Source organism: Salvelinus namaycush, chromosome 7 (genome assembly GCF_016432855.1).
Source record: "Salvelinus namaycush isolate Seneca chromosome 7, SaNama_1.0, whole genome shotgun sequence".
Taxonomy (NCBI): domain Eukaryota; kingdom Metazoa; phylum Chordata; class Actinopteri; order Salmoniformes; family Salmonidae; genus Salvelinus; species Salvelinus namaycush.
In genome coordinates, this window is record NC_052313.1 from 30,587,485 (window position 1) to 30,659,573 (window position 72,089).

The 72,089-nt window shown below is 44.6% G+C and overlaps 1 protein-coding gene across 1 annotated transcript; it reads right to left on the reverse strand.

The window, feature by feature from the left end:
• Nucleotides 1-7,120: 7,120 nt before the first annotated feature.
• Nucleotides 7,121-37,718, reverse strand: LOC120050697 (cadherin-20-like). The gene is made up of 11 exons (XM_038997270.1): nt 37,482-37,718; nt 33,059-33,353; nt 32,126-32,245; nt 30,011-30,178; nt 25,935-26,122; nt 25,307-25,560; nt 11,208-11,344; nt 10,180-10,301; nt 9,787-9,904; nt 7,919-8,170; nt 7,121-7,650 (listed from the first exon to the last, which is right to left on the reverse strand). Exons 1-11 carry the CDS (start codon nt 37,716-37,718, stop codon nt 7,121-7,123), a joined length of 2,421 nt encoding a protein of 806 aa, XP_038853198.1.
• Nucleotides 37,719-72,089: the final 34,371 nt, after the last annotated feature.

A 72,089-nucleotide genomic window follows, 5' to 3' on the forward strand; every position in this document is an offset into this window, starting at 1 on the left:
CGGAACAGTACAGCTACTAAAGTACTTTGAATAGTATAGAGGAGAAGCGAATGGAGGAGATATTTTTTTCTTCAATGTTGTAATGAGTGTTTGGTTCTGTTCTGTCTGTAGGGGTTTCCTCCAGAGACCAAAAAATATTGATTCTGTAGAATGTCAAACATTGGCAGAGCTAACACAGAAAATACATTGTCATGCAATATTCCTCTTCCTGCGCAATCACAGGCAGACACCTTTACTCCACACACAGAGACATGTACAAAGCTCTCCCTCGCCCACCATTTGGCAAATCTGACCATAATTCTATCCTCCTGATTCCTGCTTACAACCAAAAATGAAAGCAGGAAGCACCAGTGAATCGGTCTATAAAAAAGTGGTCAGATGAAGCAGATGCTAAACTACAGGACTGCTAGCACAGACTGGAATATGTTCCGGGATTCTTCCGATGGCATTGAGGAGTAGACCACATCAGATGATGCAATCTCTATTGAACTCCACACTGCCCATTCACACCTGGACACAAGGAACACCTACGTGAGAATGCTATTCATTGACTACAGCTCAGCATTCAACACCATAGTGCCCTCAAAACTCTAAGCTAAGGACCCTGGGACTAAACACCTCTCTCTGCAACTGGATTCTGGACTTCCTGACGGGCCGCCCCCAGGTTGTAAGGTTAGGTAACAACACATCCGGCACACTGATCCTCAACACGGGGGCCCCTCGGGTTGGTGTTCAGTCCCCTCCTGTACTCCCTGTTCACTCATGACTGCACGGCCATGCACGACTCCAACACCATCATTAAGTTTGCCAATGACAAACAAACAACCGTGGTAGGCCTGATCAATGACAACGATGAGACCTGACCATGTGGGGGAGGAGGTCAGAGACCTGACCGTGTGGTGCAAGTTCAACAACCTCTCCCTCAACGTGATCAAGACAAAGGAGATGATTGTGGTCTACACAAAAGGAGGACTGAGCACTCCCCCATTCTCATCGACAGCGTTGTAGTCGAGCATGTTGAGGGCTTCAAGTTCCTTGGCGTCCACATCACCAACAAACTAAAATGGTCCATGCATACCAGACAGTCGTGAAGAGGGCACGACAAAACCTATTCCCCCTCAGGAGACTGAAAAGATTTGGCATGTGTCCTCAGATCCTCAAAAGGTTTTACAGCTGCACCATCGAGAGCATCCTGACAGGTTGCATCACTGCCTGGTATGGCAACTGCTCAGCCTCCGACCGTAAAGGCAATACAGAGGGTAGTGCGTACGGCTCAGTACATCACTGGGTTAAGCTTCCTGTCATCCAGGACCTCTATACCAGGCGGTGTCAGAGGAAGACCAAATATTGTCAAAGTCTCCAGCCACCCTAGTCATCGACTGTTCTCTTTGCTACCGCACGGCAAGCTGTACCGGAGGGCCAAGTCTAGGTCCAAGAGGTTTCTAAACAGCACCTACCCCCAAGCCATAAGACTCTTGAACATCTAATCAAATGGCTATCCAGACTATTTGCATTGCCCCACCCATCTTCAGCGCTGCTGCTACTCTCTGTTATTATCTATGCATAGTCACTTTAATAACTCTACCTACATGTATATATTACATCAATTACCTTAACACTGGTGCCCCTGCACATTGACTCTGTACCGGTACCCCCTGTATATAGCCTCGCTATTGTTATTTTAGTGCTGCTCTTGAATTTTTTGTTATTTTTTTATCTCTTGCTTTTTTTGGGGGTATTTTCTTAAAACTGCGTTGGCTTGTAAGTAAGCATTTCACTGTAAGGTCTACACACCTGTTGTATTCGGCGCATGTGACAAATTACATTTGATTTGATTTGATTTCTAGCTAAATGACGTGAGGACAGAAGAAACAACATTCACAACAATACATTATTAATTTACCACCTTCCTGGGGCCAGACGTTTACATAACTCCGGCTGTTATTGAATATTGCCTCAGGAAGAAAGGTAGTAATTCAGTTCTCTGGGAAACAGGCAGGCCAGGAAACAGGGGAAAGAGAGGAGAGGGAGCAAGTAGAGGAAAATAGATGAAAGCAGAGGCGAGAATTGGAAGGGAGATGAGTAGAGGAGCCTGTAACAACAACCTCACAGAGACGGACATGTTTATTTCAATCTTCTAGATAATGATCAGACAGGAATACATACAGGCCCACCTGCACAAGCCACTGCCGCTGCCATGATGGACGGACTGGCAAAATCAAGAAGCACCAACCCCAAAAATGCCAGAGGGCTTTGTGAGATTGGCAGCTCAATACAAACGTTATCGGTGTGTGCTGCATACATACCCCAAACTGAACACTGAACCATATCCTAATCTAACACACTGCCGCTGATCAAACTTCATAACAAATGCTCCCAACGCTCCAGATCTCTCTATTATTTGCAGTTTTCCTCCACTCATTTTCTCTTTGCAGGAAAGTAGCATTTAGTCGTTGGGGGGTATTGGGATAGTACACTTCGTGCCAAGTCCAATTTGACAGATCTGGCTTCTGTCAGCTTGGACAGTTTTCTAACAGCACTGAGAGGAACTCTGGGTTCATCTATGGTTTGTTTGAAACCTGCAACAAAAATGTGTCATTTTGGAGAGGTGGTGGGCATGGGGCGAAGAGGAGATGGAGGAATGGAGAGATGGACGGAGCTATAGAGGAGGGTCAGGGGACAGCTAGATATCAGTTTTACTTACCCTTCTCTGACATAACCCATAGCCTCTGATAAATGGAGTTAACCCCCCACATATATTGCTCTTTCTCCCACTCCCTTCCCCTTCTCCATTCCTCTACTCCTTCTTTCCATGCACTTACAGTATGCTGTGGCAAGATAAAGGTGTCTGTCGGCAGCATTAATAATAAAAGTGCAGAACTGGTTGCTATCAGGACTAGGACTGTTTGTTGTGTTTGTTATGCAGTCATTTATCTGAACGCATAGAGGGAAAGGTTCAATTGGACTAATGCCTGATGAAAAGGTGTTCTCCTCTTACACAGCCATTACTACTTATACAGTAAGGCCGCGTCCTAAATGGCACCTGATTCCCTACATAGTATAGGGATTAGGCAGACATTTGGGATGTAGCCTCAGTCCTTTAACCAGCAGCTAGGTACATTATGAGTCCATCCATGACACATCCATCCATCCAGGCCTTTAAAATGTTTGGTGTTATACTGGATACACAGAGAGCACACAACGCAGTTAGACGTGTTGCCCAAACGGCAAAAAAACACAAGCTCCACTGTAACTTGGAAGGATAAAGTGTAAATAACCCACCACGGTGCACAGATCTCTCGCTCCCTGTCTGGTGCAAGTTAGTCTGCCTTGCCTCCAGTTTCAGCTGATCGAGGGAGTGAATCTTTTTTTCTACAGCATGTTATTAGAGGATGATTCAGTGGCTTCTGCTCTGCTGTGAGTTTACCATGGGCAGGATTAGTGAAGGGAGCCAGCCGGAGTCTTATTAACTTGTGCTGCAGTTTGAAACCCTCTTATGGGAGACAGAGCACTGAGGCTTAAGACAAATTACCCCTGACGCCTCTGCATAACACTGGGACAGGAGTGTGCGTGTGCGTGTGTGAGTGAAAGAGAGAGAGAGAGAGAGTGTGCGTGTATGTGTGTGTGTGCACATGTGTGTGCACATGCCTGTGTGCGTGAAAGGTGGTGGCGGTAGTGATGGAGGGGTAGGAAGGAGCAGGGAACTACAGTGAAGGGTATTGGGAGGATGTTAGAGACAGAGATGTTATTTTTTTTTATAATGACACATGCTCTATATGCTCTGTAAAAGGGATTTAGGCCTGTAGCAAGAAGGATTAATAAGGAGGTTAATCACAGCACATCATTAATATTTGTGATTTCGAATAGAGAGGATTCAGGGGAAATGTGAAGTTACAGTTTTAATGTCTGCAAGGTTTTTCTCAGTCATACTAATTAACAACTTCTCGTTTAAACTGGTTGACAATTTGCATAATGCTTACATTACCTGATTAATCATATTGGGTGCACTGTATTTTACTGGTTGGCTACAACTTCCATGTTTTCCTTGTTCTTTCTAGTATACATGTATTAAATACTTCAAGGGATATAGTGGCTGGACGTGTTCTTTGCAAAATGGAAAATGTCATGCACTAAATGACAGGATAAATGACATGCAGGACAATATGATGTGATTATAATACATGCATGTCTACAACAGTTGTCATAGAATAGAGCTGAATGTACAGACAAAACAAAACCGCTGGCTTGTAATTTGAGTGTTCCACTGTGTCGTGTAATAAGCAGTAGAACATGTTGTGAACAATGTTCCATTTCTCCCTCCTATCCTCTCTTCCCTTCCTCTCTGAAAAAAGGTATCATTAATTCATTGAGGACATTTGAGGCTAGATGAGCTAACATTAGCATCACAGAACATAGTAGTGGATCATTGTCTGTTTGTAGGCGAAGTCTGTCTGTTGCAGGGTTGGCTGGTGGGTAGGATGGGCTCATTGTAATGGGTAGAATAAATGGAATGATATCAAACACATGGAAAACAAAAGCCTCCTCTGGTCGGTTGCAATGTTAGAGAGAAACACATAGACACAAACACCATACATCCAAGGTTAACTTTTTGAATTCCAACAGGGACATATTCATGCTTTTAATTGGAATATGGAATTAATAAAAAATAAAAAAGTTTTATCATTACACCATTATGGCTAAAATGGATGTCTTTAGTTAGAGTTTCACCTGGGAAGCTTGTCTGTATAATTGTTGTTGAGAAAATAATGGAATGGAAGCCTCCCTGAGTTGCCTGTTATGCTTTAGGCACAGGTACTGATATAAGGACAACAGGGGGAATGAGATTTTAATCAACGTTTTAAACCCAATTGCCTCCAAACAAAATAAGTCAAGCAAATTAAGTACTTTTAGAGGGAAATGCAATGAAAATGGAGTCATATGCAATAACACTGGAGAACAATTTAGCATATATGATTGCACATTTAAATAGCTGCTTTATCTTTTGAAAGGCTTACACTTCTGTCATGCTTCAGGGAAATGCCGCCTAATGTTCCTTGCAGGGGAGAGAAGTGATTTATTTTTCCGAAGTACGCTCTCTCTCCATAGTTATTGCTAAAATACCTGAAGTACTAAAAGTAACTAAACACCTTTATTTTTTTGCTCTCAAAAGCTGATAATCAAAGCCACGTCGCAGACAAGTACACAGCACTTGACATTTAAAGTAATTTCCCTTTGAGCTAACATCGGCAGCATTTACCATTATTGCGATCCCATTATTGCGAATGTCTGAAAAAAGGTGCGTTGTGTGCTGTGCTTGAAAACAGCACGCATATCATTGAATCCCAGCCAACTTGGCAACTTGACTTGATGACAGCAAAATGTTTCATTTTCTTATTTTATTACCAAGTATACAACAAATATCTACATTCAAATACCACATACTGTAGCATAACTGACACCACACATATTTCAAGTAGAGTCCACCCAATCAAAAATGATCCAAATTTCCTCCTATTGTTTCACATCATCTTTGATAAAGAAGTCCCTTTGTTTATTTGGCGTCGTTTTGCTGAAATACATTTTCTTCTTCTTTACATTTGGCACTTGAAGAAGCAGATTATCAAAGTTTTCAAAGTCTATGGGACGGGATGCAAGGGTTGAGATCAAGCAACAATGTATGGCAGAGTTGGACTACACCCCTAATCATGGCTGATACCCTGATGAAATGCTTTTTACCATATCGTACATCCCCTGGTTTTACTCATCCAGCTATGTTTGTAATGATGAGTTAAACATTTACGGTAACTGGCCATCCTTCATTTCAGATACAGATACTGTAACGTCCCTCAGTCCTGCTGCGGTATCATGGACAGTTTATTTCAAAAGAAGAGTATAAAGATTGTGTCTGCATCCCAAGTGGCACCCTATTTCCTATATAGTGCACTACTTTGCATAGGGTGCAATTTGGAGGACACACATTTCCTGATGAATGCATGATCATGCTTTATGCTCCTAACCAGCAGCAAAACAACAAAGGGTTCAAACTAACAAAATATGAATCGATACATTTAACAAATAATCTTAAAATCCAAATAGGATTACAGAGTTTCCATCTCCCTTACTATGTCTGAAACAAGACACTGAGAAATGCCGTGAGAAACATTGTCTTTGAAACACAGAATTGCAATTAGACGCCATTGAAACATTTATGTTACATCATATCTCTTGAACATATTTGAACATATTTTATGCCGATCCCACAACTTTGGGATAACATCAAACACTAGTCCAGTGTTTGTTTGATTCCCAAAAATAAGTTATAAGAAATACAAATACAGCAAATGAAAAAATAAATTAATTAATAAGAGACGGCCACATATTGAAGTTACCCTTAATGGAAAAAAATTCAGTTTTCAAATCAAAATGGTTGCAACAATAATGACAAACAGGTCATCAAAAATGTGTCTTCCGCTTCATTTTTTGTTCATTGTGTCATAGTGGCTTGGAATACAAAAAGCAAAGTCTTAACCAAAATATTGTCAAAACAAACCAACAAAAAAGACGTCAGCATTTCGGAGTTTGTTTGAGTCCTGCGTAAATGTGTGCAGGAAGGTAAGGCTAAGTATGTTGAGTCCCTTGTTTTCCCCTCGTTCCCCTCTCTTGTGTTCATCTGAGGGGAATGGGACCCTTTGGACCAAAGAGCTGCTGGCGCCTGTGGCTAGGGCCTGGGTCGGCCAATAGAGTTAACTAACATGTGCTTTGAAGCCCTTTGCTTTGAGGACCTTGTGACGCTAGCTGTCTGTCAGTCAGTCCAGGTTACTCTCAAGCCTCTCCTGGAGATGGGGAAGGGTGGTGATGGCAGCTACACAGCTAGGAAGCAACCCAGCTCAGGGTTGAGGCAACCCAGCTCTAAGGCTATAGAGAATAGGCGATGCTCAGTGGTGCTATTGCAAATTCTGCAGTTCTATGGGGAGCATACCTTTCAAATGCATTCTCTCTATTTCTCTCTCTCTCTGTTCCTGTTTCTCTACATGTCTCCGTTCCAGTCTCTATGTTTCAGTCTCTTCTTTCCTATAAGATGTGTGTATATAAGGGTGAGTCTTTCGTTCCGTCCGCCCCTCTACCACATGGGAGGGTTGCTTGTCTCCAGAACCCCGTACATCTCTGCCAGTTTCTTAAACCTGGGCCCCCAGTCATTGAGATAATCATACTCGTGATCAGTATTGGAGCACACAGACTGCAGCGAGCTCAGGGACTCAGCCACCGATCCCTCCCCCTCGTAGGCGTAGGTCTGTAGGGAGTCGTAAGGTGGGGCGCAGGTGTCCAAATCCGCCTCCAGGAGCTTGGATAGCACATACCCCTGCACGTTGCTGTCTCCACCAACACAAACACTCCCTGGCCAGCCCACACATGCAAGGGGAACGTAGCGTGAAAGGCTCTCGATTTCGGGCAGCATGTCCTGACGTTGCTTCCCCACTAGGTGGGCCTCGTGGGGGTTCCACATGGCAGCGATGTCGAAGGCCTCGGTGTCCTCCTCTCCGCCCCCCTCGTCATCGTAGCGGACGATGTTCTCGTGGACGTTGTCTTCCTCATCGTGCAGGTAGGGCTTCTTACGGTGGCTCCGGAGGGACAACATGAGCAGGATCATCACTAGTGGAGAAAAAAGAGACATGGTCAGATACAACATGAACCCCAAATATGGAAGATTGTTAATGGTTGCTTCAATGAGTTTGGTGAGTTAGTGTACTATACTAAGACATTCAATATAAGCATAGATTTGGTAAAAGAGGGTTTGTATAGAGTGGAATATGATGTTATCGTATACAAAGACAATACAAATATACAGTAGCTTATTAAGTACGTATAAAGCAGATCAGCAGTGGAGAAAATCACTTCAAAGAACAAGATCATGACCTACCGAGCATCACAAAGATACATGCCAGTATGGCGATGAGTGCCCCTCTGCTCAGACTAGCCGGTAGGTGGTAGGCCTCAGCATTACAGGACATAACGTTGCCCTCCACATCGCAGCTACACACACGGATAGTCAGAGTGCTGGTGCTGGTCTGGACCGGCAGCTCTCTGTCTGAGATAAAGATAGGAAGGTAGTAGACTGACTGGTCCTGCTGAGACCAGCCCCCACGCCGCGTCAGGATCCATGCTGTGTTGTCTACATCGGGGATGAAGAGAGAGAGGAGCCTGGTTATATACAGTATATACACTGAGTGGACAAAACATTAGGAACATGCTCTTTCCATGTCATAGACTGACCAGGTGATTCCAGGTGAAGGCTATGATCCCTTATTGATGTCACCTGTTAAATCCACATCAATCAGTGTAGATGAAGGGGGGAGACAGGTTAAAGAAGGATTATTAAACCTTGAGACAATTGAAACATGGATGCCAGGCACACCGGTTTGAGTGTGTCAAGAACTGCAACGCTGCTGGGTTTTTCATGCTCAACAGTTTCCCGTATGAAGAATGGTCCACCACCCAAAAAGGACATCCAGCCAAATTGACACAATTTGGGAAGCATTGGAGTCAATATGGGCCAGAAACCCCCGTGAAATTCTTTCCACATCTTGTAGAGTCCATGCCCTGATGAATTGAGGCTGTTCTGAGGGAAAAGGTGGGGCGCAGCTTAGTATTAGGAAGGTGTTCCTAATGTATGTACACTCAGTGTATGTTACATCATTACCAAGAGCGGTGTTTGTCAGACCATGAGTCATCCCAAAAATATTTTTTCTCACGTAAACGTCTGTAGCATCCGAAAGGTTTGACCTGCAAACTTTTATGACAACTTAATGGTTTTGCTCCACGACCCTCTACGACCCCCTTCAGACTCGTCTGAAGACGGTACTGTCGATGTGCCAACCTCTGTTTGGTAGCGTCTGAACCATTTGGGCTGCAAACTAATGTGGAAAATGGAGATTCTCACGAACACGCCTCTATGGAAAATGGAGATTCTCACGAACACGATGGTGTTCTCCGTTTTGTTCTATGACCCCACAAGTGTCACATGACTCGTCTGAAGGTAATCAGTACCGGTAAAAAAAACACGTATAGGAATATGAAGTATGTTTTTCACCTTTATATATCTCCTAGATTTAGGACAGGCACTTCTGTTACGGGTCTCGTCGAAAGGAGTGGACCAAAGCGCAGCGTGGAAAGTGTTCATGATTTTATTTTCAAAAAACACTCAAACAAAATAACCAAAGTGAAAACGAAAGAGCACAGTTCTGTCAGGTACAGACACGAAACAGAAAACAAGATCCCACAAAACCCAAAAGGAAAATGACAACTTATGTATGATCCCCAATCAGAGACAACGATAGACAGCTGCCTCTGATTGGGAAACACACACGGCCAAAAACAAAGAAATAGAAAACATAGACTTTCCCACCCGAGTCACACCCTGACCTAACCAAACATAGAAAATAATAAGGAACTCTAAGGTCAGGGCGTGACAACTTCAAAACCTTTTTTCTCATTATACATTTTTTTGACTGTCCCTTTTTGCCATTTATGAATTTGCAATTCATTTCGTTTCCATGGGCTTTAGACGTCTAAATCAATATTTTATCAAATATACCTGCATATATTTTATTTTATTTTTTTTGATACCTAAAGGGGTCCTAAAATTCAAAATCGAACCCACACCTTAGACTCTAAAGAATTAAGCACAAAAGGGAAATGATGTCAACAGAAAATGGTGTAGTGTTACAAAAAATACATGTCCAGGTAGTTAGGGGGGTTTTACTGCTGTATAATAAAGCCTTTATTTACCTTGATTGTCTCTGAGGGTGAAGTTGGGGTTGTTAGCAGCCTCTGGTGCCAGGCTGTAGTAGAAGTGCTGACCTCCCAGAGGATCATCTGGGTCTATTGCCGTCACTGTCTGAATCAGCTTAGGTCACCAGACAACAAGACAACAGCCAGGAGATGGGAGAGAGATACAGTTAGGATCGCTGACCTGAGACAAGTTGTGAGTGAAACTGACAGATATTACATACATTCATATTATGCAGATATTTCTTTACAGTATTCCATCATTTTGAATAATTCTCCATACGATAAAATCACAGGTCTGCAAATACTGGTTATTGGTCTGCCTCTGTTCAGGTCTTGCGTGTGTATCTTCCGTGTGTATGTGTATGTGTGTGTGTGTGTATGCCTCTGTACCTGTCCAGCCTTGGCACTCTCACAGACGAAAGCTTCAAAGTACTGTGTCAGCGATGGAGGGTTATCATTCACGTCCAGAATCTTCACAGCTACAGACACACTCCCGATCATACTGGGATTACCTGGAAGAAAACACACACGCATACGCACACACACACGTTAGTGTATAAGACACACACACACACTAGCCGATGCCGAAAGACAGACTAGGATGAAATACTCAGAATGGTTGCTTAGAATAAGATTACAATTCAGTTATTATCCAAAATGTCCATTTGCATACCTTAATCAGCTGTGTAATTGGCAATGGAAATGCTAGCAGGCAGTAACTACTTTCTCAGCTTTCATCAAACAATTGATCAATCAATAGCTTGACTTTGGCACTCTCCAGTTGAGGGTGAATGGCTCTCTGCGCTGCATGTGTGTGTAGACTCCAAGTAACAACTCTCTCTCTCTCCCCCTCCATCTCTCCCTGGGGCCTACAGTTACAACACAGCCATCCCACCACACTGGATAATCTCTATTCCTCTGCTGTCTTCTTTTGTCCCTGTCCCTCTCCACCCCCCTCTCCTTCTGATAACCAATTGAGTCATATGTGCCAATTTGACCCAATTAAGGTGTGTTCTATTCAATGAAGCCATTAATTAAAACAAAGCTCCCCTCGTTAGTGTGCATTCCAAACAAACAAAAACAAAACAAGGAGACTGAAGGTGACTCTCCTGGGTCCTGAAAACTCCCGCTGTGTACAAGTCTGTTTTATATTATCACACAATACAATATAATATAATAATGTGGCCTCATTCAAAATAAACCAGATATGTGTGTATGTAGCATACTGTATGTGGCGTTGTCCCAAATGGCACCATGTTCCCTATATAGTGCACTTCTTTTGTACTATGTAGACAATAGGGTGTCATTTGTGTGTGTGTGTGTGTGTGTGTGTGTGTGTGTGTGTGTGTGTGTGTGTGTGTGTGTGTGTGTGTGTGTGTGTGTGTGTGTGTGTGTGTGTGTGTGTTTGTGTGACATACTCATCTCCATTGCCAGGACGGTGATGTTATGCCAGGATAACTCTTCTCTGTCCAGCGATAGCACCGTCATCAACGCCCCGGAAGTGATGTCAATGTAGAAATATTTCCCCAGGTCGGTGGTCATCTCTATGGAATACCTGGTGACAGAGGGACACAAGGGTAACCAATGTTGAGTAACACTTATCTGATATTTATATACATTGCCTTCAGAAAGTATTCACACCCCTTGACTTCTTCCACATTTTGTTTTGTTACAGTGTTATTACAATGGATTTAATTGTCTTTTTTCTCTCCAAGATCTACATACTTGGTAATACTTGGTAATGTGAAAGTGGAAGAAAAATTCCAACAATTGTACAAAATCTAGGAAAAATATAACACGACGATATCTTGATTAGATTCAACCCCGAGTCAATACATGTTAGAATCACCTTTGGCAGTGATTATAGCTGCGAGTCTTTCTGGGTAAGTCTCTAACATGCCAACCACACCACTCGTGTCACGTGCGCAAGCATTTCAAAATAAATGTACACATTCAGGTTACTCAATCATTGCACCCACTCTGCTCGCGCGTGTCAAAGAGAGTCTGCGTAGCCAGGCACTGAAATAGATCTTGAATCTATTTGTGACGCTTGACGCGCTGCAAGTTCCGCCTCTCCAAGCTCCTCATTGGTTTTTAGGAGAATATACCCGTGTGCCATCTCCTGAATGTTTTTTAGGAGCATATACAGTGTCTTGCGAAAGGTGCGAAGATGCAAAATATTTTTTTATTGTGAAACAAATAAGAAATAAGACAAAAAAACTGAAAACTTGAGCGTGCATAACTATTCACCCCCCAAAGTAAATACTTTGTAGAGCCACCTTTTGCAGCAATTACAGCTGGAAGTCTCTTGGGGTATGTCTCTATAAGTTTGGCACATGTAGCCACTAGGATTTTTGCCCATTCTTCAAGGCAAAACTGCTCCAGCTCCTTCAAGTTGGATGGGTTCTGCTGGTGTATCACGTTCCTGACCTGTTTTCCTTGTTTTTGTATGTGTTTAGTTGGTCAGGGCGTGAGTTGGGGTGGGCATTCTATGTTATGTGTTTCTATGTTGGGTTTAATGTGTTGCCTGATATGGTTCTCAATTAGAGGCAGGTGTTTGACGTTTCCTCTGATTGAGAACCATATTAAGGTAGGCTGTTCTCACTGTTTGTTTGTGGGTGATTGTCGCTGTGTCTGTGTTAGTTGCACCACACGGTACTGTCTCGTCTCGTCTCGTCTCGTTTCGTTCGTTCTTTACCTGTTCATGCGTTCTTCGTTTTATGTAGTTCTCATGTTCAGGTCTGTTTAACGTCGTTTGTTGTTTTATAGTTTATTCAAGTGTATTTCGTGTCAGTGTTCGTCTTGTCTATTAAATCATGGAAAATTACCACGCTGCACATTGGTCCTCAGATCCTTCTCGCCTCTCCTCGTCTGAGGAGGAGGACGACTTAGACTGTCGTTACATGGTGTACAGCAATATTTGAGTTGTACCACAGATTCTCAATTGGATTGAGGTCTGGGTTTTGACTAGACATTCCAAGACATTTAAATGTTTCCCCTTAAACCACTCGAGTGTTGCTTTAGCAGTATGCTTAGGGCCATTGTCCTGCTGGAAGGTGAACCTCCGTCCCAGTCTCAAATCTCTGGAAGACTGAAATAGGTTTCCCTCAAGAATTTTCCTGTATTTAGCGCCATCCATCATTCCTTCAATTCTGACCAGTTTCCCAGTCCCTGCCGAAAAAATCATCCCCACAGCATGATGCTGCCACCACCATGCTTCACTGGATGGTATTCTCGGGGTGATGAGAGGTGTTGGGTTTGCGCCAGACATAGCGTTTTCCTTGATGGCCAAAAAGATACATTTTAGTCTCATCTGACCAGAGTACCTTCTTCCATATGTTTGGGGAGTCTCCCACATGCCTTTAGGCGAACACCAAATGTGTTTGCTTATTTTTTTCTTTAAGCAATGTTTTTTACTCGCCACTCTTCCGTAAAGCCCAGCTCCGTGGCTTAAAGTGGTCCTTTGTACAGATACTCCAATTTCCTCTGTGGAGCTTTGCAGCTCCTTCAGGGTTATCTTTGGTCTCTTTGTTGCCTCTCTGATTAATGCCCTCCGTGCCTGGTCTGTGAGTTTTGGTGGGCGGCCCTCTGTTGGCAGGCTTGTTGTGGTGGCATATTCTTTATATTTCTTAATAATGGGTTTAATGGTACTCCGTGGGTTTCTGATATTTATTTATAACCCAACCTTGATCTGTACTTCTCCACAACTTTGTCCATGACCTGTTTGGAGAGCTCCTTGGTCTTCATGGTGCCACTTGTGTCACGACTTCAACCGAGGCAGGCTCTCCTTCCCGTTCGGGTGGCGCTCGGCGGTCGTCGTCACCGGCCTACTAGCTGCCACTGACTCTTTTTCCTCCCCCTCCTTATGTGTTTATTTGTATCACCTGGTTTGAGGGAATTGGTAATTAGTGTGGCTTTATTAGTCAGCCAGCCTGTCTGCTTCTTTGTGCGGGATTGTTCGTCTGTTACTTTGGATTTCGGGAGTGGTTCGTGTATTATGTACTGGTGTTGTCTCCGTGTTTGTAGACAGGTGTTTATGACACCCAGTAAGTCCGTGTTGGACATTTTGGTTTGCCGGTTGGGAATTAAAATCACCGTATTGAAGCTCTGCTGTTCCTGCGTCTGATTTCACACCCCCCGACACCTAGAGCGTTACAGAATCCCGCACCTTACAAATGGAGTCAGCAGGAGCAGCAGCTAACCCTCTCCCATCGATGGAGGAACGGGTTCTCCACCACACCACCGTCCTCCATCGGATCGGATCAGCCATGGACCAAATGATGGAGAGAATGGAGCGATGGGAGAGGAGTGGGCTCCTCTCTCCACCTTCGGCTCCCCCCCCCCAGGACTCTCCATCCCCCGGCTCCAGCGCGCTCCGTCTTACGCTCCCGAGGGATTATGATGGAACAGCGGCAGGTTGTCAGGGGTTTTTACTCCAACTGGAGCTATACCTGGCCACTGTTCGCCCCACTCCCTCGGGAGCGGAGAGGGTGAGTGTCCTCGTCTCCTGCCTAACGGGTCGTGCTCTGGAGTGGGCCAACGCAGTCTGGAATGGCCCGGACTCCGCGAAGGAGCACTACCCGGAGTTTACCCGTCGTTTTCGTGCCGTGTTTGACCACCCCACAGATGGCCGAGCGGCGGGTGAGAGACTATTTCATCTCAGGCAGGAGAAGAGGAGCGCACAGGATTTCGCGCTGGAGTTCCGGACCTTGGCCGCGGGATCAGGGTGGAACGACAGGGCCCTTATTGACCACTACCGGTGTAGTCTCCGGGAGGACGTCCGCAGGGAGCTAGCGTGTCGGGACATCGCGCTTTCTCTTGATGAGCTTATTGACATGTCCATCCGACTGGATAATCTGCTGGCTGCCCGCGGGCGTTCGGAGAGGGTCCTGTGCGTTCCACCACCCAGCGTCCCGGCTCCCATCCCGATGGAGTTGGGAGGGGCCGCGCCTAGGGGTACCGGAGGAGGAGGCCCCCCCTGTACCAGCTGTGGTCGGAGAGGACACACGGTCGATCGGTGCTGGGGGGGTCTGTCTGGGAGTCGAGATGTCAGGCGGAACGCTTCTCGATCACCCCAGGTGAGTCAGCACCAAACTCACTCAGAACCCCCTGTTGGTCACATGTTTGTCTCAATTTTTTTCCTTTATTTTTTCCCCTCTTCCCAGCATAGGGCACTAGTCGATTCAGGTGCAGCTGGGAACTTTATGGATCGCGGACTCGCCCTTAAGTTGGGCGTTCCGCTTGTGCCGATAGATTCTCCCTTTCCCGTTCACTCCCTAGATAGCCGGCCATTAGGGTCAGGGGTGGTCAGGGAGGCCACAGTTCCCCTGGACATGGTGACGCAGGGGAATCATAGGGAACGTATCAGTCTATACATTATTGATTCGCCTGCGTTTCTAGTGGTGCTGGGTATTCCCTGGTTGGCCCGGCACAATCCCAATATTTCGTGGAGACAGGGGGTTCTCCAGGGGTGGTCAGAGGAGTGTTCTGGAAGGTGTCTGGGAGTTTCCATTGGTGCCACGTCGGTGGAGAGTCCAGACCAGGGTTCCACGGTGCGCATTCCCCCCGATTATGCCGATTTGGCAATCGCTTTCTGAAAAAAGAAAGCGACGAAATTACCACCACATCGACCGGGTAGGGATTGCGCGATAGATCTCCAGGTTAACGCTGCGCTTCCTAAGAGTCACGTGTACCCTTTGTCCCAAGAGGAGACGTTGGCTATGGAGACATATGTCACGGAATCTCTGGGACAGGGGTACATTCGGCCCTCCATCTCACCCGTCTCCTCGAGTTTCTTTTTTGTGAAGAAAAAGGAGGGAGGTTTGCGTCCGTGTATTGATTATAGAGGTCTAAATGCCATCACGGTGGGGTTTAGTTACCCACTACCTCTCATCGCTTCGGCGGTGGAATCATTTCACGGAGCGCAGTTCTTTACAAAACTGGACCTCAGGAGCGCGTACAGTCTGGTGCGTATTCGGAAAGGAGACGAGTGGAAAACCGCATTTAGTACCACATCGGGCCACTATGAGTACTGCGTCATGCCGTATGGGTTAAAGAATGCTCCAGCCGTGTTCCAATCCTTTGTAGACGACATTCTCAGGGACCTGCACGGGCAGGGGGTAGTTGTGTATATCGATGACATTCTGATCTACTCAACTACTCACGCCGCGCATGTATCTCTGGTACGCAAAGTGCTTGGCAGACTGCTGGAGCATGACTTATACGTCAAGGCTGAGAAGTGTGTGTTTTCCAAACAAGCCGTCTCCTTCCTGGGTTATCGCATTTCCACCTCGGGGGTGGTGGTGGAGATTGACCGCATAAAGGCCGTGCGTAATTGGCCGACTCCGACCACGGTAAAAGAGGTGCAGCGGTTTTTGGGTTTTGCCAACTACTACCGGAGATTTATCCGGGGTTTTGGCCAGGTAGCGGCTCCCATTACCTCACTGCTGAGGGGGGGTCCGGTGAGGTTGCGGTGGTCAGCGCCGGCGGACGGAGCTTTCAACAGGTTGAAGGCTCTGTTCACGGATGCTCCCGTGTTGGCGCATCCGGATCCCTCTTTAGCATTCATAGTGGAGGTGGACGCGTCCGAGGCTGGGGTGGGTGCCGTGCTATCACAGCGCTCGGGTACGCCACCAAAACTCCGCCCCTGTGCTTTCTTCTCTAGTAAGCTCAGTGCAGCGGAGCGTAACTATGATGTGGGGGATCGGGAGTTGTTAGCGGTGGTCAGGGCTCTGAAGGTGTGGAGACACTGGCTTGAGGGGGCTAAGCACCCTTTTCTCATCTGGACCGACCACCAGAATCTGGAGTATATTCGGGCAGCTCGGAGACTGAACCCACGTCAGGCAAGGTGGGCCATGTTTTTTACCCGGTTTCGGTTCACGTTGTCCTATAGACCCGGTTCCAAAAACGTAAAGGCAGACGCACTGTCCCGCCTTTACGACACGGAGGATAGGACCACTGAACCCACTCCCATCATTTTCCGCCTCGAGGCTGATCGCGCCAGTGGTATGGGAGGTGGACTCGGACATCGAGCGGGCGCTACGGACGGAACCCGCGCCTCCTCAGTGTCCGGCGGGCCGTAAGTATGTACCGCTTGGTGTTCGGGACCGACTGATTCGGTGGGCTCATGTGCTACCCTCCTCGGGTCACCCTGGGGTGACGAGGACAGTGGGGAGCCTTCGGGGGAGGTATTGGTGGCCTACCTTAGCTCGAGACGTTAGGGTTTATGTCTCCTCCTGTTCGGTATGCGCTCAGAGTAAGGCTCCTAGGCACCTTCCTCGAGGGAAGTTGCAACCCCTCCCCGTTCCACAACGGCCATGGTCTCATCTGTCTGTAGACTTCCTGACCGATCTTCCCCCCTCTCAGGGAAACACTACGGTTCTGGTAATTGTGGATCGGTTTTCTAAGTCCTGCCGTCTCCTCCCATTGCCCGGTATCCCTACTGCCCTACAGACTGCGGAGGCCTTATTCACTCACGTCTTCCGGCACTACGGGGTGCCGGAGGATATCGTTTCTGATCGGGGCCCCCAGTTCACGTCCCGAGTGTGGAGGGCGTTCAAGCGTCTGGGGGTCACGGTCAGCCTGACTTCCGGGTATCACCCCGAGAGTAATGGGCAGGTGGAGAGAGTGAACCAGGAGGTGGGTAGGTTTCTGCGGTCGTATTGCCAGGACCGGCCAGGGGAGTGGGCGAGATACATTCCCTGGGCTGAGATGGCCCAGAACTCACTACGCCACTCCTCTACTAATGTGTCCCCCTTTCAGTGTGTGTTGGGGTACCAGCCGGTCCTGGCACCATGGCATCCGAGCCAGACCGAGGCTCCTGCGGTGGAGGAGTGGGTACAGCGCTCCAAGGAGACCTGGAGGGCCGTCCGGGAGTCCCTTCAACAAGCTACTGGAAGGCAGAAGAGGAGCGCTGACCGCCACCGCAGTGAGGCCCCCGTGTTTGTACCGGGCGAAAGGGTCTGGCTCTCGACCCGAAACCTACCCCTCCGCTTGCCCTGCCGGAAGCTGAGGCCGCAGTGTGTAGGGCCCTTCAAAGTCCTGAGGAGAATAAACGAGGTGTGTTATCGATTAAAACTCCCTTCCTATTATCGTATTAACCCCTCGTTTCATGTGTCTCTCCTCAGGCCGGTGGTAGCTGGTCCCCTGCAGGACGGTGAGGTACCGGAGGTCCCTCCTCCCCCTCTGGACATCGAGGGGTCCCCGGCGTACACGATACGGGCCATTCTGGACTCGAGACGCCGGGTGAGGGGCCTGCAGTACCTCGTGGACTGGGAGGGGTACGGTCCGGAGGAGAGGTGCTGGGTACCGGTGGAGGACATGTTGGATCCATCTATGGTAAAGGATTTCCATCGCCTCCATCCGGATCGCCCTGCGCCTCGTCCTCCGGGTCGACCTCGAGGCCGGTGTCGGCGCGCTGCGGGAGCCGCGCGTCAGAGGGGGGGTACTGTCACGACTTCAACCGAGGCAGGCTCTCCTTCCCGTTCGGGTGGCGCTCGGCGGTCGTCGTCACCGGCCTACTAGCTGCCACTGACTCTTTTTCCTCCCCCTCCTTATGTGTTTATTTGTATCACCTGGTTTGAGGGAATTGGTAATTAGTGTGGCTTTATTAGTCAGCCAGCCTGTCTGCTTCTTTGTGCGGGATTGTTCGTCTGTTACTTTGGATTTCGGGAGTGGTTCGTGTATTATGTACTGGTGTTGTCTCCGTGTTTGTAGACAGGTGTTTATGACACCCAGTAAGTCCGTGTTGGACATTTTGGTTTGCCGGTTGGGAATTAAAATCACCGTATTGAAGCTCTGCTGTTCCTGCGTCTGATTTCACACCCCCCGACACCTAGAGCGTTACAACTTGCTTGGTGGTACCCCTTGCTTAGTGATGTTGCAGACTCTGGGGCCTTTCAGAACAGGTGTATATATACTGAGATCATGTGACAGATCATGTGACACTTAGATTGCCCACAGGTGGACTTTATTTAACTAATTTTGTGACTTCTGAAGGTAATTGGTTGCACCAGATCTTATTTAGGGGCTTCATAGGAAAGGGGGTGAATACATATGCACGCACCACTTTTCCGTTTAAATTTTTTATAAATTTTTTAAACAAGTTATTTTATTCATTTCACTTCACCATTTTGGAGTATTTTGAATATGTCCATTACATGAAATCCAAATTAAAATTCATTTAAATTACAGGTTGTAATGCAACAAAATATGAAAAATGCGAAGGGAGATGAATACTTTTGCAAGGCACTTACCCACGTAAGTCCAAAGAAGAAGAAGAAGAAGAAGCCTGAAGGAGGAGAGATTACTAGAAACATAAATAAATAAATCAAATCTGTGGATTAATTGTTGAAGTAGAGGACCTTGTGCATTTCAGGTAATATAACAACCCAATGTTTATATCCCAGGACAAACGAGCTAGCAACAGGAAGCTATTCATGTTTAATACTTTTCGACCTTTCCTCAAATTAATGTAGTTAGTTCAGAGTTAGTCTGGTCAGCATGTAGGACAGGGATCATCAACTAGATTCAGCCTTAGGCCGTTTTTTTCTGGAGCGGATGGTTGGGGGGCCGGATCATAATTACAAATATTTTGTGGACTGCAAATTGACTGCAAGACTGCCCAAACAGATATAATGTTTGACTAAAACATAATATATTTTTATTCTATAAAGTCTCCCTTCTTTTCACTCCGTCATTTAGGCTATTATTGTTGAGTAACTACAATGTTGTTGATCCATCGACAGTTTTCTCCTATCACAGCCATTAAACTCTTTAACTGTTTTAAAGTCACCATTGGCCTCATGGTGAAATCCCTGAGTGGTTTCCTTCCTCTCCGGCAACTGAGTTTGGAAGGGCACCTGTATATTTGTAATGACTGGGTGTATTGATACGCCATCCAAAGTGTAATTAATAACTTCACCATGCTCAACGGGATATTCAGTGTCTGCAATCTACCAATAGGTGCCCTTCTTTGCGAGGCATTGGAAATCATCCCTAGTCTTTGTGGTTGTATCTGTGTTTGAAATGTCCATGCAAAAACTGTTTAGGGGTGCCATAACAGGGGTTGAATAATTATTGAATCAAGACATTTCAGCTTTTCATTGTTAATTCATTTGTAAAAAACATTTTCAACATAATTCCACTTTGACATTATGGGGTATTGTGTGTAGGCCAGTGACCAAAAAATATCAAGTAAATACATTTAAATGCAATTTGTTATACAACAAAATGTGGAAAAGGTCAAGGGTGTGAATATAAAGCACGCACATATCTGTATCTATTGCATGAGCTTTTGCATCTTCTTGTTCAAGAAATACTAAAGAAAATTGTTCTTTTTAACATGAGTTCTTCTTTATTCAAGTTAACCGTAGCCGTAAAGTATAGTGAGTGCATTGAACTGGAAGCTCCCGCGCTCCAACTGACATGCGTGGGCTGCAAGTGGTCACGCGGCATCAGATACATTGTGCCACATGAGCTTGGCATTTTAGACGCAGTAATTACAGAATTACTGCAGTTGAACTGCAGTTATACTGCACTCTAACTGGAGTATACCAAAATAACACCGTTTTTACTGCAGTGTAACTGCAGTTAGATTGCAGAATAACTGCAGTTCAACTGCAGTACACTGCAGTTATTCTGTAACTACTGCATCCAAAATACCACAGTCGACCGCAGTTACTACACTTTTACTACAGTTTCAAAACTGAAATATATTTGGGGAAGGGTCGTGTGTGTTCATGCACTTTCATAACATGACAAACTTCATAAATTCTGGGGGCACCCTTATGAAAAAAGTTTGCAGTCAGAGTGCAGTATAACTGCAGTACACTGCAAATACTACGTCCAAAATTACACCGTTTCTTTTACTGCAGTAATTTTTCAGTGTAACTGCAGTCAGAGTGCAGGGTCATAACTCTCCAGTGAAGATCTGAAGGATCAGGTTACGGTGGGTCAGCTCTACAGCGTCCTCTCTCTCCCACGCTGTATTCCAAGAAGTTTTAGTGGTCCGTGGACACTTAAGGAAAAGTCTTGAGTTTGTTTCATTTGGTGACCTCATGAAGGACAGGAGACACACAATACTGTTTCTTTGTTTGTATACACTTCTCAATTATGAGGTTTGCATCTGAATGTTGTATAAAATAAATTATTAATCATAAGAATACTTTTGGAAAGATAACAATGTGATCCAAATGTTAATTGTTTTTCATAGTGACTTATGATCAGTCAGTTGCCACGCCCCCGTGAGCACAGATATTACACGGTGTCATGGAATGCCCCCTTTTATACTAAAAGTATAAAACCCACTTCCGACAAAATTTACATTAGACCAGAAAACATGGAAGCTGTCGCTACATGTTGAAATGGTTGGCAACTCTATCAAAGGACAAGACCAGAGAACGTGGAGATCATTCCCACGTTGAAATGGCTAAGAAATCTACAAACTAAAGAACAATTATTCAGGCTGCAGCTGTTTAAGTACTTTAGTCTGGTAAACGCAACCAGTCGAACGACCGAATGGTACTCTGACATATCCATTATAACAAGCTACAACTACGAAATACTTTGATCTCTGGTGGACAAATCAGAGACTTTCTATCGAATATTTGTTCAGCAGACTGACCGGTGATCGCAGAAAGGGACAACAAAGGCATACACTCGTAAATATGTAAATTGAAATGTATTTTCGAATCAGAGGTTGTTCATGTTCAAAGTATTAGCATTTCCATGAATGTAGTTATCGACTCAGAATTTCCTCCTCCTGAGCTGTCCCCACCCCTTTCCTTTGTCTACCAAGCTATCATATTGGTTTCGTCCACTAGGGACTTTTCTTTGTGTCATGTTAGTAACCAATGTATGACCTACTGTGTGTGTGTTCATGTAATTATGTGATTGATTAGTTAGTTAGTAAATAAATAGTTAAGCCAATTTGTATATCGCTAATTCATGATTAATGTCAGGAATCATGCAGATATCCAAGGGTTTGCAACATTCAGGAATGAGACTGATGAGGTAATAATACATGAATAGAAAACTGTAATCAATAAGGTAATAAAATATCTGAAGAATTATTTTCAGGAAATTGTAACTCTATAAACAACATTTTCCCGTGGTGCCTCGACTTCCTAGTTAATTACTATTCCGTGATTCGTTTAATCATGGAATAATTACTCATAGAGAATTTATTTGATTATATAACAGTCTTCACATTTAATGACAGCAAACGCTACGACAGCTGTATAACTGCAGTACACTGCAGGTATTCTGCAATTACTGCGTCCAAATACCACAGTTGAATGCAGTTACTACACTTTGACTGCAGTTTCAAAACTGAAATCTTCTTTTGTAAGGGAAATGCAATTCGAGCTAGCCCACCAATGCCAGCCCAACCCGGGTTGACTTCAAAGTGCCAATGGAAATTACGCTTTATTTAATAAGGAATTGCGGTAAAGTTTGGAGGTATGACAAACTGCCCCTCAAACCGTCTCAGTTGTGATCGAATCAGCAATATCTCTGCATTCTGCCAAATTGAGCTGCAGCACAGAGCTGGTGTGTGTGTGTATACTTGCGATGGGCTTTACTGTGCTGTGCTGCACAGGCTGGCTCATCTCCTGCCACCACGGGCCACTTTCCAAAGCGCTCCTCAGAGAACATCACGCAACAATGAGTAAACAGACACTCAGAGATGAAGCCAGATTAATAGGGGGTGGGGGGAGCACTACTGCAGGACACAGTTTAATCCCATATTCATAGCGTCTCAAAGAAGGAAATTAAGTCGATTTAGAATCCTACTGGGAAAGACCTGAAAGAACAAACCTATGCTCTGTGTACAGTGATCTCCCTCCCTCCCTCCCTCCCTCCCTCCCTCCCTCCCTCCCTCCCTCGCTCTCCTTTCTGTCTCAGTGTGAACTAAACTCAGTGTGAACTAAACTCCCAAAGGCAGGCTTCCTGACCCATCATTGTGCAGCAGTACACACAGAGAAAATGGAGAGAGTTCTCAGCTATACACAGAGAGAGTCCTTGGCAGAATCGCCTGGTCTGTCAGACTGGTTTAGACCAAACACACACACACACACACACACACACGCAGGGAACATGCCCAGCATAGACGATGGCAGGGGAAGATCCCCCTAAAGGAGCACTATTAATATCACTCTATGGTTTGTGTGTGTGTGTGTTTGCCAGTGACAGTTTGAGACAGCAAGTGTTGAGAGAAAGAGGGAGAGAGAAAGGCCTCCTCTCTCCTGTTGTATTGATTCCCCCATTTAAGGTCAACCTTATTCCCAATGGGTCTTGGTCAAAAGTAATGCGCTACATAGGGGAAAAGGTGCAATTTGGGAAGCATACGTTGTCTGTCATATAGTAATGTTAGCCACACCATTTGGCCCCCGTGAAACAATTGCAGTTCAAGGTTGGTGCTCTTACTGTAGCCATGCTCACAGGGCTGGTTTTATTTGCATCCTCACACACATAATTCCCAGAGCTTTCTCTATCTGCTTCAAGCGTGTCCCCCAAATGGCACCCTATTCCCTATTGCACTAAACAGGGAATAGAGTGCCATTTGGGACACTTGATGAGACTGAGGGGTTGTAATATATTCACTAAAGCCACATTATCTAACAGACACTCCCAACACAGCTTTACAAAGAGGGATAACATTGGAATACCAGCATTCTGAAATAGCAGTTCATTTTAATGGCGAGAAATGTATACACTATATATACAAAAGTATGTAAACACCCCTTCAAATTAGTGGATTCGGCTATTTTCAGCCACACCCGTTGCTGACAGCTGTATAAAATCGAGCACACAACCATGCAATCTCCATAGACAAACATTGGCACTAGAATGTCCTTACTGAAGAGCTCAGTGACTTTCAAAGTGGCACCGTCATAGGATGCCATCTTTCCAACAAGTCAGTTCGTCAAATTTCTACCCTGCTAGAACTGCCCCGGTCAACTGTAAGTGCTGTTATTGTGAATTGGAAACGTCTAGGAGCAACAACGGCTCAGCCATGAAGTGGTAGGCCACACAAGCACACAGAATGGGACCACCGAGTGCTGAAGCGAATACCGTGTAAAAATTGTCTGTCCTCGGTTGCAACCCTCACTACCGAGTTCCAAACTGCCTCTGGAAGCAACATCAGCGCAATAACTTTGTCGGGAGCTTCATGAAATGGGTTTCACTATGAAACAATGCCAAGTGTCGGCTGGAGTGGTGTAAAGCTCGCCGCCATTGGGTTCTGGTGCAGTGGAAACATGTTTTCTGGAGTGATGAATCACGCTTCACAATCTGGCAGTCCGACTGACAAATCTGGGTTTGGCGGAAGCCAGGAGTACGCTACCTCTCGCAATGCATAGTACCAACTGTTAAGTTAGTGGAGGAGGAATAATGGTCTGAGACTAGGCCCGTTAGTTCCAGTGAAATGAAATCTTAACGCTACAGCATACAATGACATTCTAGACGATTCTGCACTTCCAACTTTGTGGCAACTTTCTGGGGAAGGCCCTTTCCTGTTTCAGCATGACAATGACCCCATGCACAAAGCAAGGTCCATACAGAAACTGTTTGTCGAGATCGTTGTGGAAGAACTTGACTGGCCTGCACAGAGCTCTGACCTCAACCCCATCGAACACCTTTGGGATGAATTGGAACACCGACTGCGAGTCAGGCCTAATCTCCCAACATAAGTGCCCGGCCTCACTAACGCTTTTGTAGCAGAATGGAAGCAAGTCCCAGCAGCAATGTTCCAACATAGTGGAAGGCCTTCCCAAAAGAGTGGAGGCTGTTATAGCAGCAAAGGGGGGACCATTCCATGATTTTGGAATGAGCTGTTCGACAAGCAGGTGTCCAGGTCATGTAGTGTATGTGGCTCCAGCTGAAATTAGCACATTGAAAGATTTTCAAATCTGACAATCCAAAAATGTTTAGCTTCAAGTTATCATGTGAATGTTGATAAGTAGCAGTGTCAGATGAGCCCCTGACCCTTAGTGTATTTCCCAGCCCTATATCCTCTAGATAAATATCCCCCTATATCCTCTAGATATAGGGCTGGGATATTGTACATTGCTGCAAATTGACCTCAAGAAGCCCAAACAGATATAACATTGACTGAGTGTAATGCACTATTTAAGGAATTAGGGTGCCATTTGGGATGCGCAGTGACACTACGCTCCACTCTAACCCAACATCTGCTCTGTGAGTGAGGTAAACACACTGCATCATTTAAAACAATGGGAAAGTCTCCTAATACCACACAATCCAGTACGCTTTGACTGACTAGGGTCCTTAAAAATGCCAGATCATTAACATCATCTTCATTTCCAATTAACTAAAATCGCATAGCCCATTGTCGATATCACTCAGAGCTGTCACCGTCACATCAGCTCAATGTTTCTTTTTAAACACAGCCTTGTACACTCCAATACCACACTGACACCATCTGGCCACAAGATGACATTGCATGACATTGGTTAAAACATTTTGGGTGTTATTTTGTTGTCAACCCTGTCCTCACCTGATGGAGTTATTGGAAGCATCAGGGTCTCTGGCAGAGACCGTCTTGAACACTGTGCCGATCTCTGCTTCTTCAGAGACCTCTATGTAGTACGCAGCAGAGCTAAACTCTGGGGGCTCGTCTATATCCTCTACGCTGACGTGAACAATGGTAACATGGCTGAACGGGCCCTTGTCCAGAAAACGGTGGTCCAGGTGTGTGTTGACTCCTTCTATCTTCAGAGTGTAGCTTGCTTTGCTCTCAAAGTTCAGAGGCTAGTGGGGAGAGAGACATGTTTACCGCATTAGTAGGTACATTGTATCCTAGGTATAATTCATATAAATAGTTAAATAAAGAGGTTGCGGAGGTTTCTTTGCACTTAGGCACCTCCACAAAAAAAAGATTTACAGGTGGGTTGAGAAAGGATCCACTAGGAGTGAATCAACTGGTTATCAATCAAATAATGAATCTAAATTAAATTGAATTCAATGTGACTTTTTGCATTTACATTTGAGTCATTTACCGCTGTGTCGTCGACTCTGTCCTCTGTCAGAGGACACTCAAAGCATGTCATTACCTTTCATTGAAGTCTACCCCTGTGTGTGTGTTTTCATTGGTGTAACCTTTCATTGATGTCTACCCTCTGTACCTTTTTGATGGTGATGATGCCAAACAGATTGGTGGGGTCTGTGCTGATGTCGAAGGTGTCCCTCCCGTCTCCGTCAATGATGCTATACCTCATCTCTGCATTGATGCCAATGTCACGATCCTTCGCCCGGATACAACCCACAACAGACCCCACGGGAGCCGACTCCAGAACACTCATCTGATACAGCTCTGAGAAGGGGAAGGAGAGAGGAGAGAGAGAGTTAAATGCATTTCTTTAGTTGATGAGTTATTATGTAATAACATGTGTTAGCTCATTGTTCCTCTAGAGGGTGCCACATTTATGTAATTACACCAGGACATTAGAAGGATAAACCACAGACCGTTGATGTAACGGAACTCTAGTTCTTCCTCCTCCTCGGACGAGGAGAGGAGAGAGGGATCGGAAGACCAATGTGCAGCGAGGTATGATGACATAATGATTTATTAACTGAAGTAAAAGACGAACACGAAAAACACTTGGAAAATTACAAAACAACAAACGAACGTAGACTGACCTAAAACATGTGAACTTACATATAACGAAGAACGCACGAACAGGTACACGACTACAAACAAACGATACAGTCCCGTGTGGTAACATATACGGACACAGGAGACAACCACCCACGACAAACAATGTGAAACAACCTCCCTATGTATGTCTCTCAATCAGAGGAAAACGAAAACACCTGCCTCTGATTGAGAGCCATACAAGGTCAATTAACCCTGACACTTAACAAGGAACAAACACAGAGAATGCCCACCCAGCTCACGTCCTGACCAACAAAACAAAGCTATACAAAAGGAAAACAAGGTCAGGAACGTGACATTACCCCCCCCCCCCAAGATGCGGACTCCGGCCGCAAAACTCAACCTCAAGGGGAGGGTTTGGGTGGGCATCTGTCCACGGTGGCGGCTCCGGCTCTGGACGCTGTCCCCACACCACCATAGTCACTCCCCGCTTCCGTATCCCCCTCCCAATGACCACCCTCCAACTAAACCCACCTAAATGAAGGGGCAGCATCGGGATAAGGGGCAGCACCGGGATAAGGGGCAGCTCCGGGCTGAGGGACGGCAGCTCCGGGCTGAGGGACTCTGGCAGGTCCTGGCTGAGGGACTCTGGCAGGTCCTGGCTGAGGGACTCTGGCAGGTCCTGGCTGAGGGACTCTGGCAGGTCCTGGCTGAGGGACTCTGGCAGGTCCTGGCTGGACGGCTCTGGCAGGTCCTGGCTGGACGGCTCTGGCAGGTCCTGGCTGGACGGCTCTGGCTGGTCCTGGCTGGACGGCTCTGGCTGGTCCTGGCTGGACGGCTCTGGCTGGTCCTGGCTGGACGACGGCTCTGGCTGATCCTGTCTGGACGACGGCTCTGGCTGATCCTGTCTGGCGGAAGGCTCTGGCTGATCCTGTCTGGCGGAAGGCTCTAGCGGCTCCTGTCTGGCGGACGGCTCTGAAGGCTCATGGCAGACGGGCGGCTTTGCAGGCTCAGTCCAGACGGGCAGTTCATGCGGCGTTTGGCAGACGGACAGTTCAGACGGCGTTGGGCAGACGGGCAGTTCAGGCGCCGCTGGGCAGACGGCCAGCTCTGACAGCTTGGGACAGACGGGCAGCTCTGACAGCTCGGGACAGACGGGCAGTTCTGAGCAGACTGGCAGACCTGTAGGGAGGAGACGGAGAGACAGCCTGGTGCGTGGTATAGGCACTGGCTGCGCTGGAGAGGAGGAAAGCTCTGACAGCGCTGGACAGGTGGGAGCAGCTGGAGAGAGAACCCGGAGAGACAGCCTGGTGCGGGGGGCTGCCACCGGTGGACTGGTACTTGGAGGTGGCACCGGGTATACCGGACCGTGAAGGAGGACACGTGCTCTTGAGCACCGAGCCTGCCCAACCCTACCAGGTTGAATGGTGCCCGTAGCCCTGCCAGTGCGGCGAGGTGGAATAGCCCGCACTGGGCTATGCTGGCGAACTGGGGACACCATCTGTAAGGCTGGTGCCATGTATGCCGGCCCGAGGAGACGCACTGGTGGCCAGATGCGTTGGGCCGGCTTCATGACATCCGGCTCGATGCCCAACTTAGCCCTACCAGTGCGGCGAGGTAGAATAGCCCGCACTGGGCTAAGCACGCGTACTGGGGACACCGTGCGCTTTACCGCATAACACGGTGTCTGACCAGTACGACGCCCTCTCACTCCACGGTAAGTACGGGGAGTTGGCTCAGGTATCCTACCCGGCTTTGCCACACTCCTCGTGTGCCCCCCCCCCAATAAATTTTTGGGTCTGACTCTCGGGCTCCCAACCGCGTCGCCGCGCTGCCTCCTCATACCAGCGCCTCTCTGCCTTCGCTGCCTCCAGCTCCGCCTTGGGACGGCGATATTCCCCTGGCTGAGCCCAGGGTCCTTTGCCGTCCAGGATCTCCTCCCATGTCCATGAATCCTGGGATTTCTGCGGTTGCTGTCGCTGCCCTTTTCCCCGCTGCTTGATCCTGGTAATTTGGTGGGTGGTTCTGTAACGGAACTCTAGTTCTTCCTCCTCCTCGGACGAGGAGAGGAGAGAGGGATCGGAAGACCAATGTGCAGCGAGGTATGATGACATAATGATTTATTAACTGAAGTAAAAGACGAACACGAAAAACACTTGGAAAATTACAAAACAACAAACGAACGTAGACTGACCTAAAACATGTGAACTTACATATAACGAAGAACGCACGAACAGGTACACGACTACAAACAAACGATACAGTCCCGTGTGGTAACATATACGGACACAGGAGACAACCACCCACGACAAACAATGTGAAACAACCTCCCTATGTATGTCTCTCAATCAGAGGAAAACGAAAACACCTGCCTCTGATTGAGAGCCATACAAGGTCAATTAACCCTGACACTTAACAAGGAACAAACACAGAGAATGCCCACCCAGCTCACGTCCTGACCAACAAAACAAAGCTATACAAAAGGAAAACAAGGTCAGGAACGTGACAGTTGAGCACAAATTGGTTCAGTCTGAGAGACGGTTCGTAAATTGGGTTGTATTGTCTTATGGGTCAACGAGAATTAATTTCAACAATTTAACCTAATTTCAAAAACAGGGGTGACAGCGGTTCTCAATTTGCCGTGCTCCCTCTGTCTGAACTGAAACGGTCACACATTATGGTTGTCAGACAAGTGCACCCGAAGCTCCTCACAACGTATTAAAGTCTCACTTAAGCGACGTGACTAATTTGAGAGAAGAGAGGGGGACGTGGGGGAAATAAGGGGGGAGAGTGAGGGAAAGACGAGACCACCAGTCAGGCAGAAAGCTAGGGGATGGCTGGGGATAGATAGATGATAGAGAGAGATGAACTGCTGATCTCTCATTGGACGGTAATGTGGAGATCAGGAATGGGGTCAATCAAAGAGACAGCATTGGGGCCGGAATGGGACTGGTGGCCGGGTAAAGAGAAAGAGAGAAAGAGATGGGGCGACTGGTGGCCGAGGAGGGATGGAAAGAGAGAGAGTAGTGAGAGTGTGGGGGAGGGGGGTAGATGGAGGGATGATGAGGATAGAAAGAATAATGTGAGAGTGGGGAGGGTTAATGGGCTGGTGACAGACTGGTGGCCAAAGTAGATGATGAGGAGGAAGGAGAGAGAGAGCATGGTCTGAAGGAGAGGGACAAGCGAAGGGATACACTGTTGATTAAGTGGTGGAGAGGGCTGGAGAGAAAGAGCAAGAGGAGGGGACAGCAGAGACGGAACAGGAAGCGACACATTCCACTCCCATTTTTTCTGACTCATATACAGTCAATGAACTAAGTAGACCAGACCCAGCTGCCGTCACATTGGTGTCTATGGGAGAGCCACCCCTTAAGTAGACCTGAAATGTAAAAAGAAAACGGCCTGAGTGGTAAACGGCCTGAGTGGCACATCTTCATTTATCCACCATCTTTGAAGACAGAAGAGGAAGAACAAAAAGAGTGGAGAGGGATGGAGATAGTTAATGAGAATGATGACAAGGAATTCAACAGTTGTGAAGATAAAATGAAGAATGGAATTCAAATAAACATAAAGGCACAGGAGAGGAGAGGAGGTTCTGCTTCTTACTCTGATCAAACATGGGTGGGTTATCGTTGACGTCGCTGAGGGTGATGTTGACGACAGTGGTTCCAGCCAGACCCCCTAGCTGGCCTCCCATGTCCTTGGCCTGGATGATGATGGAGTAGATCTCTCTGACCTCTCGGTCCATGCCCGCCAGAGACACACGCACCACGCCTGGGGGGACAGGGGGAGAGAGAGAGAGTGGGAGGACAATAAGAGAGAGAGAGAGAGGGACGGGGGGGAGAGGAGAGAGAGGTCACAGTTTGAAATGGTGTGGGAGGGTTAGCAGTGTAGTAGATGACGGGTCGTCAGGCAGATTAGGGACATGTCTTAGACTGGGCACAAAATAACACAGTATTAAAAATGTAGTGCCATTTTTTTTTTGCGGAGCCCTATAGTGCTAAAGGGAATAGGGGAGTGCCATTTCGGTAGCAGCCAGTGTCTTCTTTTAACGAATGAAGTCAGAATGGTATACTGTAGTTTTTGAATTTGAATTTTTTCTTGAGCGGATAGTCAGGAAGCCAGAACATAATTACCAATAATTTGGAGACCGCAAATTTATCGCAAGAAGCCTAAACAAATATAACATTAGACTAAAACATAATTTGAAACCTTGCTTATATTGTATATGATCACATATACAGTGCATTCGGAAAGTATTCAGACCCCTTCACTTTTTCCATATTTTGCTACGTTACAGCCTTATTCTTAAATGAATTAAAATATTTTCCCCCCATCAATCTACACACCTTACCCCATAATTACAAAGCAAAAACAGGTTTTGTGATTTTTTTTGTTGCAAATGTGCCAGTCAAAAGTTTGGACACAGCTACTCATTTACTCATTTACTCTACTTTATTTTTACTATTTTATACATTGTAGAATAATAGTAAGACATCAAAACTATGAAATAACACATATAGAATCATGTGTTAACCAAAAAAGTGTTAAACAAATCTAAATATATTTTATATTGGAGATTCTTCAAAGTAGCAACCCTTTGCCTTGATGACGGCTTTGCACACTCTTGGCATTCTCTCAACCAGCTTCACCTGGAACGCTTTTCCAACAGTCTTGAAGGAGTTCCCACATATGCTTGTTGGCTGCTTTTCCTTCACTCTGCTGTCCAACTCATCCCAAACCATCTCAATTGGGTTGAGTGATTGTGGAAGCCAGGTCATCTGATGCAACAATTCATCACTCTCCTTGGTCAAATATATCCCTTACACAGCCTGAAGGTGTGTTGGGTCATTGTCCTGTTGAAAAACAAATGATAGTCCCACTAAGCGCAAACCAGTAGGGATAGCGTATTGCTGCAGAATGCTGTGGTAGCCATGCTGGTTAAGTGTGCCTTGAATTCTAAATAAATCACAGACAGTGTCACCAGCAAAGCACCCCCACACCATCACACCTCCTCCTCCATGCTTCGCGGTGGGAACCACACATGCGGAGATCATCGGGTTCACCTAAATTGTCTTGTCTGGTTTGCTTAATATAAGACATTTTAAATATATATATTATATATACTTTTACTTTTGAACTTAAGCACATTTAAAACCAAATACTTTTTGACTTTTACTGAAGTAGTATTTTACTGGGTGACTTTCACTTTTACTTTAGTAATCTTATTTAGAATTGAGTACATTTTTCAACACTGGAAATAGTAAAAATAAAGACAAACCCTTGAATGAGTAGGTGTGTCCAAACTTTTGACTGGTACTGTATATATACTTATTTTTTGCTCAGAAATCTTGGGGGACCAAATAAAATCAACTGCGGGCCGAATTCGACTTGCAGGCCACCAGTTGGGGAACTCCGCTGTTGCGACTGTATTTGCTTATTCATTTTGGATTTGCCAGTTGTTACCATTGGCAGCCACAAGAGGGCATTCTTAACCCTGTTGATTTGTGCCATATGTGTTTACGTTCAAACTGTATTACATTCAGCCTGTATGTGTGTGTGTGTTTCCTGGAGTAGCAGATGGGAGTGCCTCAGTTATGTGCCAACACATGGAAGTCTACTAACATAACTAAAGCACATCCAATGTAACTACTATTCTTAATGCAGGTCTGACGATGTTTTGACACTTTTGGTTTTTCGTTTCCCCTGTGCTTTACATACCAGTCTTGGGCTCCACAGAGAAGTATGGCTGTCCTTGCAGAATGCTGTAGACCACTCTGGCACTGTTACCATATGTAGGGTCATCAGCATCTGTAGCGGTCAGCCGAATCACCTCAGTGCCTGGGGAAGGAGGGAGGGAGAGAGGAGTAGAAATAGAGTGACTTGGTGAGCAAAAATATTTCCACACAACTGGAATGACTCATTCTGTTTCTATATGGCTATTTCAACAAGGCCTGTTTACAAAATGGATTGGAACATCTGCATAAAACTGCTTCAATGTTGACAATAGGTGTAGGCTATTAGAGGTGTAGTTATTTTGTGTAGTTATTTTTTAGTTAACTGTGTAGTTATTTTCCGCCTCAAGGTATCTGCACTCACTGGTGGATTTATAGATATTGTATCCCACTGGTGCAGTGTGTAAGCAGAGACATCATTTTGATGGCATTATGACGACACTGCAGAGACAAAATGATTTTGGCTATTGTGTGCACATAACCAAACATCCTCATCTCCTTCCCAGCGTACACTACTCACAGAAACACACTGCTGTGAATAACCAGCACAACAGAGACATACTGTATAATAGAGAAACAGAGTTTGCTAACTGAACGACTAGAATTAAAACTAAGCAGACTGTTCACGAATGGATGAATGGAACGTTTAGAGGCAGCAGCATGGCGTCCAGCTACACTCTCTAGCTGTGTTTCTGAAATGGTCCTGGTCAAAAGTAGTGCACTATATAGAGAATAGGCTGCCATTTTGGATGCACACTGTGGCTTTATATGCCGTTTCTCCACAGTTCTCCCAAAATGTGCATTTACACACTTTCTGTCATGGATTTTAAAACATTGGTGTAACCACTGGCTTGAGGGAGTTTCCACTATTGTAAAATCCATTCAAGGTCTCTGACCACCACAATCTCTACTGACTCACCGATGGTTGACATCTCAGGTATGGTGGCTTGGTAGGGCCCATCCTGGAACTTAGGTTCATTATCATTGATGTCCTGGATCTTAACAATAAACTCAGATTTGGGCTCTAGGGGTCGGTCTGTCTGTCTGTTCCAGGCCTGGGCTTGCAGCTGGTACTGGGCCTTGACCTCGCGGTCCAGCCTCTTGATGGCATGGATGTCTCCTGTACTGTCATCAATGGTGAAGGTGGTGCCAGCACCATCTCCTGATAGTATGTACTTGATTGAGCCATCCCCTAGGTCCATATCTGAGTGGAGCTGTGGGGGTCACAGGTCAGAGGTTAGGGGTCAGAGGTTAGAGGTCAAGAGAGGTTAGAAAGTACACCTTTGTTGTAGGGCCCTGGTCAAAAGTAGTGCACTAGGGTGCCATTTGAGACGCAGCCTGAATATGTGATGCTATTATTTGACTTCACTGAGTCTGTGACATTTCCCTACTTCACTGTTTCACGTCACAAGATGGTGGTTCAGAAGATGTCTGTACAAGAAATGAATAGAACATGGAATACAGTCCTTTTTTGGGACAGTTCCACTATCTACAGATCTAAAGTTTAACTCCTGGCTAGACACCTTTCACACTGAGAGGGTCTCCTCTGCTTTGTTATATAGGCTCAGACAAAAAGGAAAGTGTTAAGTAAATGGAACGAAAGATATTCTAGACACTCATCCACACTAGTGCTCCATATAAATTAGTGTGGAATGTACTGTATATGCAGAGGTGTCACGCCCTGATCTGTTTCACCTGTTCCTGTGATGGTCTCCACCCATTCCAGGTGTCGCTTATTTTCCACAGTGTATTTATCCCTGTGTTTCCTGTCTCTCTATGCCAGTTCGTCTTGTATGTTTAGTCAAGTCAGCCAGCGTGTTTTTCCCCGTACTCCTTTTCTATTCTCTTTTGCTAGTCTCCCTGGTTTTGATCACTGCCTGACTCTGGACTACTTTCCCGCCTGCCTGATCATCCTGCCTGCCCTGACCTTGAATCTGCCTGCCCTTCGGTACCTATTGGACTCTGAACTGGTTTTGACCTTTTGCCTGTACACGACCATTCTCTTGCCTACCCCTTTTTGGATTAATAAACAATGTAAGACTCCAACCATCTGCCTCCTGTGTCTGCATCTGGGTCTCGCCTTGTGCCTTAATAAGAGGTTGTGTCCCAAATGGCACCCTATTCCCTACATAGTGCATTACTCTTGACCATGGCCATATGGGAACCCTATGGGCCCTGGTCAAAAGTAGTGCACTAGGGAATAGGGTAGCATTTGGGAGGCAGACACAGAGATTCATTAGCACAAGGAGATACCTTGATCACTCAAGCGTTGAAGTGGATTGAACATTTGATCAATGATGATAAATCCTGCAGCTATCAGAGACCACATCCAGCCGACCACGGCGACATTGATTGAAAAGTTGAGAACTGTCATCAAACAGTTCAATAGTAATGATGGTGGGCATTTAGCAGATGCTTTTATCCAAAGTGACATGCAGTTAACACATTTATATCATGACACAGGATATGACCCAGATGCAGAGACAGGAGACAGATAGTTCGGTTCTCCGAATATTTATTATAACAAAGGGGCAGAAAAAAGGGCAGGTCGAGGGCAGGCGGAGGTTCGTAATCCAAGGCAGAGTCAGAAACCGGGTCGGAACCAGAAAGACTGGAAAACAAGAACTTGAGAAATGGGAAACACGCTGGTAAGACCAGACAAAACAAGACGAACTGGCAACAGACAAACAGAAAACACAGGTATAAATACACATGGGACAATGGGGAAAAATAGGAGACACTTGGTGGGGGTGGAGACAAGCACAAGACAAACACGAACACTGTTCAACATGTCACGGAGCACGTCGTTGACCTGGGCTTGGAACACTGCGGGAGCGTTGGTCAGTCCAAATGGCATAACCAGGTACGCATAGTGCCCGCTAGCCGTGTTAAAGGCTGTCTTCCACTCGTCTCCGAACCAGATGGTAGGCGTTCCGAAGGTCCAACTTCTAAAAAATATTCGCCCCCTGGAGAGGCTCGAAAGCCGAGGAGAAGAGTGGTAGAGTTTTTTAAAAGATTTTTTTGTACTGTGATGTCATTAAGGTCCCAGTAGTCAATACACGGGCGCAGGGTGGCCGGGGAGGCAGAAGGATGAATTAACCCTGCAGCTAGGAGGATGAATTAAGGATGAATTAACCCTGCAATTAACCCTGCAGCGAGTCCTCAATGTACACTTCCATGGTCTTGGTCTCCAGACCAGACAGGGAAAAATGCCGCCTCCGATGCGGTGTAGTGCCCGGGAGGAGGTCAATTGCTCAGTAGGGTTGATGAAGAGGAAGAGTTGTGGGGCAGGCCTTGTTGAAAATCTCCCGGTCCTGGTACATCAGTGGGAATGGCTGAGAGGTCTGAGGCTTTCCCCAAGCCCGCAGAAGGACGCCCAGGGATGGGCTGTGCCGCCTTGAAGCAATGTGCATGACAGAACGGGCTCCAACCCAAAATAGAATCCGTAGCCCAGTCGATCAAGGGGTTGTGCGTCTGGAGCCATGACAATCCCAAAACATCAGTCACATGAGGAGACTCAATGAGCAGAAACTGCATGGACTCACTGTAGTTACCTGACACTCGCAGGTTGATGGGAACCATACTGTGAGTGACCCTGCCAATACAGCTTTCGTCCAATGCTCTGGCGTCCATGGGAATGGAGAGGGGTTGTGTAGAGATGCCCAGTTCTGACACCAGGGTAGCATCCATAAAGCTCCCGTCGGTTGCAGAGTCCATGAGCACCCGGAGAGATTAAGACCGGTCTCCCCACAGTAGAGAGGAGAGGAGAGGAGTGCGAGTAACGGCAGATGGGAGACTCCCTGTATGGACCACCAGTGTCCTCGTACCTACTGATGAGCCTGGTATTTTACTCGATAGGTGGATATGTAATGTCCTGAAGTACCACAATACAGACATCTTTTGGAGCTCAGTCTGCATAAACGTTCCCCAGGAGACAATCTTGCCCTGCCCAGTTGCATGGGCTCAGGAGGAGGCGACAGTCCTCGATGAATTCCGGGAGAACTCGGGTAACATCGGATTCTCTCGGGAATGCATGCGTCGGGGATTTCCAGGATTCTTTGGAGGCAATGGGGAACCCGTGGATGAGTGTGTGTGGCTGGGAACAGACCTTCTCTCCCTGCTCCGTTCCCGTAACCGCCCATCAACCCTTATTGCCAGGGCTATGAGGGAGTTGAGGTCCATGGGCAGCTCCCGGGCTGCGAGCTCATCTTTAATTCCCTCCAATAATCCTTGAAGGAAGGTGTCGAACAGGAACTCCGGGTTCCAGGCACTTTCGGTGGCCAAAGTGCGAAAATCTACTGCATAGTCTGCCACATTACGGGAGTCTTGACGCAGCGGAAGTAGCTTCCGAGCTACCTTTCTCCCAGACACCGGAGAATCGAACACCATCCTTACCTCCGCCATGAAATCCTCCAGACTAAGGCAAATGCTGGATTGTTGCTCCCACACAGCTGTAACCCAGGCGAGCGCCCTCCCGGACATCAGCGTTATAAGATACTCTATCTTCGAACGATCTGAAAGAAACAAGGAGGGCTGTATCTCGGAGATGAGGGAACACTGGAAGAGAAATGCCCGTCAGGTCCCAGGATCCCCAGCGTAGTGCTCTGGAGGAGGTAAGCAGGGTTCTCGGAAAGCCGGGTAGGCTGGGGAGAAGCAACTCTGGTAGCGGGGTTACTGCGAGTCTGGAAGGATACCGTGGTGGCTTGCTACCTAGTAGATAGTCCGCTGAATTGTTCCAACAATGCATTGAAGGCATGGTCATGGCGTTCCACCAAGGTATGGCGTCCCTCCAAAAGGTTAAGCAGTAAGTCCTTGTGTCCTCCAATGGTGGCTCCTTGGCCAGAAACAGTGTTGCGGAGCTGGTCCGAGTCTGCTGGGTCAGTCATGGCCAGTTCATACTATCCCGACTCATGATATGACCCAGATGCAGACACAGAATATTTTTTATAACAAAGGGGCAGGAAAAGGGGCAGAACAAGAGCAGGAAGAGGTTCGTAATCCAAGGCAGAGTCAAAAAGGGCCAGAACGGCAGGAAGGATCAGGGACAGGGCAGGCAGAAAGGTCGGATCCAGGAAGACTGGAAAACAAGAACTTGAGAACTGGTGAAACGGGAAACATGCTGGTAAAACCTGACAAAACAAGACGAACTGGCAATAGACAAACAGAAAACACAGGTATAAATACACAGTGGATGGGGATGGAGACAAGCACAAGACGGGTGAAACAGATCAGGGTGTGACAATTTATGTATTCTGTTTCTTTGTATGTGGGTGTGTGCGTGTGTGCGTGTGTGTGTGTGTGTGTATGTATGTGTTCATGCATGTCTGTGTGTGTCGACTCACCTTTCCAATGTATAGCGGCTCCAGTCCAGTGTACTCCTCCAGCACAAAGAACTGGTTCCATACCCAGCCTCTTTTCACCCTCCTCAACAGCCCTGCTCTACTTTCCTCCTCTGACCTGGCTTTATCCATACGGCCCTGGGCCTCAGACAACAGGGTCAGCAGGGCTAGAGCTAGTGAGAGTAGTAGGGTGTAGACAGGCCTACCACCCCCAAGATAGTGGTGAAGTCGATCTCCCATGATGGATACTCAACCACAAAGCAAATTGTTTTGTGTTTTCTTTAGGGATCCAATGACCCACCGATGTCGTGCCTTTATCTCTTGCGTCCTGGGAAGGTCCTCAAATGGCTAGAGAAAAGAGACAGCAGAGATGTATTTCAAAACCTTTCAAATGTAGCTGTCATTGTTGTGTCATGTCACTATTGTCCTTGGAATATAAGCTCCTTTGCTGTTTCATTCTTCTCTGAAACTAAGGAGGAAAGGAGGAAAGTATGGATGAATGAAAGGATGGAAAGATAGAGGGATGACAATGGTCCCAGCCTATTGTGTATAACCTCCGATTCCTCTTCTTTGCTGCTATTTGGTGAGTGATATTATATGTGTGTGTGTGTGTGTATGCGTGCTTACGTCTGTGTGTGTGTGTGTGCATGTTTGATGTGGAAGTGCGTGCATGTGCGTGTGTGTGTGGTAGAAAGATAGAGAGCCGTATTAAAACTTAATTAGTGGGGCTCTCACACTGCAGATGAGGTGTGTTTAGAGTAGGAGCGGAGAGGGAGAGATGGGGGAGAGGTATGTCCTCTAGGGGCTGCGGGTTAACCTGAGAGGGACCAGGCATGATGTTAAACTCTGATTGAGCACGAAACCCTTCTCCATTTAGCTTCTTCCTTCCCCATTTATTGTGTTGTGCTTAGACCAAGGGGCTCCAACAGGTAGATCGTGAGCTACCAGTAGCTCTCAGCCCATGAGTAGCTCCCCAAACAATTCTGAAAGCACATACAGTGCCTTGCAAAATTATTCATCCCCCTTGGCATTTTTCCTATTTTGTTGCATTACAACCTGTAATTTAAATTGATTTTTATTTGGAGTTCATGTAATGGACATGATCTGTCACATGATCTCAGTATATACTGTATACACCTGTTCTGAAAGGCCCCAGAGACTGCAACACCACCAAGCAAGCGGCACTATGAAGACCAAGGAGCTCTCCAAACAGGTCAGGGACAAAGTTGTAGAGAAGTACAGATCAGGGTTGGGTTATAAAAAATATCCTAAACTTTGAACATCCCACGGAGCACCGTTAAATCCATTATAAAAAAATTGAAAGAATATGGCACCACAACAAACCTGCCAAGAGAGGGACGCCCACCAAAACTTACAGACCAGGCAAGGAGGGCCTTATCAGAGAGGCAACAAAGAGACCAAAGATAACCCTGAAGGAGCTGCAAAGCTCCACAGCGGAGATTGGAGTGTCTGTCCATAGGACCACTTTAAGCCAAGAGTGTGCAAGAGTGAATGCCAAGAGTGTGAATGCCTTGAATGCCAAGAGTGTGCAAAGCTGTCATCAAGGCAAAGGGTGGCTATTTGAAGAATCTCAAATATAAAATATATTTAGATTTGTTTAACACTTATTTGGTCACTATATGATTCCATATGTGTTATTTCATAGTTTTGATGTCTTCACTTTTATTCTACAATGTTGAAAATAGTAAAAATAAAGAAAAACCCTTGAATGAGTCGGTGTTCTAAAACTTTTGACCGGTAGTGTGTAGATATACACTGCTCAAAAAAATAAAGGGAACACTTAAACAACACAATGTAACTCCAAGTCAATCACACTTCTGTGAAATCAAACTGTCCACTTAGGAAGCAACACTGATTGACAATAAATTTCACATGCTGTTGTGCAAATGGAATAGACAACAGGTGGAAATTATAGGCAATTAGCAAGACACCCCCAATAAAGGAGTGGTTCTGCAGGTGGTGACCACAGACCACTTCTCAGTTCCTATGCTTCCTGGCTGATGTTTTGGTCACTTTTGAATGCTGGCGGTGCTTTCCCTCTAGTGGTAGCATGAGATGGAGTCTACAACCCACACAAGTGGCTCAGGTAGTGCAGCTCATCCAGGATGGCACATCAATGCGAGCTGTGGCAAGAAGGTTTGCTGTGTCTGTCAGCGTAGTGTCCAGAGCATGGAGGCGCTACCAGGAAACAGGCCAGTACATCAGGAGACGTGGAGGAGGCCGTAGGAGGGCAACAACCCAGCAGCAGGACTGCTACCTCCGCCTTTGTGCAAGAAGGAGCAGGAGGAGCACTGCCAGAGCCCTGCAAAATGACCTCCAGCAGGCCACAAATGTGCATGTGTCTGCTCAAACGGTCAGAAACAGACTCCATGAGGGTGGTATGAGGGCCCGACGTCCACAGGTGGGGGTTGTGCTTACAGCCCAACACCGTGCAGGACGTTTGGCATTTGCCAGAGAACACCAAGATTGGCAAATTCGCCACTGGCGCCCTGTGCTCTTCACAGATGAAAGCAGGTTCACACTGAGCACATGTGACAGACGTGACAGAGTCTGGAGACGCCGTGGAGAACGTTCTGCTGCCTGCAACATCCTCCAGCATGACCGGTTTGGCGGTGGGTCAGTCATGGTGTGGGGTGGCATTTCTTTGGGGGGCCGCACAGCCCTCCATGTGTTCGCCAGAGGTAGCCTGACTGCCATTAGGTACCGAGATGAGATCCTCAGACCCCTTGTGAGACCATATGCTGGTGCGGTTGGCCCTGGGTTCCTCCTAATGCAAGACAATGCTAGACCTCATGTGGCTGGAGTGTTTCAGCAGTTCCTGCAAGAGGAAGGCATTGATGCTATGGACTGACCCGCCCGTTCCCCAGACCTGAATCCAATTGAGCACATCTGGGACATCATGTCTCGCTCCATCCACCAACGCCAGATTGCACCATAGACTGTCCAGGAGTTGGCGGATACTTTAGTCCAGGTCTGGGAGGAGATCCCTCAGGAGACCATCCGCCACCTCATCAGGAGCATCCCCAGGCGTTGTAGGGAGGTCATACAGGCACGTGGAGGCCACACACACTACTGAGCCTCATTTTGACTTGTTTTAAGGACATTACATCAAAGTTGGATCAGCCTGTAGTGTGGTTTTCCACTTTAATTTTGAGTGTGACTCCAAATCCAGACCTCCATGGGTTGATAAATTTGATTTCCATTGATCATTTTTGTGTGATTTTGTTGTCAGCACATTCAACTATGTAAAGAAAAAAGTATTTAATAAGAATATTTCATTCATTCAGATCTAGGATGTTATTTTAGTGTTCCCTTTATTTTTTTGAGCAGTGTATATATATAGTGTATATATATTTTTTATGGATATTGCACGTTCTGATATTTCTTAATTCCTTTCTATGTTTTGTATTTGTGTGTATTGTTGTGTATTGTTAGGTATTACTGCATTGTTGGAGATAGAAACATAAGCACTTCATTGCACCTGCGATAACATGTGCAAAATATCTGTACGAGACCAGTGACATTTGATTTGATTTGATTTTTTACTATCCCATCAAAGCCACATTGACATTTTCCCACCGCTGGTTAGACACTATTGGCTTAAAATGCCAAACGTAACACAATATCTGCCATTTCATTTACAGCAATATTACCCATCTGTCTGTGTGGTGCCTGCATTTGTGTATCCCTTCGTTTAGCCAGTTAGCGATGCTAATGACAACCATCTTCTGGGAATACAGAAAGGCTTTCCCCAGAATCTTCACAATAAAATGTTATCTACAAAATACCTGACAGAATGTTATCATGACTATTTGTATTAAGGAAGTTCACATTTGTTTTGCGAACTATACCATGATGTGTGCAGTACAGAAATATTGCTAGCCAGACACAGTCCTCAATTAAAGGTAAATTATAATATTATTTTCCCCCCAGACAATGGTATGGTGATGTGATGTATACATTTACATGCACTCTGAACATACAACTGTGTTGTTTCTCTATAAATAATTGTAATTTTTACCATTATACAATCTATTTTACAGCAAAGACCTGGTGAAGAGTTGCAGGGGAGAAAAGAACATGCCTATGTCAACGCTAAATACATTTGTAGCTGGAGACATTTTTTTTAAAGTACCTCTTATACAAAAAAATATTGTAGACCCCTTGCTTGGACTGTAGCAACCACCCTCAACCCCTACCTCTCTCTCTCTCTCTCTCTATCTCTCTTCTTTCTGCATTGTTGGTGATTTCTGCTTCCTCCTCTATTTGCAGTTTCTAAGAACAACAGTAACTTCTTTCATTTCTCTCTGGCTGCCTTCTCTAAGCGTGTAGTTGCTTCTCTCCCTCTCCCCTCTCTCCCCCTCTCTCCTTTTCTCCCTCTCTCTTTCTGCTGCCTGTCATAGAGGAAGTGAGAGATGCGCTGCTGTTTCTTCCTGCCGCTCTCTCCCCCTCTCCTCCTCTCTCTCCCCCATCTACCTCCCTCTCTCTTCTCATCTTTCTCCATTTCCCCCTCTCTCCCTCTCCCCTCTCTCTTTCTGCTGCCTTAGTAGAGGTGAGAGGTGCGCTATCTGCCTTCTGCTAATGGCCTCAGGGTGTGATGTCATGAGATTGGAGTGTTTGTGTCTGAATAGAATTCACTTTGTGTACTAAACGCTACTCACACCGTGAACTACTGTACATGCTACTGCCTGATAGGACAACATGCAACAAGTGGCGCACCGTTCCACAAAGTAGAGTTTGGCAAAGAGAAAGTGGAGAGAGCGGAAAGAGTTGAGAGCGGTAGAGAAATGGAGAGACGGAGGAAGAGTATTTCCACCATTTATCGGGTGTAGACACTGACTTGATAACTGATTTTCAAATGTCAAGTTTATTTGGCAAAGTTTTTTTTCCTGCACTCGAACTGCCCACAATAATCAGAGCAAGCAAGGTCAATCATTATTTCATGGTGCTGTGGATCTTTTGATGTTTTGTATTGATTTCAAGTAATGTTTTACATTTAATCAATGTCTTTCATATGCTCTACTCAAACTGTGCCTTGATGACTCTTGTTTTTCTTTCCATTTATCAGTGAGGTGGTAACATCTGTTTGCCTCCACCACAATATATTCCCTCTCTTTTAACAAGCTGCAAGGGGCAGAAAACAGACAGCTGTGTCATGATAATGCAGAGAGGGGAAAGGGAAAAGAGAAAAATTGAAAGAAAAGACTGCTAGCAGTGGGCGTGGAGAAAGATATGGAAAGTGGGGGGGAGGCGGGGGGGGCAAAAAGAGAAAGAAAGAGAGACTATGTTGAGCTCTATTATATAGTGTAAGAGAGAGCTCATTGTGCCGCAGTGGACACTCCCAGTCTCCAAAACACAGTTAATCATTATTGAAGAGTCACAAAGAGACTGGTGGCTAGGGGAGGGTGCTGAGCGTGGTGGTATTGTTACAGAGCCCCTGATAGGAGGGGGTATATGGCTACTAGCCACCCTGGCCCTCCAACTCAGGGGATATGTCCCAAATGACACCCTATTCCCTATGGGCCCAGTTAAAAAGTAGTGCACTATATAGGGAATAGGGTGCCATTTGGGATACAAACTTGAATTTAGAGCCCCACGAGGGCCCCTTGCAGGCTGGGTGAGCCCTGACCCCCATGGGCCCCTCCTGGTCCTACCCTATTCTGTCTGTTTCCATTCTCTCTCCATTCTTTCTATTCAATTTGCCATGTTGTTCATTATGAAGTCAAATTATCTCCTCGCTAAACCCTCCACACAATTATATGATGGTTGCCTACTCCCTATCGAGAGAGCACTTCCTTCTCAGGAGCAGCGGTGTACTTGTCTGAAGCAGAGTTATACACTCTGCTTACCAAACCATCAACAATGTAGCCATTGAACACTGAACACTTTCTCTCAACGTTGTGTGTGCTGACAACAGTGTGGTAAACAACATATCTGTTGAATAGATAACTTTCAGATATATAACTTCATGTGGTGCGGCAGTGTGTCGTTGAACAGGTATGTCACAATATGGGCCTACCTATTGAAGAGATAACGTTCAGACTTTTTCCCAACTTTGTGTGACAGTGTGGTCCTATTTCCTATGTAGGCCCAGGTCCGCCTTTAAGGTCATTCATAAGGCTTAATTTCACAGTGGGCACGTCCGTATCCTCCATTCACCCCTATCTAAGAGGAACCCCGTTCCCAAATGGACCATTAATGACGGAGTCACGGTGAAAGAGGGGTGGAGTTGGGGCTCCAGCATGATAAAACCACAGGGAGATACGTCATGGCTAATTTGTTAACCACAATTGATTTTGCATGGTGGAGAAAGTAGTCGTCACTGAGACACTTCATATCTTTGACCCCAGACAAAGATGGATGCACCGTTTCTGGGTTATTTAGGGCAGCATTGATGGGTAACATCCTGGTGTGGGTGGCCAGACTCCCACCTATGCTAGACTGAGAAAACATAAGCCATTTTCATTTTCAAAGAAAAGTCATAGAATTATAGATTTTCATAAACTATTCAAAGTAGGTTCATTTGGATTGAACCTCACTACTTTGCGGTACCTTAGCCTGCATGTACCTTGTCGTAAAGCCTATTCCAATGATTTCTTGTATTCTGTATATTTTTTTATATGACAGAAGAAATTTACCAGGTTGTGTGATTTTCTCAGCAGCAAAAGGTCTATGGTACAGTGATATCACTGACAGTTCACAGAGGGAGGCAGCAATCTTCAAATGCTGTTTGGAGCAACAGGAGGTGTGTTTTCTCTATGCTATCACTCTCAGATCTCGCAGATGTTTGTGTATGTGTGTGTGTGCGGCGTATGTATGCAAGCATGCGCGTGTGTGCCTGCACCCCTCTTGTCCCCAATCCTAACCACTCATCCCTCATCCCTCACACCCCACCTCCACCCTCCAGGACTGGAGGAAGAGCTGGCATGGGGCAGGCTCTGAACCTGCCTTTGCCACACTCCCTAATTGTAGCTGGCACTCCCAACCCCCAGCCTCTCTCTGTGTAGCTGTAACCTCAGCCACTGTCTGTACTGCTGCTGCAAAGTGAGGGTGCATCTCCTTCCCTCCCTATGGGTTGTTTAATGTGGTGCTCCTAATTATGCCCTACCCTCTCTATATCCATCTCTCTCTCCCTCTATCCTTCTTCCCTTCCTCTCCATCCTGCCTCCATGTGTTCTGGGGCCACGTGTGAGCCTCTGAAAATTATAGGATGTACAGTACATTATGTGCTGTGAACCACGTAGTGTTGCTGTCTCTGTCTGTAGCAATGGGCTATGGGAAGGGCAAAAGTTATTACCACATTTCTTCCTACCTGCTCCTTTGTCCTATTCTTTTCTATAACAATATCATTTTCTCCTTCTTTTCTCTCAAGCTCATTGTCTTATTCCAACTATCTTGCACGTTCTTTCTCTTTCCATCGCTGGTGCTGCTCTCTCTCTCTCTCGCTCTCTCTCTCTCTCTTTCTTTCTCTCTTTCTTTCTTTCTTTCTTTCCCCCTGCACGTATATAAAAAGAAACCTTGTGATTTATGGAGAAATTAAATCACACAAATTGGCATTCATCCCGACCGCTGGTGCATGGAAATTATGTCACGGGGCATGAGTGTCATCGGGAAAGTTTGCAATCCATTTCACTCCACCACAAATTCACCAACAGAGTCCTGGGTTGCGTCCCAAAGGCATCCTATTCCCTGCATAGTGCACTACTTCTGACCAGGGCCCTGGTCAAAAGTACTGCACTATATAGGGAATAGGGTGCCTTTTGGGATGCAAACCCTGCAGACAGCAGAGGGCCTATTCAGTACTCGAATATCCCTTCATAATCACTCCAAAACATCTCTGCAGATGGAGAGATTGGGATAGGTTGTTGTTGAGATAGAGAGGTAATGTATTTATTCTCTGCTGCATAAACGCTTGAGCATTTAGCGATTCAGAGATTCCTTTTCTGTTATCCTGTCCGTCTGTGTCGGAATGTTGTTTAAAAACACGACTGCATGACTGGGAGAGTAGAGCGTCGGAACGTCTGGGGATGCATCTCAAATGTCACCCTATTCCTTATGTAGTGCACTACTTTTGACTAGGGTCCATAGGACTCTGGTCAAAAGTAGTGCACTATTTAGGGAATAGGGTGCCTTTTGGGATGTAGCCTGAGATCGTCTAGGAACCCTTTGAAGCTGTTGTTAGTTATTACAGAGACTACACAGCAACACATCAGCATAATGTGCGTCACTCAGTTCTGTGAATGAGCGCTAATCGTCCCAACTTCTGACACAGATAATATCTACAATGTCTTTGTGTCTTTGTGCACACTTATCAATCCGGTTTATTTCCCAGCTTCGGTTTGCAAGGAGACAGCTTAATGGTTTTGAAGAAGAGTGACAAAAGTCCTCGTCATGTTGAAAAATTAAAGCCTTCACTGTGACTGAGTTTTGAATGCTAAACTAAAGTCCAGACTTCAAATACAGTGTGTTTGAACTGCCGCCAGGGCTAGACGTGTACTGAATGACCCCATACACTTTTAAGCCCAGGTTTGTATTGAAGTTATACAAGTTTGTACTTTGCCACAAGCATTCTCACAGACCAATACTCTCTCCTCATATTACTCAAGTCCATTCTTGACAAATAAACATGATGTACAAAATGAACATACATTATAAACAGGTTACAGCTTCAGTTAGCTTGTCTCACTCTGCACAGGTTTCTCATTTCCATTTCTACATATAAAAAAAACAAATGTCAAAGGAAAACATCAAGACAATGACTGAACATTTTAAACATGCAGAAAGGAAATGAGAAACCATTGTCATTGACTGCAATTTCCCAACAGTAACACCCATTGAAGAATTTAATTGAAATCTCTCATTGATGATCATGTAGAAAGGCATTCTAGCGAGAAGTCAGAATGATGTCAGACCTTACCTTCTTTCTCTGTCCTTTTCAGACAGTTTTTGCTATTTTTTTCTTCTTCTCTTATCCGTCTCTTCTTTTCTCTCCACTCTCACTAAATTGCACTTGGTAAAGTTGTGGAAGTAACTGCCTGCAATGCATCAGTTCCCCTAAAGTTACTTTGGGTCCATGCTCCCTCTTAACCACACTGGGTGTCTTTGTAAAGTTTCTTCTTCTATCACTCATTGTCTCTCTCTCTCTCTTTCTCTCTACACTCTCTCTCTCTCTCTCTCCAGGCTCTCTCCCTTTGCTTTCCACAAGCTCTCTCTCTCTCTCTCTCTCGCTCTTTCTGTCTCCATGCTTTCATCCACAGTGTCATATTTTCAGGAGCCAATCAGACTAAAGGACCATTGGCTGCTGTGTACACTCAGGGGTCCGCAACCAGAAATATGCAACCTGAGGCAGGGGATAGGAATGCTTCTCAGAGCAGAGAGAGGTAAGAGGAGAGAGAGAGAGAGAGAGAGAGAGAGAGAGAGAGAGAGAGAGAGAGAGAGAGAGAGAGAGAGAGAGAGAGATGTTAACATGTTTCCCATGCCAATAAATCCCTTAAATTGAAATTGAAAGAGAGAGAGAGAGAGAGAGAGAGAGAGAGAGAGAGAGAGGGAGAGAGAGAGAGGGAGAGAGAGAGAGAGAGAGAGAGAGAGAGAGAGAGAGAGAGAGAGAGAGAAAGAGAGAGAGAGAGAGGTGCACCAGCGATTGAAAGACAGAGAAAGTGCAAGAGAGCTGGAATAAAACAATGAGCGCGAGAGAAAAGAACAAAATTATATGATATTGTTATACAGGGTGGGCAGGGATGGGTTTTTGTGCCACCAAAGCCACTAATTTTATCTTTCAGTATTTGCAAGTGAATAAAGGAGCTTATGTGGAGATGGAGGCAGAGAGGGGTGACTTATTTCCTTGAGCAGCGAAGTAGAAAACCGAGAAAGAGGAAGAGAGAGAAAAGGAAGATAAAAAAGTATCTATTTTTCTCTCTCAGTTTGTATGTCCTACACAAACTGATCTTTATAAGGATGTATAGGCACAAAATATGAAACTTAAAACTACATTATATTGCCCTGCCTTGCCCAGTCAGAGACAAAGCAATTTGTTTTTCAAATTGCCATCAAGATTTGGGAAATTAGATGCATGCCAGTACCTACAAAGCCTCCATTTAACATGGTCACAGAAAATCTGATCCCTGTTTAGAATAGAGAAAAATGATCATCTGGAAAGAGGAGAGGGAGGAAAAAACTATATTTAATTTAAAGCAATCATGAAATGAATATTTTGAAGTGTTGAGTGTTTTAAGGTGTGTCCCAATATGGGCCTTGCTCAAAAGTAGTGCACTATACAGTATAGGGAATAGGATTGGATTTGAGATGCAGATTTTGTGCATGTTGTTTTTTTTACTTATTTCCACTTCAGAACAAAGTCAGAGAGGAATTACTCAACCATGCTTAGACAGAAAATGTAAATGTATTAGCTCCAGGAAGGAAGTGTGATGTGGCTTGGCTTTGTTCAAGCACACTGGGTTTATGAAATGTGCTATACCAAATCAAATGCTTTATCATTAGTATCTCATTAGTAGCATATTATAATGCGACCGGTGGCTCTTATTATCAACTGTTCCAAGCTATTTTGATATTGGAATACTCCAAACATAACCGCGGCAGCAGGTAGCATAGCGGAAAAGAGTGTTGGGCCAGTAAACAAAATGTCTCTGGTTCGAATCCCCGAGCTGACTAGGTGACAAATCTGCTGATGTGCCACTTGACCCTAATTGCTCCTGTAAGTCACTCTGGATAAGATCGTCTGTTAAGTTATGTAAATGTGAATTACCCATATTTGCACTGTGAGTCATGTTTATTATTTTTTCTGTCAACATATTTGGCTCTTTTTTGCTTCCTCTCCAAGCCTGTCCAGTCTCTTTCATCTTCCTGACAGCATAATTTAGTCTGTTGTATGGTACTAAAAATACAGATGAGGGCTGTTGTCATCCTCCACAGAACAGATGGTCAAAAGGTTGCTCTCTCTATCAGTTCAATATGTTTTTTTCCCTCTATCTCCTTCAACTCCGCTCTTGTCCCTTTCAACATGTCTCTTTCTCATTTGCCAGCCCATTCTTCTTCTCCCGGTCTCCCCCGACCTCTTTGTTTCTTTGAAGACCTGACTGGTTAGTGCCTCAGCCAATCTGTCAGACAATTCTTGACTGGGCCCCCAGAAAAGGCAGGGGGCCTCGGCCCCTCTCAGTCCCTCTTGGTCCTGCTTTGTCGGGCGGAGTGCGATAGGAGGAGAGGGGTGGGGTACGACAGGGTGGCGTTCCACCCCATTGAGCAGTGGCCTTCATCACACTGGCAGGCTGGCAGATCGTAATTGGCAGAACAAATTGAACGTATGGGCTTATCGAAAGCAAGGTCTCTTTTTGGGGTATTTTCAGTGTTCTAGGGGTGGAGGAAGTCTGGGGAAACAGGACTCCAGAAGGGGTCCACCATAATAGTCATAGATACAGCGTAGAAATTGATTGGATACAGTTGTGTTCTGGTTGTTCTGCTAATCTGGACATAGGTTGATGTGATATGCAGAACATTATAGGGACACGGTGTGTTGTCATGCCTTATGGATCATCTCTGCCCACTCAAAAGGTTTAGAGTTGTCGATTGGCCAAGGAGGAGGAAGAAACCACTTGTTCCTGTCACCTGGTAGTTACATGAACAAATTGGTCATGATACGGTAGAACGATAAGACTATAAGATGTGTAACCTTTCAGTTACGCCTCGCCCGACTGCCTTTACAGCTGAATATGACAGATCACTAATTTAAACTGACATGGAGAGATGATGGCACTAACTTGGAACCTTAACTCGATTAAACATTTGATGTGGCCTGGGCTGAATACAGTATAAAGTATGAGGATTAATGTCACTGCCACTGGTAGAGGGAGAGAATCAGAAGAAAAGAAAAGACAAAAGGAGAGAGCGCAAATCCTCCATGTTGTCTGACTGAGATGAAAGAGGAAAGAAAAGAAAGCAGTCTTTCCTGCCCAAGATTGCTGAGACCAAAAAAACACCAAAGTGATCCCTCATGTCTTTGGGGCACGCAGGCCAAAGCTTTTTATGTCTATCTCCACTTAGAGGTAGAAACAAAGGAACATTAAGAGAGGAAGTGTTGACTCCTAGCACAGCAGATCAGATAGATGCATCTGTTTGTCTGTGATTGTGGAGTAGAGATGTGTACAGCATGGTCATTACCAATGTACCAGAGATAAATACTACCTGGTTGTGTCCCAAATGGCGCCCTATTCCCTACATAGTTTATACACTATTTTTGACCAGATCCATAATAACAAAATGCAGACTGTTCTGTCTGTGTAATTATAAGACAGCAGGATTTAGCACTGGGTAAACTAAAGTGCACTATGTCTGTGTCCCAAATGGCACCCTATTCCCTATATAGTGTAGGGGAGAGTGGGGCATGTTCAGACATTTTTTACATTCAGCATCACTACATCAAGGGGAATGTAGTATTATTTCTAACAAAGATATCTACAGAAATAATCAGAATACATGTAAACATAACAGTTTTGAAAACAACTACAAAAAGATAAGAAGTCTCTCCGGGTATGGGTTAAGTTGAGCATATAGGGACAGGGTAAGTTGAGCCGCAATGGGGTAAGGGTGATGGTGTCCTGTGACAGTGGGTGATGGTACTGGTAGATCAAAGTGTAATTCATGGAATGGGGGTGAGATATATTGTATATCTTAAATGTATGCCTACATTCAGAGACACAGTAGATCTCTCTGTTCAATATCACTTACCCTTCCATTTCTTGACCAGTTGTCTGGAACAGGGTTGTTGTTTCGATGTGCCAATTTGAGGCTACTAAGCCCATTAAACTGGTCCACAAGACTCTTGATATGTTTAGCAAGCTCAGACTTCATGTCATGCCATAAGACCTTGTGTGCCTCTGCTACTCTATCATAGCCTCTCTTTTGCGCACTGTTAGATTCTGGGTGAAACTTGGAACATTGTCATACGCAGAAGCATAGTATATAAAGGAGTGAAAGAGACTGGTTTTTACATCAGAAGTTTATGGTTATCCGCAGTGTTGGGTGGACAGGAGGAAGTCACAGGATTGCTATAGGGGAAGCGGATGGACATCTGTGGATTAGGCGAAGGAGGGGTTGAGGTCAGGTCAGATCGCCTGAGGGGAGAAATGATGGTTTATTATCATATTACCCTTCTCCTGTCGAACCATAAGATGTAAGGATTGGAGAGAAGGAGGAGGGCCTAAAGTGGAGTATATATACTTGTGGTGGAAACATGTTTTTGTCTGAATCCAGCTGTGTCAACCCTTTGGGAAGACGTCAACTTGGTTAAGCTTCTCTAGTGTCCGTGAGTTATTTACTCTGAAAATTAGAACCTAACAGCACGTACATGTTCATTTTCTTTTTTTGACATTGTACCTCTTCATTGTCATTCAGTCATTTGTTTATCCCTTGCTGCTGCTCAAATGGACTTCTTCCCTTCTCTTACTTCCGTGGCTGCTCTCTCAAGAACCTCAAGGGGGGCTAGACCCCTGCTTGTTTTACATTTGTATAAAAGGGGCATGATGATGTCTGCTCTGTAACAATAAAAATGCATCTTGATTTCATACATACATTGCAATATACAGTGCCTTGCAAAAGTATTCATCCCCCTTTTTCCTATTTTGTTGCATTACAACCTGTAATTTAATGTAATGGACATGCACAAAATAGTCCAACTTGGTAAAGTGAAATTTAAAAAAATAAAAGGTTTCCAAAAATTCCCCAATTTTTTATTACGGAAAAGTGGTGCATGCATATGTATTCACCCCCTTTGCTATGAAGCCCCTAAATAAGATCTGGTGCAACCAATTACCTTCAAAAGTCATATAATTAGTTAAATAAAGTCAACCTGTGTGCAATCTAAGTGTCACATGATCTGTCACATGATCTCCGTATATATACACCGGTTCTGAAAGGCCCCAGAGTCTGCAACACCACTAAGCAAGGGGCACCACCAAGCAAGTGGCACCATGAAGACCAAGGAGCTCTCCAAACAGATCAGGGGCAAAGGTGTGGAGAAGTACAGATCAGGGTTGGTTTATAAAAAATATCAGAAACTTTGAACATCCCACGGAGCACCATTAAATCCATTATTAATAAATGGAAAGAATATGGCACCACAGCAAACCTGCCAAGAGAGGGCCGCCCACAAAAACTCACAGACCAGGCAAGGAGAGCATTAATCAGAGAGACAACGAAGAGACCAAAGATAACCCTGAAGGAGATGCAAAGCTCCACAGCGGAAATTGGAGTATCTGTCCATAGGACCACTTTAAGCCATACACTCCACGGAGCTGGGCTTTACGGAAGAGTGGCCAGAAAAAAAGCCATTGCTTAAAGACAAAAATAAGCAAACACATTTGGTGTTCGCCAAAAGGCATGTGGGAGACTCCCCAAACATATGGAAGAAGGTACTCTGGTCAGATGAGACTAAAATGTAGCTTTTTGGCCATCAAGGAAAACGCTAAGTCTGGCGCAAACCCAACACCTCTCATCACCCCGAGAATACCAACCCCACAGTGAAGCATGGTGGTGGCAGCATCATGCAGTGGGGATGTTTTTCATTGGCAGGGACCAGGAAACTGCTCAGAATTGAAGGAATGATGGCGCTAAATATAGGGAAATTCTTGAGGGAAACCTCTACCAGAGATTTTAGACTGGGACGGAGGTTCACCTTCCAGCAGGATAATGACCCTAAGCAAACATTTGGACTATATTAGCCCACACAGCTTCAAGGATGCAAATTCATGCTAGGTTTAGGACCTCATAGTGTAGCTTATAAAGACTCCAACTGATGTACACAACTATTTGCTTTGGTTTAGATACAAGCATCATGAAACCTGTAACACAATCAATTAATTTGACTTTGTGAAAATCAATTTTTTAGACTAAACTTGCTTACCACTTTTTCCATATGCTTTCTTCCTTTACACACTCAATGAAATGATGACCTCTTCCTAATATTTGGTCACATGATAAACTGTATGGTTTTAGAAACAAGGAGTGGCTCAACTAACACTTTGGCTCAACTTACCCCACTCTCCCCTACTACTTTGGATCAGGGCCCATGGGGCTCTGATCAAAAGTAGTGCGCTATGTAGGGAAAAGGTGGCCTCTGGTCAGAAGTAGAACACTATATTCGGAATACCGTGACATTTGGGATGTAATCAATATTTGATATAATTAAGACATCAAGAATAAGCACAGGGTTTAGTTGAGTGAACATTTAGTACTTGACTACAGTAGTTCAATGTGCTCTGTCTTGGAGCTAGCTAGCTGTGTCTTCATACTTCCTATTTTTTTTTTTATGTAAATGTGACCTTTCCACATTTCCCCTCCAGTCTCTAAACACTACAACCTCGCTAGACTATTGACTTTCACTACAACGTTCTAACTGGTACCCTATTCCCTATGTAGCGCGCTACTTTTTACCAGGGCCAATAGAGCTCAGGTCAAATGTACTGCACTATAGGGTATAGGCTGCCATTTGGGAAGCAACCATTGACTTTAACTCTTCCCCAACTTCCCATCCACGCCGCGCCTAGCTCATTGTCGGGGCTTCGTTTGCTTCTTCCCTGTGACACGTAGCTGTGGCGTTCTCGTTTGGGATAAAAGACTTCTCCTCTGCCGTTTGATGCTGAATTGCGCTGGGAATAGGGCGCTAGTTGGCCCTGATACATTGACAGGAGCCGAAGAGACAGCACAACCAGCAGATTTCAGAACAACGGGGTCCACTGCAAACTTTGGGAACGTGTGTGTGTGTGTGTGTGTGTGTGTCAGGGAGACTGGGGAAAACATGTCTCTCTGTACTGATATTAGCCCCACCACTCATCTCCTCCCCCGTTCCTGGAACCCCTACTCTCTATGACCCTGTCGTTGTCTCTGCTGCTGTAATATGCTGCGCCATTATGCAGCAAAATCAGAGAACGAAAAAAGGAACCTTGGAAGCTGACTTAAAAGGTGCAGACCTAAAAGACTGATGATGACCATCATAAGGAAACGCAGCAACATAGAAACAAACACAGAAACATTGAAACACACACACAGAAGATGAATGAGTCCCTTGTTTGTCCTGTGTTTACTGGCTCACACTGTATTGGATCTTCAACGATCCAAGAGAGGAGTGATACTTCAGAAGGATAAACTGTGTCTGGATGGAAACAAATCTGGTCTAAGTTCCAAATGGCACCCTATTTCCTCTACAGTGCACTACTGTTGACTACAACTCATAGGGAATAGGGTGCCATTTGGGATGTAGCCCTGGCTTACCACCATGGAAAAAGTGGTTATTAATGTTTTTTTCCCTAGTCAGTCATGAAGTTTCCATGTAGCTGTCCAGATTGATAAACATTAGCTTTTTACTCACAGTTTTGCCCATTTGTCAGATGAAAAGTAATTCCACTCATTCAGTAAATCACGGATCACTTTAACCCACTAACTATTTTTTTTTTTAAAGTAGTGGCACTGGCTTCGAGGTCCAGAGTTGAGCTTGAGGGCACTAGACCATCCCAGGCCACAAGTTTCATTGTTTTCAATGACAGGACAAGGGAAGTATGCTAATAATCCATTGGTGAGACTCACATCTCAGTGTTAGCTTCCCAGCTAGCATATAACGTTCGGATAACCGGATAACCGAATGTTTCTTAGAGCTTGGTGAGAGCTTGGTTGTTCTATGGTTATCTTGCATACAACCTTCCCACAACTTTCTGGGAATGGTGCAGGATAGTTGCTTGGCTTTGAAACATTCTCAGCACATTTAAGGAACTTGACAAAATAACATTATTATCTTGGTATTTCATTACTTTAACAGAACATTTCCTAAAAGATCAAACATGTTTAGATTTAAAAGGGACTCATTCATCTTCTGTGTGTGTGTTTCAATGTTATCTTGGTATTTCATTACTTTAACAGAACATTTCCTAAAAGATCAAACATGTTTAGATTTAATTTCAATTTTGATAATGTTCTAGGAACGTTCTTCAACTGGTTTGACATTGGTAATGTTATTAGATATTTCAGAGAACGTTAAGAAAAAACTATTTTCTGTGGGGATTTCAATACTTCAGCATAATGTTTCCTACAGGATTACTCATGATTCTATTTAAAGTCATGTTCTCAAATTGTTCTGAAAACTTTAGTATCGTTCAGAGAACATTCTAAGAATTGTATTTAAAACATACATTCTGTTCTCAGAACGTTAAGAAAAGTTAGAAACCACAATAATTAACCAATAAGGCACAAGAGTCACAGCACTGTCTTGCGTGCCTTATTGCTTTTATGAAACTGTTACACACTTAATTAATTAAATATTTTCATTAAAACTTTATTATAATAAGTCAATTCATACAATTACATTCTTCCACCAGAAGATATAGACTCAACAAAAATCTGGTTGTTAGTTATTTTTTACATAGTTGCTATGCAAAAGGTCTGGTCGTCCATTTTAAACAAAATGGTTTCTATGCAGGTTGGATAACGCTCTTGTCACATGCTAGCTAGCTAGCCAACTTCAGTTAACTCAGTCAGGTCATATATTGATCCAGGAATGACAGTACACAGCACGCATTTTTGTTTGTTTGATATTTTTTTGTATTGGCATTTACTTGGATATGTCCTTGATAATGATGTTGATGAGTGATTTCAATTTGTTCAGAAAAAAATTGTCTTGTCTCGTCTGTACACCGTTCAATCTATGTATGGTACTACAGAGATCGAAAGTGAAACATTGTTTTCCGGTAGGACAGCTTATATTAACCCCCGCTGTACCAAACTATATGCTAGGCTGGAAGCAAAGGGAAATAATGTGTGAGTTGAGATAAATACAAGAGATGATTCGGACAGCAACATGAACATGACATTCAGATGGAGGAGCAGTGATCATTTTCAGATGGAACTGTTAGCAGGCATAGTTGTATCTGTGACGGCCAACACAGCACGGCTTGGAACGCTGCTCGTCCAACCAGCATCCAGGATCCAAACAACCAGTTTTATAAAACGTTATTAATGTTCAGAGAATGTTCTAAGAATGTTATTTAAAAACATACATTCCGTTCTCAGGAACAACAAAACCCCCTCTATCCTCTATCTTGTTAATGCCTAAGGAAATTAGTTTCCATGTGCCTTATCTGTGCTTGGTGTTCACAAAAGTTAACAAAAAATAAACTAGCAGTGTTATTAAAAGTCTTATTGAAACATTCAGTTAATAAAACCTCCCAGGAAAACTTTCAACGAACCAGAGTAAAATATTTTCAGAACCTCCCTGCAACCTAAAAAATAAACGTTCCTAGAACAGGTGAAAGTTTCACTTCTGGTCTCAGAATATAAAAAAAAAAAAAATTCTGTTTACCGGTCAGGAAACGTATGGCTTCGTTCCCACAACCAATGTGAAACCAAAAACATACATTCCCACAACATATGCTAGCTGGGTTATTTAGAGGTCCTGGATGACAACAGATTTAACTTGTTCAACTTTAGTTCAGCTACTCCAAGCATCATGTGACTGTTTTTGGGGGGACCCATTTTTTATGTATTTTTTGAACACTGTCTGTCGCTGGCCTCAATAACAACTCAAAAGTAGTGCGACTCTGTAACGGCTATCGTCATATTCCTCCTCCTCCTCCTCGGACGAGGAGAGGCGAGACGGATCGGACCAATACGCAGAGTGGTTAGTGTTCATGATGATTTATTATAACGAAACTTGAACACTGAATTACAAAAACAAATAAACGAAGTGCAGAAACCTATACAGTACCGTGTGGTGAAAACACAAACACGGAAACAAACACCCACCAAACACACGTGAAACCCAGGCTGCCTAAGTATGATTCTCAATCAGGGACAACGATTGACAGCTGCCTCTGATTGAGAATCATACCAGGCCGAACACAAAAATCCCAACATAGAAAATCAACCATAGACAAACCCACCCAACTCACGCCCTGACCAACTAAAATAAATACAAGACAAAGGAAAACAGGTCAGGAACGTGACAGAACCCCCCCCTTAAGGTGCAGGCAGGCAGCTCAGACAGTGCTGGGCAGATGAGAGACTCTGGCTGCGCTGGAGAAGAGGAATGCTCTGACAGCGCTGGACAGGTGGGAGCAACTGGGGAGAGAACCCGGAGAGACAGCCTGGTGCGGGGGGCTGCCACCGGAGGACTGGTACGTGGAGGTGGCACCGGGTATACCGGACCGTGAAGGAGGACACGCGCTCTTGAGCACCGAGCCTGCCCAACCTTACCAGGTTGAATGATCCCCGTAGCCCTGCCAGTGCGGCGAGGTGGAATAGCCCGCACTGAGCTATGCTGGCGAACCGGGGACACCATTTGTAAGGCTGGTGCCATGTACCATGGACGAGGAGAGGCGAGACGGATCGGACCAATACGCAGAGTGGTTAGTGTTCATGATGATTTATTATAACGAAACTTGAACACTGAATTACAAAAACAAATAAACGAAGTGCAGAAACCTATACAGTACCGTGTGGTGAAAACACAAACACGGAAACAAACACCCACCAAACACACGTGAAACCCAGGCTGCCTAAGTATGATTCTCAATCAGGGACAACGATTGACAGCTGCCTCTGATTGAGAATCATACCAGGCCGAACACAAAAATCCCAACATAGAAAATCAACCATAGACAAACCCACCCAACTCACGCCCTGACCAACTAAAATAAATACAAGACAAAGGAAAACAGGTCAGGAACGTGACAGACTCAGATATTCAAAAGTAGTGCGACTCATTTGAGCCAGTTTGCTACTGCAGGAAAATAATCCTGCAGCAACAGGACATTTTAATTATTATGCTGATTATAATGAATGGACATTTTTGTAGGGGTTGATACATTTTTCACAAATCAAGTGTGAATCAAAGTGGAACTTTGTCACGCCCTGATCTGTTTCACCTGTCTTTGTGATTGTCTCTACCCCTCTCCAGGTGTCTCTACCCCCCGCCCATCTTCCCCATTATCCCCTGTGTATTTATACATGTGTTCTCTGTTTGTCTGTTGCCAGTTCGTCTTGTTTGTCAAGCTTACCAGCGTTTGTCGTGTCAGTGCCTGTCTTCTCCCAGCCTCTCTTGTTCTCACCTTCCTGGTTTTTGATCCTTGCCTGTCCTGACCCTGAACCCGCCCGCCTGACCACTCTGCCTGCCCCTGAGCCTGCCTGCCGTCCTGTACCTTTGCCCCCATCTTGATTTCCGACCTCTGCCTGACCCGACCCTGAGCCTGCTTGCCGTCCTGTACTTTTGCCTCTGTTGCTGTAATAAACGTAACTTCGACACGGTCTGCATCTGGGTTTTACATTATCCTGATAACTTACAAACTTCGGAAGTCTTTTTCAAACGACAAGTTTGCGTTTCCTCTCAGCAACAAAATAGTGACCAAATTAAAATCCTACATCTGTATGTATGAAATAGGGTGCCATTTGGGATGCACTTATCATGTACTACTGACCCCACCATCTCAGCAGCTTTCCATCCAGATGCATTTTTTTTTTACTGCAAAGACAATGACAGCAGAAGGGAAGGAATCTTAACCCCCCCCAACCCTTTATCCCCAAGCTTGTGACATGTTCATTTCTCCTTTTTGTGTGATTACATTGATTGACCCGTTGTTGGCTAATTGGCTTCCACAAGGAGCAGGGGAATGTGTGTGTGTGCCTGAGTGTGTATGTGTGTGTGGCGAGACTGAATAAGAAAAAGGATGTAAAGTGACGTAAAAAATTACGTAACAAATGGCGTAAACTGCTCTTTGTTTCACAAAAGAACAGAACATATTATTGAAAGTTCAAGAACAGGTAGACAAGAAGACACAAAACAATGCTCTCCCTGTCAGCTTGATAAAAATACACTTTGGCACCTGTTTTTCCATAAGATTTAATTATGTATCATAATCACTCAATTCTGGATCACAACCCGTTGGGCAGGTGACAGAACCATGTCAAATCGTCTCAATGACAGACTGCAGTAACAATCACACTACTGTGTGTGTGTAACAATCACACTACTGTGTTCAGACCCAATAATTATCCTATGGTGCTCTAAATAATTATCCTATGGTGCTCTAAATAATTATCCTATGGTGCTCTAAATGTCACTCTGACTGTCGCTCCGAGTCTGGAACGGTCGCGATAAATTATTTCATAAAGAGAGATGCATCTGAACCAGTTAGGCAGTCAGAGAACTAGGAAGTTTTGTGATTTGCCTGTCTGAGGTGATGCAATTCCCTGTCTGGTCTTCTCTAGGGGTATTTATAACTAGGCTATTTGGCTGAAATACCAATACTTTGGTGTGTGTGTAGCCCAATAGGGCTCTGATCAAAAGTAGTGCACTATGTAGTGAATAGGTTTCCATTTGGGATGCAACCCAGGCTCTATAGATAGCTCAGGTTTCTATGGCCCTTTCAACCAGTGGCTATGAGTTTAAGGTAATGTGACATTTCTGGGACTTCTGTATCTTCCTATTATGACATTCTACTCCAGGAGAAGAAAGGAATATACTCCATAGAGTCAAATCGCATTGCTATGTATCTGAGTCTGTGTCCCAATGGCACCTAATTCCCTACCTATTGTAAGGCCCTGTTTAAAAGTAGCACACTACTTAGGGAATAGAGTGCAATTTTAAGAAGCAGTCTAATGCTCTCATGATTCCTTACTAACTGTAATGATAAAATCCTTACTATGCTTAGAGGGGGGCGGTGGGAGCAAGGAGGGTGTCTGCCATAAGAGATTAGATTACTTCAGGATGTTGACAGTTTGGGAACACCTGTCCCTGTGTATGAAGAGATATAAAGAAGGGTTGGACTGAGTCACCTGACACAACAAGACACATATCCTTTAAGATGAAGGACAAAGCTTGACATATCTCTCTACCTCTCTCTCTATGTACTGGATATGTCTTTAACAGTCCTTTAAGATGGAAGACCACTTTCTGCTCATAAAGCTGTGTGACCGGAAGTTTCATTCTAGTTATTTTTTAAGCACATTTTTACTGTTTCGGTGAGTCAAAATACAAGCAAAAGCGGCACCAAAATAGTACCATACCGGTAGGTCATATTGCCCTTTCTAGAGAGAAACCATATTTTCTGAGCAATTGGGGTCAACCTAGATCTATTACAACATACAGGAAGTGCAGCGCTTGATTGAGTACAATTTTTCTTCTGCTATAGCTGCTGCACCTAATACAGAATATTATCTCAAAAGTATTGTGGAGCCCTTGCACCTAAATATAAACCATACCAGCAACCAACATGAGTATACAGCAAATTCTCCAGTTTTAAATCAACACTAAAATAGTGGAGCCATATACACACTGGAACCAGTGTTAAATGAACACTGAAAGAGTGGGACCATATACAGTACCAGTACTTAAGTAAAAATACTTGAAAGTAGTACTTAAGTAGTTTTTGTGGGTATCTGTACTCTACTTTAATATTTATATTTTTGACAACTTCATACTTTTACTTCACTGCATTCCTAAAGAAAATTATGTACTTTTTACTCTATAAATTTTCCCTGACACCCAAAAGAGCTTCTTACATTTTGAATGCTTAGCAGTACAGGAAAATGGTCTAATTCACAAACTTATCAAGAGAACATCCCTGGTCTTCCCTACTGCCTCTGATCTGGCGGACTCACTAAACACATGAATCGCTTGTAAATTATATCTTGGGTTGGAGCGTACCCCTAGCAATCCGTAAATTAAAAAAACAAGAAAATGGTGCTCTCTGGTTTGAAAAGATTTATACTTTTACTTTTACATTCGATACTTAAGTATATTTAAAACCAAATACTTTTAGACTTTTACTCAAGTCGGATTTTACTGGGTGACTTTCACTTTTAGTTGAGTCATTTTCTATTAAGGTATCTTTACTTTTACTCAAGTATGACAATTGATTACGTTTTCCACCACTGTACAGTACACACTGGAACTAGTGTTAAATTAACACCGCTTAGGAATAAATTGAAATTTACACAATAGTTACATGGAAAATGGGGGAGGGTCATGCTTTAAAAATGTCAGTCAGTGTGAGGGTTTATTTTGTATTTATTTTTTTGTCCAGGAGAGGGTCATGTCATTTGTAATCGATGAAATGTCATATTGCTCAGAGTTCTAGAATAAGTTGCTTAGTATAGTATCTCATGTGTGCCCGATGATGCCCCCTCATCCCTGATTCTCTGCCGGGCAAGCACTATCAAATGCGCCTAGTGTGGTCTCAATAAAATGATCCATAGCCTAAACTATATGATATAGGCCTAGGCTATATGAAGAGCATGCTCGGAGAAGCACAGGGAAAAGTGACATTTCAAAGAAAATGTAGTTATTTCCAGAGGTTTGCCCAACTGGGGTGGTGTATATAAAACTGGGCTACCATGCATTACACACTGCCATGGATAGGCGTTCCCAATCATGAGCCCCGACCTGCCCTGCTCTTGCCGATGTAAACCCTCTCGAACTGCCTAACCAATGACTGTGCTGTGTATTGTGGCACAACAGGAGGCAAGTCAATTTGTTTAAAAAAAGGCAATATCTGTGTGCATGGACTAGGCCTATTGATGTCCTGTTCAGAGAGGGAGAGCATGAAGATGAGAAATAGGATTGGTGTTAAGCCTGCTAAGGCTATACCAATATGTTTTGTTGCCCATAATGAAGCTATTTATCTGAGTTTTTGACCTCAATAATTAATATTAAAATCATTTACATAACTTAACTTACTATGAAGCTGCAGCCGTGAAGATGGACAGCGCATGGGTGCTGAAAGTCGGCTAATTCAAGAAGGCCTAATTTATTTAAACAGTCTTCATTTTAATTTGACTTTAGGCTACTAACAACAAGAGGTATTTTTGTTGGAGCCTATTTCTTCTTATTCAAGAAATAAGCGGTAGGCCTACCTGTTTGACAGACAAAATTAGTCTACTATTCATAGATTTTGCCAGCCAATTCCCTCAGTCACCATTTGGCTTGAATATTTTAAATATGTAGCTAAATACATTTAAACTCAGTTTTTCACAATTCCTTACATTTAATCCTAGTAAAAATTCCCTGTTTTAGATCAGTTAGGATCACCACTTTATTTTAAGAATGTGAAATGTCAGAATAATAGCAGAGAGAATGATTTATTTCAGCTTTTATTTCTTTAATCACATTCCCAGTTGGTCAGAAGTTGGCATACACTCAATTAGTATTTGGTAGCATTGCCTTTAAATTGTTTAACTTGGGTCAAACGTTTTGGGTAGACTTCCACAAGCTTCCCACAACAAGATGGGTGAGTTTTGGCCCATTCCTCCTGACAGAGCTGGTGTAACTGAGTCAGGTATGTAGGCCTCCTTGCTCTCACACGCTTTTTCAGTTCTGCCCACAAATTTTCCATAGGACTGAGGTCAGGGCTTTGTGATGGACACTCCAATACCTTGACTTTGTTGTCCTTAGCCATTTTGCCACAACTTTGGAAGTATGCTTGGGGTCATTGTCCATTTGGAAGACCCATTTGCGACCAAGCTTTAACTTCCTGACTGGAAGTTAAATCATATGCAATCTAGTATATGGGATGGTAGGTAACTAAGTGCACAGACGCAATGCACACAACACTAAATCCTTCCTTTAAGCTAGCTAAGCACTGTAGGTATTTTTTACATTTATTTCATCTTTATTTAACCAGGTAGGCTAGTTTGCAACTTCGACCTGTCCAAGATAAAGCAAAGCAGTTACGGCACATACAACAACACAGAGTTACACATGGAATAAACAAACATATATTCAATAACAGTAGAAAAATATATATACAGCATGTACAAATGAGGTAGGATAAGAGAGGTAAGGCAATAAATGGGCCATGGTGGCGAAGGAATTACAATATAGCAATTAAACACTGAAATGGTAGGATGTGCAGAAGATGATTTTGCAAGTAGCGATACTGGGGTGCAATGGAGCAAGATAAATAAATAAATACAGTATGGGGATGAGGTAGATTGGATGGGCTATTTACAGATGAGCTATGTACAGGTACAGTGATCTGTGAGCTGCTCTGACAGCTGGTGCTTAAAGCTAGTGAGGGAGGTAAGTCTCCAGCTTCAGAGATTTTTGCAATTCGTTCCAGTCATTGGCAGCAGAGAACTGAAAGGAAAGGCGGCCAAAGGAAGAATTGGCTTTGGGGGTGACCAGTGAAATATACCTGCTGGAGAGCGTGCTACGGGTGGGTGCTGCTGGTGACCAGTGAGCTGAGATAAGGCGGGGCTTTACCTAGCAGAGACTTGTAGATGACCTGGAACCAGTGGGTTTGGTGATGAGTGAAGCGAGGGCCAGCCATCGAGAGCATACAGGTCGCAGTGGTGGGTAGTATATGGGGCTTTGGTGACAAAACGGATGGCACTGTGATAGATTGCATTCAATTTGCTAAGTAGAGTGTTGGAGGCTATTTTGTAAACGACATCGCCGAAGTCGAGGATCGGTAGGATGGTCAGTTTTATGACGGTATGTTTGGCAGCATGAGTGAAGGATGTTTTCTTGCGAAATAGGAAGCCGATTCTAGATTTAGTTTTGGAATGGAGATGTTTATTGTGAGTCTGGAAGGAGAGTTTACAGTCTAGCCAGACACCTAGGTATTTGTAGTTGTCCACATATTCTAAGTCAGAACCGTTCAGAGCAGTGATGCTGGACGGGCGGGCAGGTGCGGGCAGCGATCGGTTGAAGAGCATGCATTTAGTTTTACTTGCATTTAAGAGCAGTTGGAGGCCACGGAAGGAGAGTTGTATGGCATTGAAGCTTATCTGGAGGTTAGTTAACACAGTGTCCTAAGAAGGGCCAGAGGTATACAGAATGGTGTCGTCTGCGTAGAGGTGGATCAAATAATCACCAGCAGCGAGAGCGATATCATTGATGTATACAGAAGAGAGTAGGCCTGAGAATTGAACCCTGTGGCACCCCAATAGAGACTGCCATAGGTCCGGACAACAGGCCCTCCGATTTGACATACTGAACTCTATCGGAGAAGTAGTTGGTGAACCAGGCGAGGCAAAAAATTTTTTTACATTTATTTTAAATTAATTTATTTTTAAATTGTATCCCCTTTTCTCCCCAATTATCCTGGTATCCAATCGCTTTTAATTACTATCTTGTCTCATCGCTACAACTCCCGTACGGGCTCTGGAGAGACAAAAGTCGAAAGCCATGCGTCCTCCGAAGCACAACCCAACCAAGCCGCACTGCTTCTTAACACAGCGCACCTCCAACCCGGAAGCCAGCCGCACCAATGTGTCGGAGGAAACACCGTGCACCCGCCCCCCTCGGTTAGCGCGCACTGCGCCCGGCCCGCCACAGGAGTCGCTGGAGCGCAATGAGACAAGGATATCCCTACCGGCCAAACCCTCCCTAACCCGGACGACGCTATGCCAATTGTGCGTCGCCCCACGGACCTCCCGGTCGCAGCCGGCTGCGACAGAGCCTGGGCGCGAACCCAGAGACGCTGGTGGCGCAGCTAGCACTGCGATGCAGTGCTCTAGACCACTGCGCCACCCGGGAGGCCCCGTAAATCTGTTTGTTAACTTGGCTTTCAAAGACATGAGAAAGGCAGGGTAGAATAGATATAGGTCTGTAGCAGTTTGGGTCTAGAGTGTCTCCCCCTTTGAAGAGGGGGATGACCGCAGCAGCTTTCCAATCTATGGGAATCTCAGACGATACAAAAGAGAGCTTGAACAGGCTAGTAACAGGGGTTGCAACAATTTCGGCAGATCATTTTAGAAAGAGAGGGTCCAGATCGTCTAGCCTGGCTGATTTGTAGGGGCCCATATTTTGCAGCTCTTTCAGAACATCAGCTATCTGGATTTGGGAGAAGGAGAAGTGGCGGAGGTTTGGGCGAGTTGCTGTGGGGAGCACAGGGTTGTTGACCGGGGTAGGGTTAGCCAGGTGGAAAGCATGGCCGGCCGTAGAGAAATACTTATTGAAATTCTCAATTATTGTGATAATTGGTAACAGTGTTTCCTAGCCTCAGTGCAGTGGAGCACTCAGTTGGGAGCAGGTGCTCTTATTCTCCATGGACTTTACCGTGTCCCAGAACTTGTTTGAGTTTGTGCTACAGGATGCAAATTTCTGCTTGAAAAAGCTATTCTTAGCTTTCCTAACTGCCTGTGTATATTTGTTCGTAACTTCCCGGATAAGTTGCATATCTCGGGGGCTGTTCGATGCTAATGCAGAACGCCACAGGATGTTTTTGTGCTGGTCAAGGGCAGTCATGTCTGGAGAGAACCAAGGGCTGTATCTGTTCCTGGTTCTACATTTTTTGAATGGGGCATGCTTATTTAAGATGGTGAGGAAGGCACTTTTAAAGAATAACCAGGCATCCTCTACTGACGGAATGAGGTCAATACCCTTCCAGGATACCCGGGCCAGGTTGATTAGAAAGGCCTGCTCGCTGAAGTGTTTTAGGGAGCGTTTGACAGTGATGAGGGGTGGTTGTTTGACCGCAGACCCATTACGGATGCAGGCAATGAGGCAGTGATCGCTAAGATCTTGGTTGAAAACAGCAGAGGTGTATTTGGAGGTAGAATTGCCGTTATAATTAAATCACAATGGATTAGCTAGTTTCCATGAAACAGCTGCCCGTGTTAGCTGCTGAGTTAGTGCAGTGTCCTTAGCTATGTTGTGCTAGCTAGTGAATATGCTAACCTTAGCTAGCTAGCTAAAGGTTTGGCTATGTGTGGCAGTATGGGATTATGAAGGGTGAATTAAATTGTTTCTTCGTCATTTTTATAGGTAGATATCTAGCTGTGGCCATCTGGCTAGTATAAACAAGGCCTATCTACAAAATAGCAACATTAGCACAGGTAGTTAGCTAACTAGCCAACATTGGGAATCTAGACCATAAGTAACCCACACGTAAATGCATTGCCAAACAACGATACTGCCCTTTCTGGTTTGCATGCTAGCAGATACCCATAGACATCCAGTCATTTCGCTAACACTAGTTAGCATTGGCTCGCGAAACTACCTCTAACTTCCTTAATACTGGACACAGAGGCATACAAATGGTATCCACAGGTTCATCTGACTATGGGGAAGTATCCCTTTAATTTAATTTAATTTAGTAAAAATACAGTAACTAGTTGTAGATGTACTGTATTTTCACCACAACTAGAGAAAACCTCCAGGGGACCATGACACAACTATCTAAGAATGTCCTAAAAATGTTTTTGGGGACGTCCCTGGAACAAACCGGGAACAAGACAAAACCTGCAGGGGAACATTGATTTAAGGTTGATTAAGCCTTTTAAAGTTAAATATTCTCAATGACATTTGGCATCTGGGATTTCACGTGCTCGAATGTGGTCACGTGTAGTTTCATGTTATCACATGTTGTCACATATTATCACTTTAACTTCACATAAAATAAAATGTGATCACATGAAATCACACGAGATCATGTGTTCACATGAAATTCGTGTGGTTTTTCCATAAGGGATGGAATGTTTGTATACTGTATATTTGACTGTGATATGTGGTTGTCTCACCTAGCTATCTTAACCTCTACTTCCTCCCAAACCCGGATCCGGGAGCACCCCCATCAGTAAAAAAGCTGACTAGCATAGCCTAGCATAGCGTCACAAGTAAATACTAGCATCTAAATATCATTAAATCACAAGTCCAAGACACCAGATGAAAGATACACATCTTGTGAATCCAGCCATCATTTCTGATTTTTAAAATGTTTTACAGGGAAGACACAATATGTAAATCTATTAGCTAACCACGTTAGCAAAAGACACCACTTTTTTTACTCCACCAGTTTTTTACTCCATCAGTAGCTATCACAAATTCGACCAAATAAAGATATAAATAGCCACTAACCAAGAAACAACTTCATCAGATGACAGTCTGATAACATATTTATTGTATAGCATATGTTTTGTTAGAAAAATGTGCATATTTCAGGTATAAATCATAGTTTACCATTGCAGCCACCATCACAACTCTCACCAAAGCGACTAGAATAACTACAGAGAGCAACGTGTATTACCTAATTACTCATCATAAAACATTTCTTAAAAATACACAGCGTACAGCAAATGAAAGACACAGATCTTGTGAATCCAGCCAATATTTCAGATTTTTTAAGTGTTTTACAGCGAAAACACAATATAGCATTATATTAGCTTACCACAATAGCCAGAAACACAACACCATTTACCAGCAGCAAAGGTTAGCGATCAATGCACAAACTGTAAGTCGCACTGGATAAGAGTATCTGCTAAATGACTAAAATTTCAAATGTAAATGTGTTAAATAGATCTCATATTACTGTATTTATTCATTAAAAAATATATAAATATATATTGATTTCACAAATTTATACAGTTTCTTATAATTTTTTTGTTGTTATTTGTTACATTTGACTATATAAAACCTAGCAGTACTAATTATTTGAGAGTGAGGAGAATATATGAAATGAAACCATTAAGTTATAGAGTTCAAACAAATCGATGTTTGTCATTGAACAACTCCATGCCATGATTATATAGTGAAAAAACATACCAAAAACATACCAATTCCTAAGTTTCATGTTCATATGTGTTTTCCATGTAATGTTATACAATAAATGTTAATTTACCAACATATCTGAAATTGGATAGGCCTACACAGTGCATTCGGAAAGTATTCAGACCCCTTGACTTTTTCCACATTGTGTTATGTTACAGCCTTATTCTAAAATGTATTAAATAGTTTTTAGTATTCAGACCCTTTACACAGTACTTTATTGAAGCACCATTGGCAGTGATTACAGCCTTGAGTCTGACTGGGTATGAGGCTACAAGCTTGGCACACCTGTATTTGGGGAGTTTCTCCCATTCTTCTCCGCAGATCCTCTCAAGCTCTGTCAGGTTGGATGGGGATAGTCGCTGCACAGCTATTTTCAGGTCTCTCCAGAGATGTTTAATTGGGTTCAAGTCCGGGCTCTGGCTGGGCCACTCAAGAACATTCAGTGACTTGTCCCGAAGCCACTCCTGCGTTGTCTTGGCTGTGTGCTTAGTGTCATTGTCCTGTTGGAAAATGAACCTTCACCCCAATGTGAGGTCCTGAGCTCTCTGGAGTATCTCTCTGTACTTTGCTCCGCTCATCTTTTCCTTGACCCGTGAGTCTCCCAGTCCCTGCCGCTGAGAAACATCCCCACAGCATGATGCTGCCACCACCATGCTTCGCCGTAGGGATGGTGCCAGGTTTCCTCCTGACTTGACGCTTGGCATTCAGGCCAAAGTGCTCAAGCTTGGTTTCATCAGACTAGTGAATCTTGTTTCTCATGGTCTGAGAGTATTTAGGTGCCTTTTGGCAAACTCCAAGCGGGCTGTCATGTGCCTTTTTCAGAGGAGTGGCTTCCATATGGCCACTCTACCATGAGGGCCTGATTGGTGGAGTGCTGCAGAGATGATTGTTCTTCTGGAACGTTCTCCCATCTCCACAGAGGAACTCTGGAGCTCTGTCAGAGTGACCTTTGGGTTCTTGGTCACCTTCCGAATCAAGGCCAATCTCCCCCTATTGCTCAGTTTGGCCTGGCGGCCAGCTCTAGGAAGAGTTTTGGTGGTTCCAAACTTCTTCAATTTACGAATGATGGAGGCCATTGTGTTCTTGGGGACCTTTAATGCTACAGACATTTTTTGGTACCCTTTCCCCAGATTTGTGCCTTGACACAATCCTGTGTAGTGTCTCTACATACAATTCCTTTTCCTCATTGCTTGGTTTTTGTTCTGACATTCACTGTCAACTGTGGGACCTTATATAGACAGGTGTGCGCCTTTCCAAATCATGTCCAATGAATTGAATTTACCACATGTGGACTCCAATCAAGTTGTAGAAACATCTCATGGATGATCAATGGAAACAGGATCCACCTGAGCTCAATTTCGAGTCTCATAGCAAAGTGTTTTACTTAAGTAAATAAGGCATTTCTGTTATTTATTTGTATTACATTTGCAAAAATGTCTAAAAACCTGTTTTTGATAGGAACAAAAACAAAATAAATAATTTCAGAATAAGGCTGTAACATCACAAAATTTGGAAAAAGTCAAGGGGTCTGAATATTTTCAGAATTTATTGTATAGCGTTTTGGAATGACGTGCATGGGAGAATGTGTACAATCTTATCCTCTGCCCCATTTGAAAGAGCTTCTTCAATGTCAGCATCCCAAATGACACCCTATTCCCTATGGGTCCTGGTCAAAAATAATGCACTATATAGGGAATAGGGTGCAGTTTGTGGCACACAACGTATCAAACACGGTAACTGGACAAAAAAACTGTATTATTGTTAAGGCTCATCTTATCAGATACACTTATGAACAAGATCCAGTTCTGCTCTTCCTCCCTTTTTTTCAGATAAAAACAACCTAGCAGATTTGTGTGAATGTTACCTAAAGGTGATTTGTTATTTTCTAATTTATTTGGTGTAGTATAATCTAATGCTAAACTGGGGAGAGTAATAAGCAATTAGGCCTTGTTTATCCCCACAACTCAGAAAGCAGTAATCTGGACTAAACAGCCCGGGGACAAAAATAATGCAATTAATTATCTGCATTAAGGGTACAGGACTTTGAGAAACCAGAGAGAAAGGTGGAAATGTAATTATCCACAGAGGCAGACACCTCCACACCGCCTGGGTACATGGAATGAGATGGTCTCTCTCTCTCTCTCTCTCTCTCTCTCTCTCTCTCTCTCTGAGTTGCTGTATTTCTCTCTCTCTTTCCTTCTCTCTCTTTCTGTGTCTGTTTCTCTCTTTCAATTTCACCCACCCTCGCTCTCTCTCTCTCTCTCTCTGCCTCTCTCTGCTGAGAGAGAGTAAGAGAGTGAGAGAGAGACAAACAGAGCGAGGTTCCAGGTAACACGTGTTACACTGCATTCTGGTCGTCTGTGCTGTAGTGTAGTGCGATAACTGTGTATTCAGGAAACACAGGGGGAATGAATCAGGGGGGAACTATATGTGGACGTGCCACTGGCTCCAGTGGGTGATTGTCATGGGAGCGCAAGCAGGATGTAGAGGCAGGTTGACATTAATTTTCTTGAGTCTTGTCCTGGAGGCAGAACTGAGTCCCCTTCTATCCCCTTCGATAGGCCAGCTGCAAAATCAAAATATTGTAAACAAAGATCAGTAAAACAAAAATGAGGGTTAGCAGTGTAGTTAGGGTTAAGATTAGGTTTATAATCAGATTTTATGACTTTGTGACTGTGCTAGCTAGTGACCACTCGGCAGAGCTGCCTCCAGAACAAGATTCATGATGAAAAACGCTAACCTGTGATGTAGAGGCAATGCAGCAGGGTCTTATTCCAAAAGAGGCCGTGGTCAAAAGTAGTGCACTATACAGTGAATAGGGTGCCATTTGGGATGCACCCAAGATTTATGCTGAAACACAAATCTCTATCATAGAGCCATTGTTCTGGTTTCAACACCTCTGTTTCCCATGTGGGAGAGAGAAGACTGCCTTTTGGGGATACTGGCCCTGCTTACAGAACGCTGATGTACTTTTTCTCAGATGTACTCTGAATTTCTCAAAAACACACATTCAAAGGCAACACACACGTGCATGCACACATGTAAGCAAGCAAGCAAATATGCAAGAAAAATGTGCAAAAACACACACACACACACACACACTGCATGTCTTTACATGTATCTATTGTCTATACATCCATCTTTTCCATAACAAATAAACAGCTCATTTCACCGCCTCATACATGGTCGTCACTACCTTGTGCCACAAAGTCATAGACCACTCCCATTTCTACAATTTATCTTCTTAAATGTGATTTTAAACCTAGCCCTCACCTTTAACCTAACCTTAAACACACCGCTAACCTTATGTCTGACCCTAACCTTAAATTAAGACCAAAAAGCTAATTTTTGGAGCCAATTCTGATTTTCTGGCTGTGGAATATGACTGTGGCTGTGGAATCTGACTTTGTGGCCGTGGAAACTAGTGGAAACCCACATACACTGTATATCAAGCCTTTCTAATGAAAAATGTATACTAACTCATTGGCCCCTCATAGTCTCACCCTCTCAGCCTCCTATCCTCCTTAACTCTGCCCTAGGCCGAGACACTCATATGGGAAGGGCTTGTGTGTGTGTGTGTGTGTAAGTGTGTAAAATCAAATCAAATTGTATTGGCCACATGGTTAGCAGATGTTATTGTGAGTGTAGCAAAATGCTTATGCTTCTTGATCCGACAGTGTAGCAGTATCTAACAGGTAATATCTAACAATTCTACAAAAAAAAACTAATATCTAACAAATTCCTTAACAAAACCTAATACACATAATCTAGTAAAGGAATGGGATGAGAATATATAAGTATAAAATATATGGATGAGCAGTGACAGAGCGGCTAAGATGCAGTAGATAGTAAAGAATAGATAGTGAAGAATGCAGTATACAGTATATACATATGAGATGAGTAATGCGAGATATGTAAACATTCTTAAAGTGGCATTATTAAAGTGACTAGTGTTCCATTTATTAAAGTGATCAATGGTATCAGGTCTGTAGAAAAACAGCTTACTATGGTCAGGGCGTGACACTTTTGTTTCGCTGACATTGAGTGAGAGATTATTTTCATGACACCACACTCCGAGGGCCCTCACCTCCTCCCTGTAGGCTGTCTCGTCGTTGTTGGTAATCAAGCCTACCACTGTAGTGTAGTCTGCAAACTTGATGATTAAGTTGGAGGCATGCATGGCCATGCAGTCGTGGGTGAACAGGGAGTACAGGAGAGGGCTGAGAAAGCACCCTTGTGGGGCCCCAGTGTTGAGGATCAGTGGAGTGGAGATGTTGTTTCCTACCTTCACCACCTGGGAAGGAAGTCCAGGACACAGTTGCACAGGGTGGGGTCGAGACCCAGGGTTTCAAGCTTAATGATGAGTTTGGAGGGTACTATGGTGTAGAATGCTGAGCTGTAGTCAATGAATAGTATTCGTACATACAGTAGGTATTCCTCTTGTCCAGATGGGATAGGGCAGTGTGCAGTGTGATGGCGATTGCATCGTCTGTGGACCTTTTGGGGCGGTAAGCAAATTGGAGTGGGACAATGGTGACAGGTAGGGTGGAGGTGATATGATCCTTGACTAGTCTCTCAAAGCACTTCATGATGACAGAAGTGAGTTTTACGGGGCGATTGTCATTTAGTTCAGTTACCTTAGCTTTCTTGGTGGCCATCTTGAAGCATGTGGGGACAGCAGACTGGGAAAGAGATTGATTGAATATGTCCGTAAACACCAGCCAGCTGGTCTGCGCATTCTCTGAGGTCGTGGCTAGGGATGCTGGCCCAGACGGCATCCTTGCGAGGCTCAACCTCTCTGGGATATGTGGGACGGTAGCGTCCCACCTGGCCAACATCCAGTGAAAATGCAGAGCGCCAAATTCAAATAAATTACTATAAAAATTTAACTTTCATGAAATCACACATTCAATATATCAAATTAAAGCTACACTTGTTGTGAATCCAGCCAACATGTCAGATTTCAAAAATGCTTTACAGCAAAAGCAAATAATGCTATTATCTGAGGATAGCATCCCAGCTAACAATCACAGACCATCATATTTCAA

Coding starts and splice junctions, on each gene's coding strand:
- LOC120050697 (XM_038997270.1), bottom strand. CDS start 37,718: ATGGGAGATCGACTTCACCACTATCTTGGGGGTGGTAGGCCTGTCTAC. Junction 32,246..33,058: donor ACCTGAGATGTCAACCATCG/GTGAGTCAGTAG, acceptor CTCCTTCCCCAG/GCACTGAGGTGATTCGGCTG. Junction 11,345..25,306: donor GCTTCCAATAACTCCATCAG/GTGAGGACAGGG, acceptor CTCTGTCACCAG/GTATTCCATAGAGATGACCA.